The 70,797-nt window shown below is 39.7% G+C and overlaps 4 protein-coding genes and 3 long non-coding RNA genes across 9 annotated transcripts in view; 2 read left to right on the top strand and 5 right to left on the bottom strand.

Annotated features, from left to right (window-relative positions):
- The window catches only part of thrap3b (thyroid hormone receptor associated protein 3b), a 21,606-nt gene extending 3,899 nt beyond the window's left edge, over positions 1-17,707 (top strand). For both annotated transcript variants that reach the window (XM_004548896.3, XM_004548895.3), the window contains exons 2-11: positions 5,476-5,630; positions 8,495-9,328; positions 11,405-12,010; positions 13,193-13,359; positions 13,504-13,615; positions 13,723-13,798; positions 14,390-14,571; positions 14,685-14,916; positions 15,336-15,485; positions 16,450-17,707. In XM_004548896.3, the coding sequence (XP_004548953.3) occupies positions 5,509-5,630; positions 8,495-9,328; positions 11,405-12,010; positions 13,193-13,359; positions 13,504-13,615; positions 13,723-13,798; positions 14,390-14,571; positions 14,685-14,916; positions 15,336-15,485; positions 16,450-16,677 (2,709 nt within the window). In that variant the 5' untranslated portion in view covers positions 5,476-5,508 and the 3' untranslated portion in view covers positions 16,678-17,707. The remainder of the gene's footprint in view (positions 1-5,475; positions 5,631-8,494; positions 9,329-11,404; positions 12,011-13,192; positions 13,360-13,503; positions 13,616-13,722; positions 13,799-14,389; positions 14,572-14,684; positions 14,917-15,335; positions 15,486-16,449) is intronic.
- A 4,592-nt stretch (positions 17,708-22,299) lies between these two features.
- On the bottom strand, positions 22,300-31,682 carry eva1bb (eva-1 homolog Bb (C. elegans)). Of its 2 annotated transcripts, XM_004548894.4 has the most exons (4): positions 31,290-31,682; positions 31,087-31,142; positions 26,546-26,686; positions 22,300-25,933 (listed from the first exon to the last, which is right to left on the bottom strand). In XM_004548894.4, exons 3-4 carry the CDS (start codon positions 26,610-26,612, stop codon positions 25,500-25,502), a joined length of 501 nt encoding a protein of 166 aa, XP_004548951.1. In that variant the 5' UTR covers positions 26,613-26,686; positions 31,087-31,142; positions 31,290-31,682; the 3' UTR covers positions 22,300-25,499. The 2 variants fall into 2 exon arrangements, with proteins under 2 accessions (XP_004548951.1, XP_004548950.1); XM_004548893.4 differs by lacking the exon at positions 31,087-31,142 and having other exon boundaries at positions 31,290-31,677.
- Positions 31,683-32,930: 1,248 nt separating this feature from the next.
- lsm10 (LSM10, U7 small nuclear RNA associated) lies at positions 32,931-38,038 on the bottom strand. The gene is made up of 2 exons (XM_004548892.4): positions 37,887-38,038; positions 32,931-36,547 (listed from the first exon to the last, which is right to left on the bottom strand). Exon 2 carries the CDS (start codon positions 36,539-36,541, stop codon positions 36,128-36,130), a length of 414 nt encoding a protein of 137 aa, XP_004548949.1. The 5' UTR covers positions 36,542-36,547; positions 37,887-38,038; the 3' UTR covers positions 32,931-36,127.
- Positions 38,039-38,112: 74 nt separating this feature from the next.
- oscp1a (organic solute carrier partner 1a) lies at positions 38,113-47,349 on the bottom strand. The gene is made up of 11 exons (XM_004548891.3): positions 47,045-47,349; positions 46,830-46,859; positions 45,350-45,504; positions 43,490-43,657; positions 43,323-43,403; positions 43,119-43,222; positions 42,057-42,185; positions 41,918-41,972; positions 39,738-39,883; positions 39,591-39,651; positions 38,113-39,336 (listed from the first exon to the last, which is right to left on the bottom strand). Exons 1-11 carry the CDS (start codon positions 47,154-47,156, stop codon positions 39,208-39,210), a joined length of 1,170 nt encoding a protein of 389 aa, XP_004548948.3. The 5' UTR covers positions 47,157-47,349; the 3' UTR covers positions 38,113-39,207.
- On the top strand, positions 40,275-42,160 carry LOC143414558 (uncharacterized). Its single transcript, XR_013095187.1, has 3 exons — positions 40,275-41,121; positions 41,926-42,007; positions 42,095-42,160. It is a non-coding gene; the product is annotated as an uncharacterized LOC143414558 (long non-coding RNA).
- Positions 47,350-52,269: 4,920 nt separating the features above from the next.
- Positions 52,270-53,960, bottom strand: LOC143414566 (uncharacterized). The gene is made up of 3 exons (XR_013095202.1): positions 53,459-53,960; positions 53,239-53,342; positions 52,270-53,134 (listed from the first exon to the last, which is right to left on the bottom strand). It is a non-coding gene; the product is annotated as an uncharacterized LOC143414566 (long non-coding RNA).
- Positions 53,961-63,072: 9,112 nt separating this feature from the next.
- Positions 63,073-65,344, bottom strand: LOC112431756 (uncharacterized). The gene is made up of 2 exons (XR_013095201.1): positions 63,608-65,344; positions 63,073-63,178 (listed from the first exon to the last, which is right to left on the bottom strand). It is a non-coding gene; the product is annotated as an uncharacterized LOC112431756 (long non-coding RNA).
- Positions 65,345-70,797: the final 5,453 nt, after the last annotated feature.

The following is a 70,797-nucleotide window of genomic DNA, read 5'->3' as shown; positions in this document are numbered from 1 at the left end:
GTGACCCTTGTTCTGAGCAAAATGATCAATGTGAGTGTCACCGCCACCAGTCAGATATGTTATCAAACGGTTATTACCAATGAAATTCAACTCTGTTGCAAATAAGACAAAATTAATGCTGCTGAAAATTGTTAATCTTGAAATTTATCATATAGAGTGGTAAAATAAAGCTTTTGATTTAAGTATTTTTGTCACTGACTGCTCTCTCTGCTGCTGCTGTTGATTTCTAAGTGGTGGCTGCAACTTAGATCCCTGAAACTTAAAAAGTTGTGTTTTCTATGTTTTTTTAGGAGCAGTAGCTGCAGCAGTGTTTAAAAGAAAAAGAAAAAAGACGTAGCAGCAAGTTAGAATCAAGTATAAAGGCATTTATTCATTTGCTCCTTCACCAATTTAACACCTTGTCACAGCAAGACGTCATTCAGTGGTTTTAGTGATGTATTGCTCAACACTGAAGCTCAGTACTGAAATACTTAAGAGTGAAGACACCATTTTGAAATCACCTAATTTAACATGATTTGTTATTCTGGTTCTTCCAGTTTTCACCCATGGATATTTTCCCCTCGCAGCTTCAGTTAGTTTCATTCTTCGCTCATCGTGCTTATAACCGTCAAGCAGCACTTTTTGCTTTTCAGAGTAACCCCAAACCACTTCTACATTATTTATTGCACATTATCTGATAGTTGAGTCGGGGCACGAGAAACACTTTGACATTCAGAGATGGTGTGCGGTGAAAGAGCTGAAGTTATTTGTGCTTGTTTTCACTTCCTTTTTTTGGTCTGGGCCAGTGTGGGTGACGCTTTAGTAGCATACAGTAGGTAATGTTGTGAGAGTCACCTTGCTTTAATTATCATTCAAAACATACATAAAGTCTGCAAAGGGGGCAGACTCAGGGGTGCTGCTTCTGTGAATATAAACTCTTTATAAACTCGCAGCTTTTATAAGCTTAGATTTGCATAAACAGTTTCTTAATGAGAGACTCACTGCTTACACAGGAACCCTTTCATGCAAGGAGATTGTTTTCTTTCCTTGGTATTAGTCTGATTTTTTTATTTTTTTTTCACTGAAGGAATTTTTTGGCTGACCTGAATATTTATCTTTGTTCGAACCGTGGGGACCTCCCCTGTAGGATTTCCTTCATAGGTTTATTCAGGGGACAAAGAAGTATCTGATAATAGGTAGATTCTTCTGAGCAGCCTTGAAAACAAAGCATGCACCAATATCTGATTTGGATCGGATATTACTCAGATTAGGGCTGGGCGATATGACCCAAAATTCATATCTCAATATTTTTTAACTAGATGGTGATATATGGTATATATCTCGATATTTTTTTTAAAGCCATAAAGTAGGAACAAAAAGAGGGTTCATAGTCAAAGCTGTGTCCCAGATGTCACACAGGCACTTTTATTAACATACAGCATAGAAAAAACTACTCAAAAATAAATTGTGAGCATTTATTAAATAATAATCCTCCATAAATAAAAGAAAACTGCTGTTTTTGTGTATAACAAAGAGCTCACAATTGTGCAGTTAAAATGTAAACTAAAAGACGCTGAGCATAATAACATAGGCAGATTTCACAGCTGCTCTGTTCCCAACTTCTACTGCGTGACTGACAGCCTGGAGTTTGAAATCCGCTTCGTAACCATAACCATATAGTAACATAGACTATATCGATATAAAGGATATTGTCACATCTTATATCTCGTATAAAAATATCGATATTTTTAAAAGAACTCGATATATCGCCCAGCCCTAACTCAGATCCTGACTTGGAAAAGTAGATCAGACATCACTGTCAATATGCTGATCTTTTAATTTCCGTTCTGTGTTTACTGGCCACCAGCAGCAGGACATTGGTTACTTGTAGGAGAGCTCACAGCAGCAGTTTGGAGGTACTTTCTGCCTGCTACACGGACAGCTTTTCACATTTTTCCTAAATATGCTCATCTTTCTCTCCTCCACACTGTTTTCCACCAACAAAAACACTCCATGGGGAACGTTGAGGCGAGCGAGATGAACAAGCATTTGTTCAAGTACAGTAAAATTAAAAGCTCTGAATTAAAAGTCAAAACCAGCAGTCAGTTTTCTCTCACTTGACGATGATGATGATGATGGGTCAATCTAACCACTCCCACACACACAAATAATTTTCAAAGCAAGCAGAGGTCCAGGCATGAACCTGTATTGATTATATGTATTGGGTAGATTCAAATAGGAATTATGTTAAATTTAACACGTTAAAGAGAGGAAGTGACCACCTTGATTGATGAGCGATCTCCAGTCACTTTGATTATTTGGATCATCATACATCGCTGCAAGCTGTTGATTGACTAAACTGCCACAAGCAAAAACCCAGCAACCTCGTGGTAGCCAGGGGTGAAAAACAGGGCAAATGGAAGAGATGAAAAATGAAAGTCAGAAATGACTCATTGACTCAGTAAAGGCTTTATGGGCTTATTGCCATGGTTTAAGCCCTGAGAAATTTAACATGAGAAAAACAATCTATAGAGTGAATGAAGAGAGAAAACAAAGTAGTGAATCAGAGAAATAATGCGCCAATAAACTTCTCCTCCTTACAACCCTGCAGGAAATTGCTGCTTTTAACTGAGAAGCAGGCTTTGTTTCATCTGCTGTCTGTCCCACAGACAGAAAAAAAAGACTGAGACAGGCAGCCTTCAACCTGGTCACTACTTTTTACGATGGCCTGTGTAGATAAACAATAATCTTTGTTTCACAGACAAATGGAAAAATGGAAACAAAACAAATTGCAATTTGAAGGAACCCTGAAAAGGGAAAAGGCATGGGTTCTTTTGAAGTAAAATCAGCCATTGAGCATTCTCAAGTTTGGGGGAAAAAAACAAGTGAGGACCTTTTGTGCCCTAGATTTGCACAAATGAAGAAAACTCAAGTGGTCTGCAGTGGTGGTCTAAAAACCTGCATGAAAAACCTTTGTTTAGCAGGTAGAAAGTGGCGTCTCTTCAAACCACAACATTCGGTTAACCCCCCCCCCCCCCCCCCCCCCCCCCCACAGTTGTCATTTCATTGCTGTCTCAAAGTGAGATCTTAAAGGCTTCAGACTTTAGAGATGACAGTTTGACATCATTATCACCCAGGATGCTGCCTCTTAAACATCCTCCTTAGTTCCTGTTGCTGTAAACGAGTTCTCTGCGCTTTACTGCACAAAAGCAGCTCCGCCCGCTACATGCCTGCTGCTTTCTGAGAGTTTGAAAAACACTTGAAACACCCCTGCACCCAATTTAAAGTTAGTGGAGGGTAAAAATACTTGTTACTTTATCAGAAACTGGCTTGTAGATGAGTTAATTCACAATTCACAAAGTGTGGGCTGAGAGAGGTGGATTACAAAAATCTTTTATGTTGTTGATTAAATATTTACGTCTAAAAAAATACTAATGAAAAGTCATAAAACAAAAGCAAAGCTGTTGATTTTTTTTTTTTTTAATTTACCAATAATAATCCTGCTTATTGATAGGAAAATGGAGAGGTGGCTATCAGCAAGCAAAAAGAGCCATAAACGGGGAAAAAAACTGAAAGAAATTCATCATAACATCACAATAAAACTGTGGCTTGTGATTAAAGTAAATTGGGACACGGCGTACTTAAGTTTAGGAATTGTTGCTGTAGATAAAGAAAGTCTCATCGTCTTATCCTGCAGTGTTGGGATAAAACACCATCTGCATCCCCCAAAGGCTTCTTTAATCCCTCACCTCCTCGGAGGTTTCTGTCAGCGTTGATTAATTAGTTATTTTTGGAGTTGAGGTTACTTAACAGGAGACGGCGTCTGTTTACTTCACTGCTGCTCTTTAACTGTCGCACAAAACAATGTTTAGTAGAAGTGGTAAGATTAAAAAAGAAAGAAAGAAGTAATTCAGCGATGAATAGTGTTGGACAAGCTGTCTTAAAGAAAAAATCTACTTGTTGAATTCAGAAGCATTAAAAACCCTTGTTATTATTGCAGTAACTATGGCAACAACCTTTAGGGGTGCATGATTAAACTACCAATCAGTTATTTTGAACATGATTTTTCATTAACTCAACAAAAGATTAATTTTCAAAGCGGATTTTCTTGAACTTCAGCTCTAACTCGAATAAAGAAGTACTGAAGTCACAGGTTCGCAACGCCACTCCCTCAAGAGCAACCGGTGCTCTCCTGGCCTGCAGCTGCTACACGAAAATTTTAAGAGCAGGTGGTAATCATGAATTTCCCTCTGGCTTTCGTAACCCTTCTGATAGATCAGTCGTGTTTGAGATTAAAATCACCCAGCCCTATCATCACTGTGTGTTTAACTGTCAGTTAAGACAAACCTTTAAAGGGTTGTTATACATCTAGAAATTTGATCCTTTATTAGAAAAAGGCGATGAAGGAAAAAAAAAAAAGAGCTTAAAGTTTGGAAGGTCTTAAAACATTTTAAATGTCACCTGTTATTTTTCAAAATTTGTAATTTGCAGTCTTAAATAGCAGCAATATTTATATTTGTAGCTAGTAATGATTAGCATGTTAGATTTTAAAAAGGACGAGAAACTTAAATAGTGATCAGTTGATGTTGATTTACTTTCTTTGTATAATTATTATTATATCGTTATAAAAAATAATTTTGAGTAATTTTTTAACCCATCCATATGTCCCTTTTCTGCTGCTTATGTGGATCCAGGTGACATGATATAAGAGGAGTACTTTGTTTTGCCCTTGTTGGTTTCCCATCATATTGAAGGTGAAAAGAGAATAAATTACCTTCACTCGATTTTAAAAGCATCTAACAGGTGAAACCCAGCAAGAACTCCTTTTTCTTTTGTGTATCTTAAGACACATGAAGCAAAGTTGTCACAGAAGCAAAGTTCACCACAGAGCTGATTCTGTATTTCTCACTGGATTTACTTGATAAATTCGTTTTTAAAGAAACAACAAGCCTCTCACATTTGGACCATGTTGTTTGTATCTTGTTGCCATCTCGGTGGCTCGACTGTGGATGTTGAAGCGTGTCTGATGTTTAGCCAGCTTTCGCTCCTCTTCAGCAACAGCCTGAATATCTTTTGTGCACAGAAGCTCTTCTCCTCCTGTCTCATATTGCTGCCGGCTCTTGTGTATATGTTTACACCTTAATCCAGCTGTCTGCTGCGGTCTTTAAGCTGGCCCATTGGCCTTGGTTTGTTGCCACTGAGTTGGTTGTGATTTATTTTCATGACAGTTCAAGGTCATGGGGGGCCGCAGGGTCTTGGTGATGGGTAAGAAGGTGTTGCGCACATTATTCAGTGTCTATCTGTCAGCAGGTTTTGAAGTGTTTAGCTGCGTAGTCCTGATATATGTTTGTTTCATTTGATGTTTGCCCAACATAACAACCTTTGGTACTTGTTTCATTTGCTTAGTGACGCCTGGAAAGTACATTCTGTGTTCAAGCAGCTGTGTTCTGTGTTTTTTTTTTTTTTTTTTTTGTTTTTTTTGTTTTTTTTTCCCAGGAAAGCAATACTTTTACTGGCCTGAGATCAAAGATGTCAAAGCCTCCAAATTCTCCTGCTCGGTCCCGCTCCAGATCCAGGTCTAGGTCCAGATCCAGGTCCTACTCCAGATCCCACTCTAGAAGCCGCTCAAGATCCAGAAAACGTCGTTACAGGTAAACATTTGACTGAACCTTTGGGTCACAAATATCAGTTTTTACATACTTTGACCTCATAATTAAATAAATAATTGATGGATGGATGGATATCAAAAACAAGGAAAGCATATATTAGGTTGAATATAAATAAATATTTCAGTATGGCTCAGCAGGGTGGCGTTTTTCTGATATGTGCTGCTTGTGCTGGATATTGACACTTATATGACTCCAAATTGACACATTAGGAGGTGCATATGCTTGCTGCCAGCTGAGTCAACTAGTAAGAGTATAATATATAAAGAGCATACTGTAAATGTAGGCTTGCCAAGAGGTCACACACATAAATTACGGTATATTTAAAAAAAAAAAAAGTTGAAGTGAGATGAAATTAAAACTTATAAGATAAAAATATTAAAAATAAGACCACTCTTTCCATTCCGGCTGCCAGATAAGATCAGTTTTAAGTTATCAGATCACTTGAGTCTTAAGATAGCTGGTATTCTCTTAACTTACTGGTTGTAAGTTAAGAGCTGGTTTTGTTTAGCTGGCTCTTCTCTGCTGTCGAGTAAGTCAACCAGTAAGATTGCGTGTACAGTAATTATTGTCGACAATATCGGGAATAAATAAATGTATTGTGTTAGAGCTCTGACTTAAAAGAGGAGGAAGAGGAAGAAGTGGAGTTGAGTAAGAAGAGAGCGCAATGAGGAAGAAATACATGATAAAATATACAAACGTTAAATGGTCGAATATAATTTAAAAGGGGTGATCTTTAAATTAAAAACGAACTCATAATTAACACTTTACAGCATTTTTTTAAAACTATATTTCGTGTAAAGTTCATCAGATCTCATTTATCCTTCATAATTCTCGGGTATCTGGACTATCCCATTAGAAATCCATTGTGGTGTAGAGGGTTAGATGATAGAAGGCTTAGAGGGGAGTGTCTGCCCATTTCTAAAGGAGGTCAAAGCATTCATTTCCAGTAATCTTGCCTAGTTTGACAAACTGGACCTTGTTTGTTTTGGAACATATGATGTTTGGCATATGATGCAAGTAATAGTTGCTGTCATAGATTTTGGCATTTACTATCTAAAGAAAATTCAGTCAAAAATGAGTGCAAGTGGAGTGTATTTGTGTACAAAGGTCTTTGTGGCTTTGGTGTTTACTGAGTACGAAGTAACAAGGAAATGCTCGGCTCGTGTTTCACTCACTATCTGATTCGGCTCATCTTTCAGTGAAGCACTCATGCAAAGGGCTGAGCGGTTTCAGTGAAGATCGTTTCTTCCTAAATTATCTCTCACAAATACAGATGTTTTGCAGCTGCATGTATTTGTGTAGTATGCAGCATTTGCTCAGGTTCACTCTGTGGGTCCTTCATCCTTGACTCAACGCAGCTCATTCTAGGTTTGATTTGCATGATTTGTTTTTAAGCAGTTTGCATCAGCGCACCTTCACTCTAAAAATCTACCGGCGTGCCTTTCTATTTCCAGTCTGCCTGTTTTTGGAGCCAATAAACACATTCAGAGACAGTTGTTAGATTGTTTTCTTTTTTCTTCTTGCCGTATTGAATATCAATGATTTTTCAAAGCAGGAAATAGAAGATAAGTCACCACTCTTGGCCTTGTTGTTATCTCCCTCCCTTTCTGATGCCTCCTCCCTCTGGGTCTACTCGTTTTTCCGACACATTCATTAAGGCCCTCGTGTGCGAACAAGTGTTGTTTTTTTTCCCGTCTTGTATTTGATGCAGCAGAGTCCACAACAGCTCTGTTTCAATGAAAAGGTCAAAGGGGTAAGCAGAGAAGATTTGTTTTCTTTTTCCAGGAGAGATAATCTGTGTTGCATGAGTAAAAGTTTGACTTTGATTTTATCTGGAATGTGTAGGTGAAGTTCCTTAAGTAATTTTGTTGTTAATGTAACCGTTTGCTGAAATGGAACTCTTTTAATCACGGAGATCTTTAATGTCTGTTTTAGTTTACATGTGAGCAACCTGCTGCTCCTTCCAATCAGGCCACAGTGCTCAGTAACTGAGCTCCTGTTGGAGTGTGCACCTACATTAGGGTCTGTGGACCACTATGGTCCGTTTTGTAGCCTCGGAGATCCACGAGTGAATAAAGGTTTTGTGTGACATCCGAGTCTCAAAGGTTACCAGAGCAAAAAGACCTGTTCTTGATTTGGGCTCCATCTGCTGGTCAGGCTGCTGAGGTGTTACTCCTGTATTATGAATCAGTATAAATTTAAGCATTTAACTTGGAGGGCTTCAACTTATTGCTTTCAATGTCTATTTTCTGAGTTGGTTGTTTTTGGCTTGTAAGATGATGATTGTTGCTTAATTTGTTCAGCAGCAGCCCAAACAAAATATAAAGTTTTAAAGCAGACCAGGAAATAATCACATTAAATAATAATTTGTGCAACGGTGACAGTTTTTCCTGTCTTAGAATGGGACTTTGGGAATGTCTATTTACTGTGTGTGTTGGGATGATTCAATCCTCCTTTTTTATTCCCTATTTCTCAGACCTTTAGTTTTTATTAACTGGTGAAAGACCTAAACCTCTTTGGTGGATGCCATTTTTTTTTTTTTTTTTTTTTTTTTTTTTTTACGTGCAGGAATAGATGTTTGTTTTCAAAGCTTTTTGTAGCACCCACAGACTACTAATGCACTAAGATTATAAACCTTTAGGTTTTCAGAAGTTTTCATTCAAATCTTGTATCCACATGTCAAGTAGACCCGGTTGAAATGTGTGATACTTTCCTAAGAAGACAACAGTTTGACAGTGATCTTTTTGTTTGGTGTTGTGTGAATTACCTGTACTGACTTGTTCTTAATGTTATGAACAGCTTTTCACATGTATCTCCTCTTCTCTCTCCCCCCTCCTTTTATTCAGTTCTAGGTCTCGTTCCCGTTCTCGCTCGCACTCTCCGTCCTATAGAAACTATCCTTCTCGGGACTATCAGAACAACAGAGGTGGCTTCAGAGGTTACAACAGAGGCTACCGTAGGCCGTACCACTACCGAGGTAGAGGCCGAGGCTATTACCAACGCGGCCATTACCAAAACAGAGGTGGAGGAGGTTATGGCTATAAGGGTAATTGGCAGGGTGGTGGTGGTGGTGGTGGTGGTGGTGGAGGAGGAGGTGGCGGTGGTGGCGGGGGCGGCTGGCATGATCGGCATCATGACCAGGACCACCATTCTCACAGCCCCAGGAGGGGCCGCTCACGCTCCCGTACACCCAGGAAGCGCTCGGGCAGCCGGAGCCGCTCCCGCTACTCTGATCGTTCGTCTTCTGGACGATCCCGCCATTCTAGGCGCTCCAGCTACTCCTCTCGGTCCCGCTCCTCATCCCCACGCCACCGCAGCAGCAAGGGAAAGCCCAGCAACAAGGATGCTAAAGACAAGCCAGTTGAAAGTCAGGTTGAGAAGTCTACTCCGGAACCAGATGGCAGCGTCATCGAGAAGACTTCTGGAGGCAAATGGATTGACTACGACGCAAGCCCCAAACCAACCAGCCCAGAGACTAAGAAAGAGGACGCGCCTTCTGGTCCTGAGGTCAAAGGGCCCACCAGTGGTGGCACTATGTGGAAAACCATCAGCAGTGTATCACCTCCAGCAAAGAGCCCCACAAAGTCTGGACAAACGGCCTCGTTCAGCGGATTTGGATTCTTCTCAAAGGATGATGTCAAAACTACAGATAAGACTGTGATCTCTGCTGCCTTCAAAAAGTATGTCCAGTACTTTATTTTAGATATTGAAATGTAATTATATTATTTTCTCTTTTTATTTTTCCTAACAAATCATGAACGTTATTTGTCTTTCAAACATGTTTAGCTTTTTTCAAAGATCCTTGGAAGAATACAGTTTAAAAAGGAATGAAACATAAGACTCCTGATTTTAAGTGAATTGAAAATGTAGCCGGCTGTTTTCTGAGAGGAAGTTGTATGAAATCCCACTTACTTAAGACGATGGTGTTGACGTGAGTATATAACCATGAAAATGTGAGTCATGGTCTGTACTGTTTGCATTGGGGATGGGCTTTTTTTTTTTTTCCATAAGGTTGTTTAAGTCAAATGATGACAAGCATCCTGAAATTTGAATTGGCAGGTGATCTCCAAATTTGGTTGTAGTGCTTGTGTTTGTCTGCCTTCAGTCTCTTGAGGAAAGTGAAGGGTAGTTCAAGCTTTTATTTTAAAAAAAAAAACACACTAACTGGGGAATTAAATTAGTGGTCCTGGTTCTTAAAAGCAAATGTAGAAGTGCCTTAAACCTGTTTTAAGGCACTATTTTTCTAAATGGCCAGCAAAGGGTGATGTTTAAGGTTGCAATAGACTTCTGGTTCTATAGAAATATGTGAGAAAACAGCCTCAGCCTCCGTTATTTTGTGGTGACTTTATGATCAACCCTCAGGCCATGCTGTTTAGAATATGAAGCCAATTTGTAAATTATAATAATTTTTGAGTTAGAAAGGACAATTGTTCAGGATTTGCATGTTGGCTCACGAGTAATTAGCCCCAGGTAATTAGCAAATGAGCATGCTGTCAGATCCACCCCTTCACAAACCAGTGGGAGATGCTGCTGTCTAAAACCCTTTAAGCCATTTTTCTTCAGAAAAAGCAAGGTCTGCTGATGGATATTTGAAAATGAAGTCATGAAATTCAGTAATTATAGAGCTCTGAAGGGGCTTAGTAAACAGCCTAACTGCTAAAGTTGATCTGAAATTAGGTGCTTTAGCTCCTGTCCCTTTAATCGAGGAATTACCTTTTCATATTCTGACCTCAATGACTTTAAACTTTGGCGATGTATATTTGAGCACTGACCATTGTAAAAACAAATGGAGACAAAAATAAGGCCGTACCGTACCAATATGCTTTTATATTGTAAGCTAAAGACCCTACAATAACAGACTCCACTTTGGTCATGTAAATGGAGAGTCTTTTTTTTTTTTCACACATTAAGGTTAATTATGGACTTTGACCATTTATATTTACATTATATATTCTATAGATAGATAGATACAGAAAGAAGGCATACATTTTCATTGCTATGCAGATGACACCCAGCTTTATCTTTTCATGAACTCACACAAGTTAGCTGAACTACAGGAATGTATTAAAAACATTAAGTTTCTCTATGACCTCCAATTTCCTGCTTAGAAGCAGTACAATAACCTCTGATAACTGAGGTTTTTGTATGCGACTCTAAAAATCCCTAACCAGATAGTTACTCTGGGTGGCATTAGCTTGGTCCCCAGTAACACTGTGAGGGATGTTGGAGTCGTTTATTAGACAACTAAACAAATGTGTAGGACTATTATATAATTTGGGCAGTGTATCTAAAATGAGCAATATCCTGTCTCAAAGTGATACTGACAAACTAGCTCATACATTTATTACTTCTAGTCTATTTCTGCCTATAAATACACATTCAGATTCATGATTCTGTTTTATTAAGTGTCATTAAGCGATTTTTCTTTCAGAATAAAAGGTAGTTTCAAGATTATTTGTGATACACAAGTTTGACAGAAATGAAAATGAAAACATTAAGGAAGGACAGAAGGTTGGGTAACAGGAAAATGTCTAATGTTTCAGTAAATAATCTTTTTACAACCTGGTTTTAAGCATGCCCATCCCCAGTGTGTATTGTACCTTTCACTTTCAGCTTGTTAGAACATGTTGCACTTGTGTGGTCTTGTTTTCCCTCTTGCATTATTCATCCCAGTCTGAAATTATTAATTTAAATCGTATTATTGGTTCACTTGGAGGTGCGGATGCTAAAGTTCACTTTGAATTTCTCTGTTTCAGGTTTATGGCTGAGAACAAAAACAAAAAGCAGGCAGCTGAAAAGGAGAACAGTCGTGAAAAGGAGCAGATCACTGTAGATAGAGAACAAGAGAAAAGTGGCAAAACTGGAGAGCTCTTCAACCTCTCGTCCTTTGGTGACATCAAGGAAGACAAGACTATGCCTTTCTTTGAGGCTGGAGAAGAAGAGTTCCTCAAATCACACGGGATGAAAGAGGGGGACCTTGAGGAGGATGCTGAGGTAAAACCTGCCCTCGTAGCTCGGGACATGTTCGGGAAATGGGGGGACGAGTCAAGCTATTCAACATCTTACCCGTCCATTAAGGAGAAAGTCCGTGTAGACCCCGAAGACATAGACCCCATTGATGATGTGGAGGAGGAGTTGTACCGAAGCCGCAAACATAAGAAAGAGGAGAAGTCCAAGAAGAAGGAGAAGAAAGAAAAGGAGAAGGCCAGAAGGAGTTTGTCCCCACCAACCACTTCAAGAGAGAAAGACCGGCCACTGTTCCCTGGAGCTTTTCCTCCTCGTGAACAATCGCCCGCACCGCGTCTGTTTGCATCAAAAGAAGACTTTGAGCTCAGAATCGCTTCTTTAGATGAACTTCCCAGGTATGTGCAAATAAACTACAAATAAAATGCGACAGCAAACGCGCTCTAGTGTGAACCCTCATGCGCAAAAGAAGACGTCACACACAACGCGCTCTGTTTAGACGCAGAGCAAACAATATTGTTTGACTGATGGCCCTTAATATAAAGACTTCGGACTTTACGTTTCCCAATTTTTGCTTTAAGTTATTTTGTTATTTACATAATAATGTAAATAACCTAATAATTATCCTTATTGCTGTTTTAGAGGAGCGGCGCTTCAAAGGTTAGCTGCAGATTTCTGTCAGAATCTGCAGATTATACAGTACAAATAAAATGTTCACGTTGTCTTCCCAACAGTTTCACTGACATCTACTCTGGATGGCCAGGAAGCGTTCGCGATGTCTTCTCGGGCGCTTCTCCGGAGCTGATAATTGGCGTCTGTCTTGTGTCAGTGATGTAAAAGACGGATTAATGCGACCTGACTGTTCAAACAGCAGTCGCTTTCTAAAACATCAGATATGTATCGGATTCAGTACCACTTATGAAAGTGACCCAGATCGGATTTGAAAATATCGGATTTGTGCCGTTCACACTGTCACACCATGATCGGATATGGGTTGCATAGGGTCAAAAAAAAATCAGATTTGATGCGCTTTCGCCTGCAGTGTGAACGTAGCCTAATGCTCACGGGCAGTAAAGGTGGCACCAGTAATCTTAAAGCTTAGCTGGACACTTTTCTATTTTTAAGATTTCAAACTACCAAACTAGCAAATCTCTCAATAAGGAAAGAAAGAGATGATTTTTATCGGTGTGACGTTTGCATTTTAAACTTCACAGCTTCTTTAAAAACAAAAAATAGCGTCTGTATTTAACACTGATCTCGAAATTTGGTGATTTTAAAAACACAATATTCCAATGCCATTTTTCTTTCTTTCAGACACTTGAAACATGAACAGACTTCCCTAACATTTGTTAGATGTAGTTATTTATTTACTGTTCAGGGAAGTAGTAGACTACCATCTGGTGGACACGCTGTGCATCGTAATTACATGGTTGAAGGGTGTTTCTCTCTTTTTTTTTTTACTCTTGAGTTTTCATTTGTCAGCCATTATAAATGCAGATACCAAATAGCAAACATTTCATCATATATTTGTTCAGCATGTTTGCATTAATCTTTGCTCCTTCCTTCCTGTTTGCTCTTAGCTCCTCCCTCTCTAAAGATCGCCACCTGCCCCGGGAGCTGCTGAATACCACTAAGAAGGATCCAGAATTTCGCTCCATTTTCCAGCACATTCAGTCCACACAGCTCCGTCGCAGCCCGTCTGAGCTGTTCGCTCAGCACATAGTCTCTATTGTGCACTACATCAAAGGTACAGTGTGTTTGCAGTGTCACGTCCGCGCAAAGGTTTGGGCAAACTGATGAGCTCCGACGATTCATTACTTGCATATTAGCGAGTTATCAGCGTTAGTCTTGTGTGTATTTGGAATAATACCTTTCTGTGGTTTGTCTGCAGCTCAACACTTCCACTCCTCTGACATGACTCTAAGTGAGCGCTTTGCCATGTACCAAAGAAAAGCTGCAGAGGCAGAAATGATGAAGCCAAGGAAGAGCCCAGAAATCCACAGGTAGCCTCCAGAAACGACTATCTGATCATTTTTGATTAATTCATCCAAGAATCTCTGTTCTGAAAACTTCCTACAATCACTAATGAGGCTTTTCCCTCGTCTTTTAGGAGAATCGATGTTTCCCCCAGTGCTTTTAAGAGGCACTCTCACCTGTTTGAGGATTTGGAGGAGGCAAGCTACAAGGTGACGAGCCCTTTTGAAATTTGACGTATGTGGAACAAGCAAATCTGAGACAATCCAGAGCAGCAGTGGTTCAGCTTTGTGCTTTTCTTTCAAAGGATGCGTATTTCTAAATCAAAAGAGCCCAATTGTGTTTTATAAGTGCCAAGCAAGCCCCCCAGCCTATGAGATATGGTTATTGATTGGGTATGTACGAACCCAAGCAAAGGCTTAAAGGAAGTGAATTAAGATCCCGAGTCCAAGCCTCTCAAGGGACGATTATCAGTGCCTTTACCTTGTAAGTATTTTTCCTAAAAAGAAAAAAAATCAAGCCACAAAACTGTAAAATTCAGTTTATTTAAATAAGCTACATGCATGCTGCTGGTTTCCACAGATACTTCCACAAATAGCTGTAAGATATAAACATTTTGTTATCATAGTTTTTCTACATTTGTAACAGTTGCAGATTACGGTAACATGTTTCTTGACCACCTGAGGGAACGCAGTATTTGTATAAGTTGTATACAGTGTGGTGCTCTGTGCATTCATTCAAAAATTTCCCATCAGCCCTGTGAACGGCTGCTTTAACTGTTTGCTAAAATCGAATCTCTGCAGGACCCAAGTAAAAAGTTCAAAGGCGACGTGATGGACCTTCGCCTGGATATTGAAAGACGTAAGAGGTTTGCTGGGAAGGAGCGCGACTTCAAGCGTGAAGGGGCCAGGAGCCCGGGAGGCTCCCAGGGACTGAGTAGAGAGAGGTCCTCTGAGAAATCTGGGAAGCACCACAAGAAATCCAAGTTTGTTGTTATTTATTTGACACAGATTCATAACAGCAGTATCAGTATATCCACTGATTCATAACTTAGTTTTAATGACGCACGTCCTTTATTTTTTGTCACCTGCCTTACAGGAAGGGTAAGAAGAAGCGGGATCGCTCTCCTTCCTCTTCTTCCTCCTCATCCTCCCAGTCCCCTTATCCTCCGCCATTCCGAGGCAAAGAATACATGGGGGAAGGGATGGAGCACCCTGAGGAGGGCTTCAGCCACACACGCTATCCACCGCGGGACTACGCTGGCCCTGGTGACCGAGGCCCTCGAGATTATGAGGGCCATGGCATGGAGAGAGGCCGAGGCCGTGGATTTGTAAGTTCCCTTCATCTTTGAATGTCTCCTTGGCTGTTTTTGTTATTGACATCTTCTTGCGATTTCCTATCCTAATGGCAGTAGACAGTAGACTGCGCTTGTCTGCTCTGTTCCTTCCTCCTAATGCTACGGATCATAATGTGGATGATGACAATAAATGATGATGATGACAGTCTATCATACATATTCCATGCACTACATGGTTTTTATAAAGGTAACGTAGCGCCAGTCAGTGGAAAGTCAGCTCATCACTAAACTCTAGTGTGTGTGTGTGTGTGTGTGTGTGTGTGTGTGTGTGTGTGTGTTCTTGTCTCATTGTCACAGGACCTAGTTATAATCTTCTCCTCCATCTCGTTAGATATCAAAGAGTTTGTCTCAAGACTGCGAGTTTCAGTCCTGCCTGTTGTTTTTGCTTTCAGTTCCCCAGAGTCAGAGGAAGAGGTTGGAGCAGGGGAAATTACCCCGGCAACAACAGCAATGGAAACCCTGCCAACATAAATCCTCCAGTGCGGCCGCCTGACGAGGAGTGGGACCCTGAATACACCCCCAAGAGCAGGAAGTACTACCTGGTGAGTCTCTGCAGCTGCTAATTGATTTACTGGTGTATTTGAAATGGAGGACATGCAAAGCCGAAAAAGTAGTCCAGTGAACAACAGCTGTTCAGTCAGTGCAAGGCATAATCCAAAATATATACTCACTGCTTTATTAGGTACACCTTTCCAGTATTGAGCTGCACATTCTTTGGCCTTGAGAGCTGCTCTGCTGGATTGTGATTTGGTGACTGGGATCATTTGAGTACTTCTGCCGCTGCAGCCCATCTATGTCACGTGCATTCAGCGATGCTCGTTTGCACGTCTTGTGATTGCTTGAGTTATTGTTTTCTTCCTGTCAACTTAACTCACCAAGACCATTCTACTCTGGCATCAACATGACATTTTCATCCAGAGAACTGCAGCTCGCTGGATGTTTTCTGTTTTTCAGACCGTTCTCTGTAAAGAAAATAGTCTGTAGAGACAGTTGTGTGTAGCTTCTGAAATACTTGAACCACCAATAACCATTTAAATTAAAGTCACCTAAATCACTTTTATTCCTTATTCTGATGCTCAGTTTGACCTTCAACAGGTTGTTTTGACTATGTCTAAATGCCTAAGTGCATCGAGTTGCTGCAATGTGATTGGCTGACTAGATAAGTCTTAAAAAGAAGTTGAGGTTTGCCTAACAGAGTGAGTGCTATTCCTACAAAGTTGATTCTGTTGATCTGGATGTCTAATGTTTTTTATTTGTATTTCTTTTTAAGTTTCTGTTTTCAGTTCAGTTTGAGTGAGTTTGCTCAATCCTGTTCAGCTTTTATTGTTTTCAGCGGTTCAGTTGGTTTATAAATATGATGTAGGAGTAATTTGCCAGAAATTCACTGGAGTTTGTCTGAAAATGTTTTAGCTCCTTCAGAAAAGATTTCAGGTGCTTTGGACTTCTTTGATGTTTAAGCGTGTGTGAATGTTGTGGGATAAATAAATCACATCTTTACACTTTCAGCACGATGATCGCGATGGAGAGAAAACCTGGGTTGATAACCGGGGCAGAGGCCGCGGCTCCTTCCCCACTCGCCGAGGCCGCTTCGTGTACCGGAAGGGAGGCAGCAGCCCGAAGTGGACCCACGACATGTATCAGGGAGGAGAGGAGGGGGAGCTGGCAGACGACAGCCTGGAAGTCGACCATAAAGAAGCCAAGGGCGCCGGGGATGCGCCGAGCCTGAAGCAGTAAAGCTCTCGCTCCATCACCTACATGTAGAAGTCCTATCAGAGCGGTTAGAGTGGTGATGAAGGGGTTAAATTTCTGTTTTTTCCATCTTGCTTCATCTCATGTTTTAACGGTTAACATGTTCAGTGAGTTCTCTGTGTAGAAGCGAAAAGAGGAGCGCAACTGTTACTGTGATTGTTTTTTTTGTTTTGTTTAGGTGTTAAATGGTGAGTTTTGATTTGTGTTTATCGCATCGGCAAAGATTCGAAAAGGTAAAAAATGTTTCCGCGGACACGGCAAAAAAGAAAAGAGATTGTGCCTTAGGAAATAATACGGTCACGTGTCCGTCTGATATGTTTGAAGGTGAAAGCGTGTAGGAGAAATCTGATTAATCTGTTTTGGGGGTTTTTGTTTTGTTTTAAATGCATGAGACATTTGATTCATACGTTGCTCAACGGGACCAATCGGAGGCAGCTGCCCGGCTCGCTGATTCGCAGACGTGGCGGTCTCCCCGGGCGTTCGTCACTTCTGCTTTCTGAGCTTTTACACGCAGCTCATCAGCAGCTGCTGCATATTCTCGTTGGTTTGTGGATGTTTCCATAGTAAGACGGATGTGTTTTAGACAGAAAACGCGTGAACATTTTTCCGGCGCCGTCATATCTGTTTAGATAAGAGGCCATGTTTGTCTAGATTTTTAATTAAAATAAAATCAGTAGTGTTACATGACATAATCCATGTATAGAATTAGATCTGAAGCTTTGTAATCCTGCAGTTTTACTTGTGTAAAAAAAAAAACTAACTGAAGAGAAATGTGAAGATTTGTGGTGGAAAAAAAACAAACATGATGTGATGATTTTAAATGGAATCGACCTGAACTAGCAGAACTAGTTTGGCCACATCTCGCCGCGCCCTTCTCGTCCACGTTCGACTGTACATACTGCATGAATCAAACAGGACTGATTTTGTTCGGTCTGATGCTGAAATCTTTTTTACTGTTCAAGAGCTTTGAACTACCCGTCTTTTAATTTTCAATAAATTTTTCTTTGATTCGGGGCATTTTTGTGAGTGTTTTTTCTTTAGAAAAAGAAATAAATGCAGTTTCAGGGGTATATGTTATTACATGTGGGTTACAGATCACATTGAATATACAAAAACACAAAATCTTCACATAAAGTGTATTATCCTAGAGTTATTTATCGACATCTAAAAACATGTTAAGATTTTTGCATATTTTCATGCCTCTGTGCTAATAAATTCTTGTAATTGCTGTGCATTTAATTTAAAAACTATAAGTATTATTCACACGCAGCTAACTCTAAAAGCAGTACAGTAATCAATCTAAAAGAGACATCAATAATTAAAAACTGCAAAAAGTCTCAAATGACATTATAAAGCTTCTCATTTTTCATGAACACTTTTAACCCGTCCCACCCCCGTCGTTATCGATGGTAACTAACAGCGCTTAAGACTTTAAATCTCATCTGATATATATATTTTTTGCGTAAATAATAATAATAATAATAATAATACATTTTATTTAAATAGCGCCTTTCAAAGCACCCAAGGACACTGTACAACAGATAAAAACTGGAAATATACACAATGGTAAAAATAGAAGATAAAAGTTAAAACATACAGAAATTTAAGAATAGGCAATTTTAAACAGATGAGTTTTGAGGGTGGACTTAAAAAGAGAGAATGAACTAATATTTCTGAGGTCCGGGGGTAGGGAATTCCAAAGTCGAGGGGCAGAGCAGCTAAAGGCCCTCCCTCCCATTGTGATCAGACGAGCAGAGGGAACAGAGAGAGAAAGAGAAGATGAAGATCTGAGGCAGCGGGATGGGAGCTTCATCTGTAATAAGTCAGAGAGGTACGGTGGAGAGAGAGAATGAATAGCCTTGAATGTATACAGAATTATTTTAAAATGGATGCGAAATTTGACCGGGAGCCAGTGAAGTTGCTTCAGGATTGGGGAGATGTGGTGGGTAGAAGAAGTCCTAGTAATAATACGGGCAGCAGAGTTCTGGACACGTTGGAGCTTGTTGATAGATTTTTGTGTGAGGCCAAATAATAATGAGTTGCAGTAGTCAATTCTAGAGATAACAAGATTATGGATGAGAATGGCAGTGGCGTGAGGTGTGAGGAAGGGGCGGAGGCGATTAATGTTACGGAGTTGGAAATATGCTGCACGTGTAATATTATTGATATGTGAGTTAAAGGATAATGTGCTATCGAGAATGACACCCAAGCTTTTCACAGAGGGAGAGATAGGGACCAGCGAGTTATTGATGGTGAGAGAGAAGTTGTTAATTCTGGATAGCAGTCGTTTAGTGCCAACCAGAAGAAGTTCCGATTTATTGCTGTTGAGTTTAAGAAAGTTGGAGGAGAACCAAGAATTAAGTTCAGCTAGACAGAGGATGAGGGAGGGTGGAGGAAGAGTAGAGTCAGGTTTGGTAGAGAGATAGAGCTGGGTGTCATCGGCGTAGCAGTGGAACTGAATATTATATTTACGAAAAATATGTCCGAGTGGAAGAAGGTAGATGATGAAAAGAAGGGGCCCGAGGACAGATCCCTGGGGCACCCCAGTGGATAAAGGAGAAAGCTGAGAAGTGAAGGATTTTAATTGAATGAACTGAGTGCGGTCAGATAGGTATGATTTAAACCAGGCTAGTGGAGTGTGAGAGAGACCAATAGAAGCTAATCTGCTAAGGAGAATGGGATGAGAGATGGTGTCAAAAGCTGCACTCAGATCAAGAAGGATAAGGATGGAAAGGAGACCAGAATCAGCTGCTATAAGAAGGTCGTTTGTTATTTTTATAAGAGCAGTTTCAGTGCTATGTAGAGGACGAAAGCCAGACTGGAACTGTTCATAAAGGTTATTATCAGTTAGGTGAAGATGGACTTGTGAAGCAACTATTTTTTCAAGGATTTTTGAGAGAAATGGTAGATTGGAGATAGGACGAAAATTATTAAAGTTGTTGGGATCTAGACCAGTTTTTTTCAGAATTGGGGTAATAGCAGCAACTTTGAAGGAAGCAGGAACAGTTCCAGTGGTGAGTGAAGAGTGAATAATAGCAGATATGAGGGGAAGGAGAGGGAGTAAGCAGGCTTTGACGAGGACAGTGGGGATAGGATCGAGCTGGCAGGTAGAAGGCTTTGATTTATGGATGAGATCAGCAATATCAACTAAGGATGGAAGTTGAAAAACAGAGAGGAAGTGAGAAGGGGGAGAAGTTAGGACAGAGAAGCTACATTGAGCATTAGGGTCCAGGTCTAAGTGTATTTTATGAATTTTATCAATAAAGAATAGCATTAGAGCATCACAGAAGTTAGATGAATAGAGATGAGCAGGGAGAGAATCAGGTGGCCTGTTAAAAGAGTTGAATAGTGAGAAAAGGGTCTTGGTAGAGTTCTTACTTGAGCAGACAATAGCAGAGTAATAAGCAGATTTGGTTTGACTAATACATTCCTGGTAAAACAGAACGTGGTTATTAAACATATCCTTATGAATAGTAAGGCCAGTTTTCTTATAGAGACGTTCAAGCTGTCGGCCTTTAGCTTTCAGTAGCCGGAGTTCAGGGGTGTACCAGGGTGCAGAGCGAGAAAAAAGTACAGTTCTGGTTTTTTGTGGAGCCAGGGAATTTAAAATACTACTAAGGCTATGATTATAAAAAAGTACCAGGTCCTCTTGAATAGCTAAGTTGTTAGAAGACAAGCAGCTAGAAAAAGCAGAGGAAAGGATATCAAGATTTATATTCTTGATATTCCGGAAAGAGATAATACGGGGATTGTTAATTACAGAGAGGGTCATGTGAACATTAAAGGAGAGAAGTAGATGATCCGAAATTAGCAGTTCGTCAGCTGTACAGATGGAGGGGGTAAGTCCAGAACAGCAGACTAGGTCCAAAGTGTGGCCCTTAATGTGGGTAGGGAAGTTTATGTATTGTTTAAGGCTGAAACTATCAAGGCAGGATAGAAGGTCCTTGGTAAGAGGATGGTCGCAGTTATCCACGTGAACGTTAAAGTCACCCAGCAATATTATATTAGGGGAGACAGTAGCTAGATTGGTCAGCAGATCGGCAAAGTCACTGATGAAAACAGAATTAAATTTTGGGGGGCGGTAGATGACAGCTATTACAGTTGGGGTAGGTCCTGAAAGTTGACAAACAACAGATTCAAAAGAGCTGTAAGTAGGGGCGGACAGCGGCGACACTTTCCAGTTCTCGCGATAGATTATCGCGAGGCCACCACCACGGCCGGACTCGCGAGGTTGGCAGGTGTAAACAAACCCCGGGGGGGTGGAGTCGTTGAGTTGCGAAAAGTCATTGGGCTGTTGCCATGTCTCAGTCAAGCAGAAAAAGTCAAACTTACGGTCTGTTAGGAGATCCTGGATGAGATGTCCTTTGTTCGTAAGCGAACGGATATTAAGCAGGCCGAAGTTGACAGAAATACTGTCGGACTGGATGAGAGTGTTAGCCGACCTAGGCAGACCAGTCAGAACATTGTGGTCAATAGACCTGCAGGGGTTCCGTTGAGAGCGACCAGAGGTGGACCAGAAGGACTGAATTGGTTTGGAATTATCCTGATGGAAATACCGACGGGAGCCTCGATGTACGTACTTTCGACGAGGGAGGAAGGCAATGTCCGTGTGGAAATGAAGAGCAGCCAGCGGCGGAGCAGCTAAAGAGAAGCGGAGCCGGAGGAGCTCATCAGCTGTATATTGATGAAGTCCAGTGCCGAGTCGGTAGATCGATGACATAAGGATCCAGACCCACGCTGAGAGTACATAGATCCTGAAAGGCCACATCATGGACAGGAACAGCCGGGTAGGGACACCGGTGGGCCTTAGAAACAGGAGTAGGACAGAAGTCCAGAGTCCAGTAGCGTTAACGTTTAGCGATAGTGGTGAGTGGCGGCCGGTGAGTAGCGGCAGCCAGTCGCGCCAGCGTTCACTCAACCGGAAATTTAAGCCTTGCCTAATATGCCTAAATATGTTTATTATAATTTTAAAATTAGGATGCAAGATTTCTGAGCTCATTGAGTGCTGTTTATTTTTGCCTGGAAATTAGCACCACAGTATAATTTGCAGAGTAAATTGTTTTCAGCAACTAAACGAGAAGAATGAGGAGATGGAGCCATCTAGTGGTGACAGTGGGTCAGCTCCTGAAGAGTGAGGGTGAAAATACGGAACGCACCAAAGAGCAAATGTATTTTTTTGTGGTGACCCTTGTGACAAGGGAGCTCTCAGTGACAGATCTAGGACAGGACCAGAAGGAAAAGACCTGACAGTAGAAATCTTGTCTTAAAAATGTTTTTCAGTAAATGGAGACGAGGGCACAAAATACATCGATTTATAAGAGAGTTATGTGTACTAAAAAGAAAGTGACGTTTGTGGCTATGATTTGATACAAGTTTTGACAAAAAACAATAGTGTTGTGTTGCAGCTTTAACAGGTACTTTAGTAGGCTGTTTTTATAATATCTAATTAAACGGTTCCACCTTCTCTCTGCGCATCAGCCTCAGAGCAAGAAAATGTCTTTAAACTGCCATTAACACAAACATCCACAAAAAATTGCTTACTGTGTATTAGGATAAAAACCTGAAATGGATGGGAAATGCTCATAAAATCAGTAAAATACAATACAATTACAATACAATACAATTTTATTTATATAGCACATTTAAAAACCCGAAGGCACACCAAAGTGCTTCACAGTAATATGGAGAGTCAACATAGGTCAATAACAGGGTACAAATCGGGCACAAGCACAGACAGGATAGAGGCACTAACAGACCAGGAGAGTTAGATAAATACAAAATATGCTAAGAAGACAAAAACAGCAGTAAAATTAATAAAAAATAATACATTTAATAAAATCTAATAAAAGATTTAAAAGTTTAAAATTTAAAAGATTTAAAAGGGTATTAACTGGTCGGGAAAGCAAAGTCAAATAGATATGCTTTTAAGGAGTGGATAGAATCCAAGGCTCGAATAAGGTTGGGTGCAGCTGAAGCAAAGGCACGATCGCCTCTGGTCTTCAGTCTAAACTTAGGTTGGGCCAGGAGTAATTGACCTGATGATCTTAATGCATGACAAGAAATGTACAATTGAGGAGGTCAGTGAGGTAGCTGGGCGCAATGTTATTCAGGATTTTAAAAGTGAGTAGCAAGATTTTAAACTCAATGCGATATTTGATTGGTAACCAGTGCAGATCAACAAGAGGGTCAAATTTTCTAGTGCCAGTAAGAAGGCGAGCCGCAGCATTCTGAACGAGTTGCAGCCTTCGAAAAGAGGAAGGCTTGGAGACCACAGTAGAGAGAATTACAATAATCTAACCTGGAGGTCACAAAAGCATGGATAAGTTTTTCCAGGTCCCTGTGTGCTATATAATGCTTAGCTTTAGAAATCTGGCGCAGTTGAAAAAAACCAGATTTAACTACAGATGATACTTGCTTATCGAGCTTAAAGGAGCTATCCAAATAGACACCCAGGTTACGCATAGAATCGGAGAGAGAGTTAGCAAGGGGCCCCAGCAGAGCAACAAGCTGGTCTCGAGGAATATGGCTGTCGAACACCATAACTTTAGTTTTTTTCTCATTTAAAACGAGAGAATTTTCTGCCGGCCAATCTTTAACCTCTCTCAGGCAATCGTACAGGGAGTTCAGTGGTGCTGCCAAATCATCAGTCAGTTGACAATAGATTTGAATGTCATCAACGTAAAAGGATGAAGAAAAGACCTAAATGAGTGCCAGTTGCCAGCTTGTGGAAAGCAGTTTTCCCCCCCATCCTAAAACAATCTCCAGTTCAGGCAGTGCCACTTAAAACATGACAGCTGACAGACACGGGACACAAACTCCCCTGCTGTAGCATAATCGACCTTTTCATGGCGCACGAGAGAAATTCAGCCAGCAAAAAACGAACGGATCTCCTGGGAGTTTACTGGGATCCACTCTGAGACCATCTGCATTGGTAAAACCTACAGTATTTTTGAGCTAAATGGTTTTATTCATACCTCCAAACAGACACGTCTTTACCAGAGAGAAGGTGCTGTTGCTCAAACTGGGAGGCAGGGAAAATGGGCTCGAAAGGTTCCGAATGTCTAAAGACGAGTTCTTTAGAGGTGTGTGAGAAGCTACGTTTTTAGAAGTGACTTTTGGCTGATTTTACTTATAGTTCATTCTCATTAGAATTAACCCAAAAGGATTATCTTCTGATTCATCTTATATATATGTGCATCTTATCCTAAAACACCAGCTATCAGTTCCCTTTAATGCAGTCCCAGGCAGATCAGCCCCCATTTCAACCTTGACCCATCTGATCTCAACAACTCGCATGATGGTGACCCGTAACGACCCATATGATTACTAGTGGGTCAAAAACCCTTGGGACTGTCTCTAAGTCTCCAATAGTCTCAATCAGTTGCTTTACAAGTGAAGAAGCGTCTTAGACTAAACATAAAACATCTTCACAAACCAAGAAGTCCAGATACCTTTAGCTTAAGGATGTAGTCTAACATGACCTGGGATTACTAAGAGCCTGCATAGACTCATCCTATAGTCATGTAAGAATTCAGAAGGTACCACTAAATATATCTATATCTATATATATGTAGTTAATGGGTTCTCAAGACCAACCTGCAGTACCATCATTGCCCACTACAGGGGCCACAGCCTAGCATGAAGCAACCCCAGAGCTGAAAAGCCTGGTAGCCTCTGTGGATTTTCTCCTTTATAATAATCATGAATAGACTGGATTTAATTGTATTTTTCTTACAATCATCTGTCTAGATAACTGAGTTTAAATCAATAAACTCTTCGATGTGTGTGTGCTGTTGGAGTGTTTTGGAGCATTTTAACAGCTTACTGTATGTGACTAATAGTGTGGATGCTGTGGGGTACTGACGATCCCAAAACTGATTGAAGCTTCATAATGTGTGGGAAAATCAGAGGCCTTCTTTTATACTGACTATGTTTTTTTAATCTCCCTTATTTCACATCATTGTGATATGGAAGCTTGTTTCTACCACATAAAGAAATGTTTTTTGCCATCATCATTTTGGGTTTTTATATCAGCTTTGACTTATTAACTTGAAATGTGCAGATAGAGCAAGATCAGCATATTCTTAACAATTTTTCTTCATTTATTCTTTCTTTCTTTTTAAAAATTGTTTATTCTTCATTTTGGAAAACAGTGACTATAAGACCATTTGTTTATTAAAAAGTGGTTTAGCTTTAATTATTCACATTCCAAAGATGAATACACATGAAGCCAACCTTCCCCCCAAAACAAACACTTGTGCATAAAATCTGTGATAGTCCACATTTATGGAGGCCCAAAGTGTCCGATTTTCCATAATAATAAATTAAAATAATGAAATAAAAAAATTTATATGAGGAGATACGCAACATGCAACCCCAAACCTCTAAAATAATTTGGTGTGCGTTTGTTTGTTTTTGTAATTTTTCATAATGCCACTACATCTTGACTGAGAAACACTTCAAGCATGAAAAAAAAGCTGATTAAAAATAACTTTTATGAATTTTTAAATGGTTAGCTTGCATACATATTTTCTCTCTTATTATTCATATTTATTTTTGTAATACTGCAATTTATTTAGGGACTTTAAAAATACTAGTATTTTGTTTTGAGTAGAGTGGATTTTCTTCTAAATTTCATTTTACATGATAAAAGTTAAGTTATTGCAAACTCTTTAATCGGTAAATAATATATATATATTTTTAATGTTGCGATTAGTTTGCGTCCATTTTTGTGCCTCCATACAAGGCACGTTTCTCTCCATTGGTTGTCCCTTACAGGTTTTTTAAAAGCTCAGTCCAAGTCTCTCTTAGTGGTAATGAACTCGTCCAATCGTCCCGGTCCCCGTAACCAGGATGTCCGGCTGCCCGTTCCTCCAGATCTCCCTGACGATTCGCTCCCTCTCCTCCAGCCGTCGAGCCTTCTCCAGCTCCTCGGCCGAGGTGAAAACGTTCAGGCTCCTCAGAGTGCCGTTAGACTGGCTGCTGCGGTCACTCAGAGGACCCACTGTCACTTTAGGGATCTCCGTATCCACCGCCCTCTCCTCTCCTACACTCTCCTCCTCTTCTTCCTCATCCTCCTCCTCTTCACTGGACTCCTTGAGCTGTCTCCTCGATGGAGACGGAGGTGGTTTTCTGTGGCGGCGAGCCCTGCAAGTGATGCCGGCCACCAGGAGGCACAGCGCCATGAAAAGCCCGAAGCAGACGCCCATCATGAAGTAGAGGGCAAAGCTCTCTGGATTGGCTGCACAAGAAGAGGGAAGAAAAACTAATTTACTGAAATAAAAGCATTAAAAAGTGGATTTATTAAGCTTTTCTTTATTTTCTGTCATCTCTATACTGTTAGAGTGGTGGATGCTCATATCAAAGACAGCGAAAGTTTCAAATACTCAGATCAGTGTATGTTAAAGTAAACCCTGTGAGCCAAAAACTCAGGTTTCAGACTCTAAACGCTTGATTTTCACCAGATTTTCTACTCTTGGCTCTTTGTGATGTCACTAAGAAGGGATATCCCTAATATGGCCGCCTCAGGCAGAGCGTTATTAAAGCAAACTATTATGGCTCTAGGTGTGAGCACAAAGGCCCCACCCACTGTTGTTAAACCCTTCTGTTTGCACGAGGCAGCCAATCAGAATGAAGTTTAAAGTATAAAGTTAAATAAAGATTTCTTTGAACTGTAACATGCAGAGTTACTCGTGTAGGAGCTTAGAAAGAAATATTCATGTACAACCTACGTAAAGTCATACAGTGTGGTGTAGCAAGCTGCCTGCGGTTTTATAGATTCATCTAATAACCCCTTGAGGTTGTCCCCAACTCCATGGTGGAAGCCACACTTAAAGCCCTGCTACGATTTTACCTTTGATGTGAGCGTAGGTCGCCATGCTGTTACTCAGCAGCTCCATATCTCTCTTAATTGGCTCCATCTTGGTTCACTGTGGGTTCAGACACGCACCATCTCCTTTTACACGTTTACCTCCTGGATAACCCGAGGCAGATCCTGTCAGAAAAACAAGAAAAACAAATGCTTTCAAAGTCATCTCAAAAGAAAAAAAAGTGTTTTAAGCCTAAAAAATGCATTGCTCCAAAGCACCACCCGTCATTCTTCTGATCTAAATGGGTGTCAGAGGTCAGGAGACATTGTCTTCCTCTGACGACACTCAAGCCAGGCAGAGAGGACGGCAGCGAGAGGTCTGCTGAGACCGATGGGGATGTTTATATTTATGAGAGGGGCGCCTTTCCGGCTACGCAGTTTTTATTTTTTTCCCACAGAAGAAGTGGCATGTCAGGTTTCACATGTTCACTCCAAGAAACTCACACTCGTGATGGGAGACCGGCAGGAAGTGAAAAGGTCGGGTTCACAGAAATGTAGCAGTGAATTTCTAATTTCTGCCTCTTCCCCAAAACAATGGAGCTGAGAGGAGTTGTGTTTGTTTTGCACACAAGGTTTCACAGCAAGTTATTTCATTATTTAATTGGTATTTATATAAAGTAGGAGCATTTCTCTATTGTTAGCTTGTGATAATCTTTTGGCAGGTGTTAGATTTTAGTAAGTCATTAAACTGGATGTAATATTCTTTTGTTTATTATCTGTCATATGCACTCACTGGCCACTTCTTTAAGTACACTTGTTCAATGCTCTATAACATAAATATCTATTATATATCTAAATGGTCAAGATGACCTGCTTAAGTTCAAACTGAGCATCAAAATGTGGAATAATGGTGATGTGAGTGACTTGGAATGTGTCATCATTGTTGGTGCCAGACTGGTCTGAGTTTCTCAGAAAGTGAAAAAGAGAAAGTATGCAGTGAGCAGCAGCTCTGTGGGCCAAGATGTCTTGTTGATGTCTGAGGTCAAAGGAGGCCAGATTGTTTTGAGCTGATAGGAAGGCCACAGTAACTCAAATAACCATTTGTTACACCAACGTATGCAGAAGAGCATCTCTGAATGTTAAAGCAGTTGGGCTACAACAGCAGAAGACACAGATCCACCTTGGCTTGTATCATGGTGCAATGGTGGGGTGGATGTTTCCTTGACGCCTTCCCTTAGTGACCACAATGCACTCATCTTCTCATCGCTGCTTCCAGCAAGACAATGCACCATGTCACAAAACTCATGTTCCCTGTACTTGAATGACCTCCACAGTCAGCAGACTGTGATCCAACACAGCACCTCTGAGATGTGGTGGAACAGGAGATTCTCATCGTGGATGTGCAACCAACAAATCTACAGCAGCTGCGTGATGCTGTCATGTCAGTATGGACCAAAATCTCTGAGAATGTTTCCAGCACCTTATTGAATCTGTGCCACAAAGAATTAATTAAAGCGTACCGTGAGAACACAGAGTACAAACGTGGAAAACACGCCGTTGTCCCTCTTTGCAATGCATTGAGGAAGTAAAGAAGCTGCTCACAGCTGCAAAAACTTAAAACTAATTGTTTTAATGGGGGTTAAACAGCCTCAGGGATGCCTACAAAAACATTAAGAAAAATGGCACCTAAATCTCCGGGAGAGACATTCTGTTTTTTGTTAGAGATGTTTAACAAGTATTTCACTGTTAGCAAATTTAATTATCATTCAAGAGAGTAATCACAGTTAAAAAAAAAAAAAAAAAAAAATATATATATATATATATATATTATCCTGAGGACAGCCACGGATGTCAGCACAAAACGACCTGACATTTCCCATACAAAAAAAAGCTTCTCAGAGCGACTGCATCCTTCTGTTATTTGGGTGAATCGACCCTTTAAGAGAGCGAGGGGCTGCATTAGACCGCGGTAGATGGATTTGCTCCGGACCCGTCTCGCAGACGGTCCCACGGTTACAGTAAGGATTGACGTAAACATGATGACTGATACTTCCCACCCCCTCACATTCCCTGTCACTACAAAAACAATTTCCATGGGAGCCGAATGTTTTTCTTTCTCCTGCTCTCTCTCTGGGGAGGACCAAACCGTGCCCCGTTCCAGGGTCGCTCTCCCACCCTGATCTTTATCCCAGCGACTTTTGGCAGCCCCAGTGTGCTCTCAAAGGCTTTCTTTAATTTGCTTTTGGGCAAATTAAAGTTGTAGTTGCTTTGTGGCTGGCTCGGGGTCCATTTAATCATGGGAACTGGTGGTTCCCAACCAACACTGCCTTCTGTTTGGGATTTAATCAAAGAAGAAGCGTGACTACTTCTGCACCCTCAATTTGCTGCCCCCAGACCTTAACAACATAAGTGAGCAATTTAGTTTTCAGCTTAGCTCGATTCAAACGATTAAAGACTGACTTTACACCCTGTACTTTTACACAGTTTATCAAGACTGCAGCATTTATCACAGTGCACATATCACCTCATTCTTTCTAAGTCTTTTTGGTTTCCATCCTATAAGAAATAAGCTGGATGAGAAGATCAACACTCACGTGTCTGTGGGCAAAAATATCAAGCAAATCTTAGTTTAGGTTAACTTGAAGGCTGATTCGCGGGGTTAGTATAACTCCATCTGCACAGAGATTTAACATTGAGGTTACATTTTATTTATTTTTTAACTTAAATTTTAAATAAAAACGAGGAAACAGTTATAAAGTGTTATGCAACAGCAGGGAGCAATTTGTCCAGGGATTGGGGGAGGATTTCCTTCAGTGTCTGCTTAGTTATTTTTATTTTTCCGGTGGGGATAAAAGTTCTTTCCATAATCTGATTTTTATCATTGCATCTTGAAACAGTCCACAGCACAAACAACAATCCCAAACTGACTTTCACTATCAGCGCTGGGAAAGTGAGATGACACTGCAGGAGGCCGGATGATCCAGATCCACGCTGTTCCAACTTTTCATGACGCTGCCAAGCAACGCTTAGAACAACAACTAGAATGAACGTAAATTTTTTTAAAATGATCCTTTATTTTTTATCTATTTAAATTATTATTATTATATTATTTTTTATTTTGTTTACCTATTCTTTTAAACTACCATTAATGGAATAAAAACAGAGAAAATCAAAGACTCACAAAATTAAAAAAATTAATTAAAAAACATCCCCAGGCCTTCCTGCTCAGTTCATGTTTCTACTTTCAGGTCATACAGAATAAAATAGTTAATTTTGTAAATTTGGGGATTTGTAGGTTCTCAGTTGTCCAGGTTGTGTGAGTCTTGAGCACAGGGAGGAGCATCCCCATGGGGGTGGTCCTGAGGGTTGTTGATCATGTGAGCAAATTTGTGACAAAAGGCGTGGGTCATTACGATCAGACGTTTCAGCTCTTGAGACTAAATGTCTTCACAAACTTAAAAAAGTCCATCTGGTCATTCTAAGAGTCAGAGAGGAGGATTATCCAGGGTATGTACAACAGGCTGTCGATTACAGCTTGCATTCTATAAGCCAGCGAGCTTGAGGTTTCATAGTCAAATTCACAATATGTGGTCGTTTCACCAGTCACTATGTTAACGACTGCAAAAACTTATAGGCTTTTTGTTAGGTCTATCTTTTGGAAGTAACCATGAGAAGACTAAAGGAAAGCTGCCAAAACTCACTTAATTATATATTGAATATGACCTGAAGTGAGTGATTGAGGCCATAAACTTAGTGTTTACAAAGGGCTGTTCTCTGATAGAACTAGAAGTCTTTTTCCAACCACACATTTCCCCCCTGGTGGTCATGAAAAAGAATGCAGTTTTAAGGCACTTTAGTGTTAGCATCACCTTTTAAACCTTCATAGTTTCAACTGTCTGTCTGCTAATCAACACACGTCACATTTGTTCACTTGGCTAGGGTTTTGCAATTTATGTATGAGGTTATTTTTAGGGCAGAGACCTTTTATCTCAACTTCACTTTAATTACAATTTTTTCTTTTTTTCAGTGCAGCATTCAGACTTTGTACGTTTTTTGGAAAAAAGTGCCCTCCATGAACTTTCTCATTTGTTTTAAGAAGGCGACGTTTTTAATACTTAATTATAAGGAGAAATGACACAAAGAGGCGCCTCTTTTTCTGTTTTCTCGATTACAGAATGAAATCGTGTATAAATATTTTTTTCTTCATGGCTCCAGGACTGGCAGTTTGTGGTGAGCTCGAAGCACCACACAAATACCAGAGGGAGGGACACATTTTGTGCAGCCGCAGTCTCGGGCAGACAGATTTAACACCTAACATTTCCAGAAGAGTCCAACAACCTCCACGCAAGCATACCCCGGCAGCTGTTTATGTGAAACCCTGTAAATGCACTCCCGCTCGGCGCTTCCTGCTTAGATAATCCTGTTTAAGTCCAATGAGGAAACTTGAAACTGCTGAAAAAAATCACTTTTTAACAGTAGTCAAAAAAATGAGAAATGAGGTGGAGCTGCTGTCAAAAACATTTAAAGAGAGTGAGATTAAGACTGATGGAAAATACATGTGACAGACTGGGTGACAACATACTCACTGTGCTATAATTTTGGGCATGTTGCAGCTCCTCAGCTTGTAAAAACCTTTAATTGTCTGTGGTGTTGTAAAAAAAAACAGGAGGCCATGCTAATAAACTACTGAGTTGCATGACAGTAGAGCTTTATATTTGTTAAGGGGTGTAATAAAATGTAAAAAAATCTTTTTTCCCAGCAAAGATAAAGTTAAATAAAAGTCACTCACCTCAGTCATGCACAGGTTGACAGATTTAAAACTTCCGTATGCAAAACAAAGAATTCAGATCCACGTTTGGAGCCGGTCACTTAGATAAGACTCCCATCTTCTCTCGGGCAGAAAAGCAGCAGCGAGAGGTCGTGGGTCACTCGGCATACGTGACAGCTGAGCAGACGCTGCTGGACTGAAGAGCGAGCAGCTCTCCACTGTGATTCACTCCCTCTCATCCCTCAGAGGGAGGAGGACCAGCCAGTAGTGGTCCACACTTGTGTTTTGGAGGAGGTCTTTCCTTTTCCTGAGAGAAGTGAAAGCCATGCATGCTTCACTGCCATCGAACTCCAAAATAAAAATTCCACACTGCTCAAGTCTTTTATTTTAGCTATTCTATCCTCTCCAGGTATGACCCACACACTCCTGACCAGAGGGAGGTGATCTCTCTCCTGCTGGATGCCCAACACTGAGGTCTGTTCACAGTTAAGCCAGGAGGGTGGAACAGGAAATAGCTAGGTGGCAGCTGTGGGCATGGGGCCACGCTGCTGTGGGGGCTCCTGGATTAATTGAGCTCTTTGTGTTTTAATCTGAGCCTGGAGGGGAGTAAAAAGAGCTCAGAGTGAGGTTTGTGGAGCAGGAGAGGAGACCGATGAATAGATTGATACTTCATGGGGAAATCTGACTTGGACTTTACAAAGCTGGAGCTTTCCACACGACACCAGGAGATACAAATTTTAAAACCTATCAAACAACCGAAACAGGAGGTGCTCATAGTTGATTTGAGCTACACTGCAGTGTCACACAGCCGACACATTGTTAATATAACTGATCAAAAGAGCAAAATAGTTCTTAAACCAGTCCAGTTTGCACCTTTGAACTCAGTCCAGCAGTCCAGAACACCCAATCAACATTACATGCCAGGTTATTGTGCTTTAAGGAAACTATATGGTCACTAAGATTTTTGTAGGGCTGCACTTGAGTAATTGAATAACCATGGGACTGTGGTCGTCAATGTGTGTGTCAAAAATAATCTCCTCTGTCTTTTATTACATTTAAAAACTCATTTCACTTTCGCTGCTTGATTTGAGCAAAACCATACAGGCTTGGAGACCCTTGGAAACCACTGGTTGCTAGGGACAAATAAGGATTCCACAACTGGTTGGCAATTGATTGCCTACAGTTGTTAGGTCAAATGGAAATTCTCCTTGCGTCAGGTTGCTAGCAGTTTCATGGAAGACACCAATTCATCTGTAACCACTCACCAGCTACTTGCAGAGCAGCAGTGAAACTTGAAAAGGTGCGATGCAAACCAGAAATGGAGAACGTTAACCTTCAAAATAAAAGTAAAGCACTATTTTGCTCTGAAGGTCAAGTTTGTGTTGCACTTTTCCAAGTTTCATTACAACTCTGTGAATGTTTGCAGACAAGTTGGCATCTTCCATACAAACTACAGGCAACCACAGCAATCTACAAGCAACAAAACGCAATCACAGGCAGGTCTTTGGTTCAGCACCCTGTTGGCAACCATTTTCAAATCAACTAATACTCAACCACTGGTCTGGGGAATACACACATTTCTTCTTAGCGACTGGAGACTGCAAGGGGGTTGCCAACTGGTCTATAGGCCTGTGTGACTGAGAGCTTTGTCAAAAGGCAAGGCAAGGCAAGTTTATTTGTATAGCACAATTCAACAACAAGGTGATTCAAAGTGCTTTACAGAGACATTAGAAACAAGAACAAATAAAAAGCATGATTTAAAATTGAATAAAACAAGCAAATAAACTAACTAACTAATTAACAAACAAACAACAGTATATAAAATCAAAACAGATAAAATCAGAACAGTAGATAAAATCAGTAGTTAAATGTAAGTTTTGAAATTTAAGCTTAAAGTGTGGATTTGGTGCTTTATTCAAATGCAGCTGAGAACAGGTGAGTCTTCAACCTGGATTTAAATAAACTGAGTGTTTCAGCTGATCTGAGGCTTTCTGGGAGTTTGTTCCAGATATAAGGAGCATAAAAGCTGAATGCAGCTTCTCCGTGTCTGGTTCTGACTCTGGGAACTGATAAAAGACCGGATCCAGATGACCTGAGGGATCTGGATGGTTCATACTGGGTCAGGAGGTCATTGATGTATTTTGGTCCTAAACCATTCAGAGCTTTATAGGCCAGCATCAGAACTTTAAAGTCTATCCTCTGACGGACAGGCAGCCAGTGTAAGGACCTCAGAGCTGGACTGATGTGGTCCACTTTTTTGGTCTTAGTGAGGACTCGAGCAGCAGAGTTCTGAATGAGCTGTAGTTGTCTGACTGATTTTTTAGGTAGACCTGTAAAGATGCTGTTACAGTAATCAAGCCTACTAAAAATGAATGCATGGACTAATATAGGTAAGTCTATATTTTTCCATTCAATTCAACTGAAGAAACTAAATTCATTTAAGTGAACTGAAGTGAACCTGACTCTGTGGCCTGCTGGGAGTGAATTTAAACCTCAGCCGAAGCCAAAATATGAATAATTCCACAGAACTGGATATGAGCGCATTCATCATTTTAACAGTATGTGCGACAGAAAATAACAAAAACCAACACAGCCCCCCTTTAATTTCTAAAAGTACGAGCATATAATTCTACAGACTGACTACAGCGATGAAAGCAGGGCTTGTCTTTCTTATTTATACTGGTGCTTTTTCCTGTAACACTAACCCAGACTCTTAAGTATTGCAAAAGACCTGTTTATGCGGTTGTAAAGTACTATTCTGAGTCTAGTGAGCGTTGATGTGGCACTCGCTGGTGTTTTTAGCACAGCAATAAGCGGTTATTATGTGGTTGCTGTCATTCAAACACTCAGGGTTGGTCAAGAGAAAAATATGTCCCTAAAATCACTCTGAGGCTAAAGCCCAAAACAATGATCCAACTGCTGAGGGACATTCCTGCGTGCATATTCCTCCTAATTTAATGCACTCAGTAACGGCTGGTGAACCTCCGCCCTTTTTGTCCACAGTGCGGGGTTTATCTGCTCCAGCTGCCTGTGTTATGTCAGGCCTGTCCTCTTCCTGATGCTGTGTAGGAATAACATAGCACTTTGCAAATTCCCCAGATTCCCGATCGCAACTGCGCACGGGTAGAACACCAAGCAAAACACTACCTTCCTTTCACCCGCCACGCTTGTCTCCACTGGCTAAAAAACAAGAGTGGATGTCACTGTTGTGACTGAGAGCGACTTGCTCGCTGATGCAGAGATGTTTGTGGAGCTGTGGAAACAGGTCGGCTTGTTTTTCCCCACCAGTGACTAATGTTTTCCTGCATACAGGCAGTGATTTACTTAGGGCTGTTTTTTTTTAACACACAGAAAGATGGGCTTTGTGATGCTCACCATTTACCAGTAAATACACTGGCCCTCACACCACAACCGCATTCAGTGTCAGCTGCAATATGAGCCATTCAATTCTCATAAAACTGAGCTGGAGCAGAGAGATTAACTTTGGGAATAATTTGGTAAGAAAAGACAAGTCCCTCAAAGTATTTTTACAACTAAATTAAAATGATAACGTACTGAAAGACAGACAAAAGAGATCTTTAATAATGCGATAGCACAAAAGTTAGGATAGTTAATTAAGTTGCTGGCTGGAGGGAGTTATTAGAGAGCGACACATCAAAAGGCCCAGAATGACAGTGAGGAGCTTAATAAGTTGAGTCATTTTGTTGTGGGGAGCAAACCACAACTGTGGGAGAAGTTAACTAATGCTTAAATCCCGCTAAAGGGAAACCTACTTAAAAAAAAGAAACATGGGCCAAAATAAACAAGCTGCAACCTCTGGCGGTGGAAAAATTGAGCCTGTAGTTGCTCCAAAAGCGAGTCAAATCTCATAAGACCCCCAAGTTTAAATTTCGTCCTTTATAACAACAGTGTGGAGGTGACTTTTGTTTTTAGCTGATCCGTCTGGTGAGTAAAAAGCATGGCTGCTTACATTGACAGGTGTACCTCACTGGTGTTATAATAGCAAAAAATGTAGGTGTCCAGATTCTGCAAATGAGGTGTAGAAAATACTATAAAAATTAGGAGAAATGTATGATAAATGTATTTTTGCTATTTAGTACAAATATGAGGTGCAGCACCTCAAAAGGCACAAAAAGTGACTGCTTTAGGGTATTCTCTATGTTTAAGAGATAAGACTCTTCACTGTTTCTAAGTCAGCAAAATATGAGAGAAGCTGTGGCGTCGTTTAAGTTAAACCCTTTGTGCAAAAGAGGATCTATCATTTAGTTGTTATAATTATATTGAAAAAGATTTCACTTTATTCTCAGATGGATTTTTTTTTTAGCATTTTCATCATATCTCATTTAAAAATCCCCCTAAATAGTTTGTCTTTTTTTTTTTTTTTATCTCAACCAAAGAGCTTCTTTGAGTTGATACAAGGAAGATGCATCAATTAATCCAAGAAATAATCCGCAATGTATTAAAAAGAATTGTTACAGTGTTTACATAGGGAAACAAATCAATCTGTGGAGTTTTATTTTTAAACATTTAAACAATTTACTGATATCAGCCTCCAAATACTCCAGCCTTTCGAGTTTGTGATCCTTACAAGAAATCAAACCCAGATTGTGGCCTTTCATCCCAGGTTCCAAGCTGTTCAGTTTTTATAGCACTAAAGACAGTTTCCAGTATTTTACAATGAAAAGGAGAACTGTAACTATATCTTACTGTACCTGAGATCTCTCTCCCTGTTCTTGACCCTGGAGTCACTTTGTGGGCCCTCAGGATGTAAACTACTGGTCTAGACTGGTGTTTGTCCTCTAATCTCTGAACCTTACACAAGCAGCGTCTTTTCCAAATGTAAAAAAAAAAAAAAAAAGTCATTTTGTTTTCTTGGCAAACTCTTTCCTGCCTCCGCCTTCACTGCCGAAGTTCCGGACGCGGTGAATCTTGGCCAGCTGGCTCTCTATGGTCTTCATTATGTCCATATGGTCGGGGATGTGGACATAGCGGATGTTCCTGCCAGTGATGAATAGGTCCTGCAGCTGTGTGAGCTGACCCAGCCGGTCCCGGTACAACACGTCCTCTAGCCGTACGTTCATGAAGGCATCTACGTTGACCACGCGTCCACGTGCCGTGCTCTCGTTCCTCAGGTCCACCGTGGTCACCTCTCCCTGAAGGCCCTGCAGGAGGATCACCATGCTGTTCTCTGTGATCGTTCGCTCCCGAATAGAGTTCACCACCTCAACCGGCCCCACGCCGGATGGCTGAGACTCAGCTCCCTTGGGCTCCATAGTAACCTGCAGAAAAGCAGAAGATTGATAACTCTGGATTAGAGTCTGTCATGCAGTGTTGGTACCTGAGACGTGTTTCTGTGGTTTACTGATTCTGACCTTGAAGCAATAAAGCAAAAATTAGCAAAACCTTGCACACTTTGTGGACAGAACATTAGAATCAGAAAATGAGAAAACACAGGAACATGTCAAATAGAAAATGTCCTGCACAGCTTAAATGCGATTGATCTCATCTGTCACAAACCAATCCTGCATTTAATAAACGTCAGACGACTAAGAGGCTGTGGTCAAATCGTTAAAAAAGATTTCCCTCCCTCCATCTTTTCTTAATCACTTTTCTGATTGAAAATAAGGTAAAGGAAGAAGAATTTCTGAGGACTTGGGAAAAGAGCACCATGCCCAGACAATGTGACTGCATCAACGTTAGATCCTCTTAGGCTGTTAATGGGGCTCTACTGAAACTGCAATGTAGGGACCAAAAAGGCTGTCTTAGATACTTTCTTACTGCGTTTTTTTAATGGAGCTCACAAAAAACACACATAAAAAGAATGAAGTGAATTAAATGTTTCCAGTCTTATTTTCTTTATCTGCTGGAGAGATGATCCAATGTAACTCTGGAAACTGTTACAAGTTCTGAGGAAAAAACAAAATAATTTTATTCCACTGTCACTTATTAAAAATCAGGGGATCAATACCAGCTGACTTGACGTAAAGTCAATTAATGGTAATCCTAATTGCCAAAACAACTACTTCTTCTCCTCCTTTTTTCAGCAGCTCACTGAAGGTTGCTAATCCGCCTTCATCTCATCCTAACCCTAACGTCCTCTGTCACCACCAACCATCTGCATGTCCTCCTTCACTACATGAATCCTTTGAGGTCTTCATATTCAGCATCCTTTCTGCACATATCCAAACCACGCCAGCCTCCTCCTGCCTCACTGTCACATCAGCTTCTCATTCAGACACACGTAGTCTGTTTTGCATCTCGTGACTATCATATCCCGTAACCGCATTTTCTTTATTGGTCCAAAAAACACTTTCATATTTGGCTTTCAAAGTAACCCCCGTATATGCACATTACAGCCGAATATAAATGGTAATACAGAAGATATAGTGTCATATACTGCAGTGTCATCTTAGCTTTAACTAAACCTACAGAAAACATAAAAACACGTTTAAAATGACACTCAAATTTGTATCTGAAAGCACAAAGTTAGTCTTCTCTGTTAGCTTTTCTTTTTTTAGCGTTTCCTTAGCTTTAGCAGCGACTAAATAAAGCTCCAAAATGCGTAAAACATTACTGTAAATCAAAGCTTCTCCCTCCGCTGATGTCTGTAACATTTACCTGAATTATTTAAACACAGGTTTCATGTAGAAACGAAACACCGGCCTGCTGAAACCTCTCAAAACATCTCAACACGTTCGTTTTCCCGCAGAAACCCGACAGAGGAGCAGCGACGTGATGACGTTTCACCGTCGTCTTTGCGTCAACCGTTTAAAAAAAAATAAAAACTTTATTCACAACCAGCTTTAATACAATACAATCCAGGACATAAATGAGGAACCCGAGAACAGGACGTCATCACAGCAACATTATTTTTCACATATATGCTGGATTTCAAAGCTGCAAAGTATATATTAAGATTAACAAATTTGCTCTCTGGAGTGTAAAATTTTATTAATTAAGCGAAAATTCTACTGACAGATTTAGAACATCATAAAACACCCAATATGAAACCACACAAAAGAAATACATTAAAAATGTTAATCTTATATGTGTTTAAATTGGTGTTTTTGTTTGTTTTGTTTTTGGATAAATTCAAGTTATACATAAAATCTTCTAAACTACTTAAAGGAAATAAACCAGAAAAATCATACGATATTCTAAACTGTTTTTCCCACCATTGCCATTGTATTGTATGCATGTATGACTCTTTTATTTAATAGTACACCTTGTTGAAAGGATGATGCTAAATGATCTTATGCCTACATGAACGTTTATACTCACTGCTCTGTTCCCTTTTGTACCTTATTGGATTCATACAGTACTAGTTGTCATATTTAAAATATAAGTATTAAAATTAATTAATTAATTGATTAAAAGCCGGATAAACAAAGAGCAAAGGCTCCGAATCAAAGAAACCTTCATGAGATTGTTCTTTTCTTACAAAGCGAAGACAACAGCACCCCCTACAGGTTGCTGCTGCAGAAACGAAATCGTCTCAATGAACATTTATTTTCATTATCCAAATATTAATTTATAGCTTATTTAAATTAGTACGTGTCCAATTAGATGTCGTATTTAAAAATATGATCAATCCTTTTCATTTAATTTCTTCCCTGCCTCACAGCAACATTTGCAACTCATTTTGTTTTACAGCATGTAAACACGAGCCAGCCTAATCATGTAAATATAAATAAATACTTTTATTTAACATTAAATTGTTAAAAAGAAAATGAAACCTCAAACACAGCAGGTGTTACCGTTTAACATCCAAGTCAGTTCAGCTGCAATTTAAACATAGAAAATAGTTTCTGTCTATTGTAACTGTGTTATAATGTTGAGTTCTTGCATCTGTTTCACTGAATACTGCATATTTCAGATTAAAGTTCACAGTGGAGATTAACCATCCGATCATCAAACAACCACAGACTGGATAAATGAGTCAGAGGTCGTCCATCATGGCCAGGAGCTCTTCTCCCTTGTTGTTGCTGGGTTTTTCGGGTTTCTCTTCTTCTTCTTCTTCTTCAAACTGTCCGGCAATGCGAGCCAACTCCGATGCCGCCTGCTCATCCTGAACCAAAAACTTGGATTAAGTTCATCACAGATGTTTTAAGAGAGACATGGCAGTCATAACAACAGTCCAGAGTGTAGCCAGACACTCACACTAACACACTTTTTTGCCAGATTTTCTGTTTATATTGTTAGGTTTGTTCACGTGCTCAGCAGTTGCCTTTTTTTTTTTTTTAAGTCAAACTAAACTGTTTTCTTGACTGTGGTTTAGTTTTAGTTCACTGAAATACCCCAGAAGAGTCTGCATGATCATACCTGCATTGCTTGAATATTTATCACTCCATACAAGGACTCCTCAGCACTAGCTGATGCTCCTCTGTGAAACAAGATAAAAAGGCCTTGATGAGGAAATTTATGTTAATGTAACAACAGGGAATTAAAATAGAAAAGAAGAACACCCACGCTTCCGCCTCCTCTTTGTCTGTGTTGAACAGGTTGATTCGAAAACCTGATTCGTCTTTGGGCTTGTTCTCTGCCTTCATGCTGCCCATCAGACGAGCCAGCAGGTTCAGCTCCTCCTTCGCCAGCGGGTTGGGAGAGCCGTCTGCCTGCAGCACGATGGAGGTGCAGAGGCAGGTTATAACAGAGCTGTGAAAATAGTATTTGCCCCTTTTCTGATCTTTTTCTATTTGTTATACTTATATGTTTCAGGTCATCAAACAAATTTTAATAATAGAGAACTAAATACAAGATGCAGTTTTTAAATTATATAATTTATTAATGGAAAAACGTTCTCCAGTGCTACCTGGCCCTCTGAAAACTCCCCCTAAACCCAATAACTGGTTGCATCGCTGCTGGCAGCAAGAACTACAATCAAGCGTTTTATTGAAAATGAGTCTTTCACATCCCTGTGGAGGAATTTTGGCCCAATCTTCCTTACAGAGATGTTTTTAATTCAGCCAAACTGGAGGGTTTTTAAGAAAGAACAGCCTGTTTAAGGTTCAGGGCAAGAAATGATAGCTGGAGATTCTCCTTCAGGTTTCTTTTAGTAGAAATCAGAATTCATGGTTCCACCAGTTTTTGCAAATCGTCCAGCAAACCTGCGTCAGACCATCACGCTGCCACCACCATGTCTGACTGTTGGCATGATGTTCCTTTTAATAAAATGCTGTTAGTTTTACACCAGATGTAACGGCATGCAAAGCTTAAAAAAATTCCAGCTTCTTTCTCATTATCAAGATGTTTTTGGCAAATGTGAGATGAGCCTGCGTATTCTTTTTGGTCAGTGGTGTTTTTCTCTCATGGATGCCACTTTGGTCCACTCTGAAACAAGTGAGCCCTGCAGTTCTTTAGATGTTGTTCTGGAGTCTTTTGCAACTAATGCGCTCCTGGGAAGCTTCACAACTGTTCCAAGTTTTCTCTATTTGTGGATAATGGTTCAGGAAAGGGAGGGGTGCAGTGGCAGCACAAGAGTTACTACAAGTTTTCAAACATTATTAATGTTAATATTGACTAATTAAACATTACACTGTCTAACCAGCCGTTTAATGTTGATATGGTGATAATATAAGCAGACACAAACATTCACAGTTACTGAGAAACACTATTATTATTATTTTTGACACTTCATTAATCTGATTACCATCTTCTCTTTGTACAGCAGTAGCACTGGGGTGTGGTTTTCTGGCTCAGCTGTAGAAGCCAGGAAACCACAGTAGTGTGGTTTGGGCACACCTGTCTTACACACCCAATTAAGCTCTTCTCTTATAGAAGGTATGAGGCTGTAGAGAGACACACAATGATGAGCCTACACCAGTGAGATGTTTTGAACAGCGGGGCAAGTGAGGTGAGTTTAAGTGTATATGCAAAAAGTGTGTCAATAAAGAGCTGCGTGTGCAAACCACAGGGAACGGGCCACTGCCATAACAGCATTAACGGCTTTTACTATGCATCAATGTCCAGGCAAGCAGGAATTTCTGGGGCTAATATACGAAGCCAACACAGAAGTACAAAACAAACTAAAGTTCCTTGAGTGGCCACTTGAGGCAAGCTGCAAAAATGAGTGAATCCCCGCAGACCTCCATTACAAAATATCCAAATTTACAGCATTTAAATGCATGTTCACAGCCTGGTATAAAAAGTGATTTGGAGGCACATGGACAGTTTCCCACTCTATAACAAATGTATGTTGGGTTCCTTTGGCGTAAGAAATATCTAAAAATATGTTAATATATCAAGCATATGTCTGTTTTTTTGGGTTTATTGCTGCAGCTAGATAACCTTAGCTAACTCGGTGCCCTACCATCTGATTCAAAAATTGTCACTTCTGGCTCCAAACAAACTAGGAAGCATCAGGTTAGTGGAGTGAGTGTGAAAGTGGTGCAACATTTTGAGCCCCTTGGTGCCACCTGAGCATCCTTTAAACACCACTATCAAAGGTAAATATCACCTTGTAGGAAAAAAGCTCCATATGATATGATTTGCTATTATTGCTTAAACATAATTTCATGGTTTCACAACAGCAAGAGCTCAGGTGTAGTTCAGGACAATATTAAGTTATATATATATATATATATATATATATATATATCACCAACCATAACTGTAAAATGAAATCTGTGACCTCCCTGACATGTTATTACCTTTACAGAGGGAGCCCTGGACGTGTGTGTCTCCTCTGGATGATCCACAGTGTACCTTTAAGTCATGAAACGCAGCAGTGTCACCCACAGGTTCAGTGTGTGTGTTCACCATGTAGTGTCCAGCAGCATATTTACATACATGTTCATGCCGAGTCTGATCACTCTGTTTCCATGCAGCTCGAAAGACCCCTCTCTGATGGAGCTGGTGTAACTCCCTCCAGAGGGGAACTCCCTTCGTCTCACTTCTCTGCCGCGACAGTCAAATATCCTTTGAAAACAGGAAACAGATGGCGACACTCTGGATTGTGGACACATTTTTTTTAAAGAAAATTGAAAGTTGGGATTGGTCAGCCTTTTGGCGGTGACTTCAGAGTTGCATCAGACCACCAGGCCACAGAGTGGCCACATCTAGTGCCGTTAATGAAGTGGCAGATGTTAAACCAGGTTCAGTGTATAAACATTGACAGTAGAAATTAATTCTGCTTATAATGTCTAAACTTGAATTAGAAGCAAATATGTGATAAAGACACTGAGAATCTGACAAACAATGGCAGACTCATTAATGACAGACATTAATAAAGTACTCGCATGTGTATTAGTTTGCATGAATGATGCTTACAGCACATGCTTTTAATCAGCACTTATGTAAAAATATCACATTGTAGAAGTAAAGGGATACGTGGTACAGAGGCAGGAGGTGCTTTTCTGATTCAACAAAGACAAACAAAGGTTAAATTTTGGTCTTTTCTGTGCTTGTTTTTCATTGTAAACAAAATAATCCAAAGAAATTAGTGAAAGACTGATGAAATGACTGCTTTGAATTCTTTTGATATGGTCACTTTGGCACACTTAAGACACATATGGGCCAAAGCACAGATCTGATACCGTTGTGGATGTTGTGGATATATTTGAAACAGGCAGTATGTGCAAAAATCCCCCAGAAATCTTACAACTGAAGAATGCATGTATACAAAATGTATTTCTGCTTAAAGGGGGCACATCTGAGCGCTTACTATCAGGGGAAGGATAAATGCGCTGGCGCTGCTGCATAGCTGACCTTTATTACTTTGCATAAAATGCTCTATTACATTGACAGTGACAGATATGACTGAGGACATATTTTTGATTTACATTTATGGATTCCTTGAAATTCATTTCAAAACTATATGTAAACCATCTGCACACACTGTAACCTACATACCTAATAAGCCCAGGAACATCAGTCCCATGAGGCACTGGGCCTGACGTCGTCAGGGCGAACCGTCCGTTGGGATTTTGGATCTGATCTTTTAGGAAAAGTGATACCTTAAAAAAAGAGAGAGCATTAATTGAAAGCAGAAAAATGAAATGTTTAATTTGATATTAATATGTTTGAGGAGGATGGGATTTCAAGCAGGGGACTCACACGAACGTGCATGTCTTGGAAAAATGTGAGGAGAGTCTGTCTGAGAAGCTGGAGTTCACCCTCTGATAAAGACGAGTATGCCTACATCAAAGAGAGACAATGGCTGCAGAGGATGCTTGCACCTTATAAATACAAGGTTTATATAACTTCAGTTATCTGAGTCATACCTCAATGATTTTCCTGTGTGTCTCATCGACTTGGTTCACGGCCATGGGAGTGTCTTTCACGAATTCCCTGATGGTGTCCATGTGATTGTATGAGATGAGCAGCAGGTCTTTTGGCCGCAGACAAAGGAAGACTTGATATTTGAAAGCCATGACCATTAGCTCATAAAGCTACAAGAACAAAAACACAAATCTACACCTTAAAAAATTAACAGAGCTGTAAAATGTTTACATTTTTTGTCATGTTATGTATTAATAAGATACCAGAACAATCTGACAATCAATTATCAATCAATATCTGAGAGAAAGCAATTTGTGTAGGACTTTCCGTGAGGTTAATGCACTTCAAACTGCTTCACATGACTAATATGACAGAGAAAGATGCAATTAAAACAATAACATTAAAAGCTAATAATAATAACAAAGAAATTATAAGACAAATCAAGAAAGTAACAAGTAAAAAATCATCTGACCCTCAATAAAAATTAAGAACTATCAGAAACAAATAATACAATTATAAAATATATGTTGAGTTACAGTCCTGTGAGAAACTAACTACAACCCACAATTCATTTGCTCGTTGAACTACCTTTAGAAGTAATAAGTAGTAACTGCTTGACTTCATCAGTCTCTCACATCGTTGTGGAGAAGTTTCAGCCCACTCTACTTTACAGTGTTGCTTCAGCTCAGTAAGGATTGTGGGAATTTGCTTGTGCACAGCAGTTCAGTCACCTGAGATTTAGACTTTGACTGGACCACTGCAACATTTTGATTCTTTTCTTTTGCAGATTTGCTGCTGTTCTTGGAATCATCGTTCTGTTTTATGACCAAATTTCAGCCAAGCTTTAGGTAATGGACAGATAGCTTCACATTTTACTCTAGAATACTTTGGTATACACAGAAGGTTGTGTTTGACTCGATGACTGCAAGCTGTCCAGGTCAAGCCCAAACGATTACCCGTCCACCACCGTGCTTAACAGTTGATGTCAGGTGTTTTGCTGGTATGCTGCGTTTGGCTTTCCCCAAATGTGGTGCTGTGGATTTTACCGAAACATCTCCACTTTGGCCTCATTCGTACACAGGACACTTTCCATCTTGTGGTTTATTCAGATACAGCTTTGCAAACCTGTGCTCTGCTGCCATGAATGATTTATAGAGAAGACGCTTTGTTTTGGCAACTCTTCTAAACAAACCACTTGTTCAGTCTTTTTCTAGTTGTGCTGTCATGAACTTTAAAATTTAACATGCCAATTGTTGGCTGTAAAGTCTGAGATGTAGCTCCTGGGTTTTCTGCACAGTCTGACTTCTGAGTGAATTTTCTAGGACATCTCATCCTGAGAAGATTGTGGCATTGTGTTAACACACACCTGAATGGTCCTGACCTGCAAAATGTTGTTTTCCAAATGCATTTAGTTAGACTTGACAAGTAGACATACTTGCTCACATTAAGTTTATGAAATGCATTTGATTAGCAGCACCTGGCTGCTACATACAGTATTCCCTATGGAAGCAGGAAGGTTTTACAGGACTGCTTTCTTTTTCACATGACTATAAGTCCCTAATGACTCGGGATGTGTATAAAATCATTGCTCCATTAAGTAAAGTAAATTTTATGGGTGCAGGTTTGACAGTCCTGCATTATAGGGAGAGGTAATGAGTAAACTGTGGAAGCTTATTTCCGAACTTCAAGGACTGAGTCATAGGTTTGAGATCAATGAATCGACTCTGTTTTTCCTGGTATTTTTTTCCAGTAAAGGGAAAAACTTTCATTGTGAACAAGGGGAAGATTTTTACTTTAAAAAGTTTTTCAGTTCACTTGCTGTTTATAATCTAGTGCTCCTGTTCCTGGTATTTGGTATTTACCCTGTCCATGCTGGCCGGGTTCAGTCTCATGATGGAGGCGTGCGCTAACCGAGTTAGCACCGTTTTCATTGTCCTGTGAGAATACAGCTGCTGAGGTTTGAGAAGTTCATCCATGAAGGCTTTACTGAACATGGTCCCAACGATGTCATTCATGACTGTGAAATGGAGAAGCAGCCAAACAGAAAGGTGGAGAATTTTGCTTTTGAATTGAAGCTACTTCTTTCTTAGTGCGGTCGATAAACACAGAGGTCATGAAAAAGGAAAAAAATGGTAATTTTTTTTTTTTTTTTTAAATGGTTGTTTACCATTGTTTTATGCATTTTTTTAAATTTATACAACTCCAAATATATATGGGAGACAGTCTAAATAAACTCACTGGCCACTTTGTTAAGTACACCTATTCAAATGAAGCTTAAGTATAAGTTAAGGAAAATCTGTATTAATTCATCTGCCTGAATTCCTTGGTGTTTGGGCTGATTGTCTATTCTTTACATCACTTCCTCTTACCCAACCTGTCAAACTGGTGACATCATTGCTCTAGTCCAATCATTTTCTTGTCCACCTTCTGTGAGCAAATAGCCTCATATGTGTTTTAACTCTGAGTGCTCTTTTTTCAGACTCTCATTCATGAATGGCAAATGGGCAGTATTTTGTATAGCACTTTACTTAGTCCCTAAGGACCCCAAAGCGCTTTACACTACATTCAGTCATCCACCCATTCACACACCCATTCACACACTAGTGATGGCAAGCTACATTGTAGCCACAGCTGGCCTGGGGCGCACTGACGGAGGCGAGGCTGCCGAACACTGGTGCCACTGGGCCCTCTGACCACTACCAGTAGGCAACGGGTGAAGTGTCTTGCCCAAGGACACAATGACCGAGACTGACTTAGCTGGGGCTCGAACCGGCAACCTTCCGATGACAAGACGAACTGCCAACTCTTGAGTCACGATCGCCCCTTATGCGCATAGATTGATCCTTGTGTCTAAGGTTCAGGTATACCAATCTCTTTTTATGGCTGCTTCCAGCTTTGTGCCATGTCTCAAAGCTAAAATCATGCCATACTTCACTTACTCAAATAGCCTCCACAGTCACCAGATCTCAATCAGATAGGGCACCTTTGGGATGTGGTGCAATGGCAGAGTCATATCGTGGATGCACAGCTGACAACTCTGCAGCTACTGTGTGATGCTATCATGTCAATATGGATGAGAATCTCCGAGGAATGTTTCCAGCACTTTGCTGAACCTGTGCCACAAAGAATTAACACAGTTCTGAAGACCAGAGTGCAAAAGTGTACCAAATAAAGTGGCTGGTGCACTGTATATACAAATTTGTGGTAGGTGTCTAGCTACTTGTCTGGCTCTGTGTGACAATTTCACATGTGTTTTCAAGAAAATTATATATTTTCTGACTTGTTAAGAGAGCTCAGAGATGCTGGAGGAGCTGACTAAAGAACATTACGCTCAAGTAATACCTCTTTTCCTGTCATTTTCTGACCACACTCCTGCAGCCATGTTGGGTTTCCAACAAAAGAAGAAAGAAAAAGAAGGAAAGCAGATTTGTAATTTGGGTAGTTATGCATCTGACATAAGAAAAGCACTTTTTTTAAAGTTTATAAATTGGCATCAGACTGCTACAGCTTGACACAAACTGGGAAGACACATCTACAAAGATGTCAGCTGCCTCTACCTTTCTCTGAATTGTCCTCTGAGGTGTTGTGAGCTCGCAGGCGTTGGTCCAGTATGTAAAGCATCTCTCCACCCAGATTAATGAAAACCAGGGGGAGAGTTCTCATAGACATCTTGCAAAGTCAAAAGAAAAGGAGGATTAGCTCCTTAGCACAAAGCTGTCGCAGAGGTAGGCGTCAGAAGGAGAAAAATCCTTTGCAGCTGAAAAAAACTCTGCTCATTTCCACCCAGTTAACTGATTGTTCCTCTTGTGGATTGCCACTGTTAAGTGAAATGTTCATGCTAGGTCTTATCTGATCATTCTTCTGCTCACTAAGATGTAACAGGTGGCCAACAAGAGGATAAGGAGTGTACAGACAGAAGCTTATTGGACAGGATAAGGATGACGTTACAGCACATTACAACCAAACACAGAAGGTAAATGGGTATGCCATGTGCAAGATTAAACAGACTAACTAACTAACCCTTTATAAGCAGGTTACATTTAAAGGGCTATTCAGTGAACCAAAGTCCAAAAGTGCTAAAAGAACATATGTGTACGTGTAATTGTTAAATTTTATTCTACACTCTCCTGTGGAGACTTTCCACCACATCTTTTAACCTTCCAGCTTGGATTTGCTCCCATTCAACCAAGAGAATGAGTGCGGTTGGCAACTAATGTTGAGAGATGAGGCCTCTCTTCATTGCAAAGCTCTCAAAACCTCATGTAGACAAGTCTCCCCCAGCACCAAACATGGAAACAAAACATGTTTGTAAACAGTAATGATAAAGCTTTACCAGTCTTTAATTGTATCTTTTTACCTCATCATTTAGGTGTGTAGCATAGTCAGCTTAGCATGATAACTAGCCTTAGCTAGCTTAGCGTATTTGATCTGGGACATCTTGTACATTCCTTGTACAAAAATCTAGTTCCCCCCGTTATTTCTTTATATTTTACTTCAAGTGAGCCACAGTTTCTTGTAATTTTTTAAAGAAGTCTTGAGAAATAGTTCTCCTGACTTTCTGAAGCTTTTCTTTTGGACATTGGCTGTTTTTTCACTCATTTTTATACCCACGGTGCACTTATGTGTATCTGCACTGACCACAAGCTGAAGTGGAAGATCAACACATAGGTTGTGTACAAAAAGGAGATGAGCAGGCTCTATTTCCACAGTATTCTGAGTTTTATTCACATTCTGAGGCAGATGATTCATCCACAAAAGCATCGTGCTCTATACTCCTCCTGCTGCTCATCACTAATACATCCAAAAGAGTAACACAAGAATTTCTCTCCTTCCCTCTCCTACACTACTCTAAATAAAAGATAAGAGAGCAGAAACATGCAAATCAAAGTTTATCTTCATGTTCACTTTACCAGCAGCTCACTTAAGTGCACACCATTGTCTATTGTTACAGTCATGTCTGCAGCTAACAGCTTTTTAAGTTTTTGTGAATTATTTCCCTGCTGAAACAATAATTTAAACACATTTTGGAAAGAAATTTGGAACTCAACTGACAAGCCTAAAACCTTATTATGGAGTTCTATCATTTCCTCTGGTTTTTCTCTATGTAAGTAAAACATAAAATTATAAATTGTGCTGTGTTTTTAATAGTTCAAACTAGTGTTACTTTTAAGACTAATTTGTTGTGATTGCAAAAACATATATAAATAGCAAATATTGCTAATATGCCTTAGTTTGGGGGGGGGGTTCTGAATGAAAAAGAATTAACAGAGTAAAAATGTCTTCCTCTCATCAGAATAACCTGCTCAAGTTCACAGTCAGCTTTCAATGAAAACCCAGTCCTGAGTCAAAGCTCTTATAACCGGGAGTGGATGAAGTCTATACCTGAAGAGACCCCACTATCTGCTATCGCTATCCCTGGAACACATGAAAGCTTAACATTGTACAAAGGACTATTTGCAAGTTATTTGCAAAGTCAAGTTTGGAATTTGAAAGACCAACTTAATGTAGGAGTACGATATTTTGACTTGCATTCTAGAAATTGGATTCCTAAAAAAACCATTTATGTTGGGAATAGTCACTGGTTGATTGGGAAAGAAATTCCCTTAGGTGAAGTTCTTAGAGATATTCTTGATTTTTTAGAAAACCACAGGAATGAGACTGTGATTCTAAAAGTGACATTCCATAAGTTAGTTTTTCATAATAACAAGGATGCTGAAGACTTGATGAAGACAATAATTGACAAGTTCCGAAGTAAAATATGGACAAATACACTAGCACCAAAAATGAAGGATGCAAGGGGTAAGATTGTTTTTCTCAAGACTGATGTGTTTCGAGCTGGAACAGAAAGCCATGACTCACATTTCTTTGAACATAATAGGCTCACAAATGTGGAAAAAAAAATAAAGAATATCAAGTCAAACCTCTGTGAACGTCACATTATGGTGACTGGCACGTCAGCATCAACTACTGAGAAACCAATAAAACTGGCTCAAAAAGTTAACGAACAGCTTTACAACTTTCTGAAGCAACACAATACCAGTTCAGAAAATCATGGTTGCTTAGGTGTCATAAGTATGGACTTCCCCAGTGCTGAAATTATTAAAATAATCACTGAGCTCAAACCATGTAAATGTGGACACGGAGATGGAACAGGACAGTCTGGAAAGAAGGGACCAGCACCTGTACCAACAACTAAACTGACAACGTCACCTGTAACCACAACTTCACCTGAACCAACAACTAGAATAATAATCATACCCAGACCTTCACCTGAACCAACACCAGGACCTACAATTTCACCTGAACCCACAGCTTCACCTGAACCATCAACTTCACCTGAAGCAACAGCTTCACCTGAACCAACAGCTTCACCTGAACCCACAACTTCACCTGAACCAACAGCTTCACCTGAACCAACAGCTTCACCCGAACCAACAACTTCACCTGAACCAACAACTTCACCCGAACCAAGAGCTTCACCTGAACCAAGAGCGTCACATGAACCAACAACTTCACCTGAACCCACAACTTCACCCGAACCAAGAGCTTCACTTGAACCAACAGCTTCACTTGAACCAAGAGCTTCACCTGAACCAACAGCTTCACCTGAGCCAACACCTTCACCTGAACCATCAACTTCACCTGAACCATCAACTTCACCTGAGCCAACACCTTCACCTGAACCATCAACTTCACCTGAACCAACAGCTTCACCTGAACTAACAACTTCACCTGAACCAACAGCTTCACCTGAGCCAACACCTTCACCTGAACCATCAACTTCACCTGAACCATCAACTTCACCTGAACCAACAGCTTCACCTGAGCCAACACCTTCACCTGAACCATCAACTTCACCTGAACCAACAGCTTCACCTGAACTAACAACTTCACCTGAACCAACAGCTTCACCGGAACCATCAACTTCACCTGAACCATCAACTTCACCTGAACCCACAACTTCACCCGAACCAACAGTTTCACCTGAACTAACAACTTCACCTGAACCTACAGCTTCACCCGAACCAACAGCTTCACCTGAACTAACAGCTTCACCTGAACCTACAGCTTCACCCGAACCATCAACTTCATCTGAACCTACAGCTTCACCCGAACTAACAGCTTCACCCGAACCAACAGCTTCACCCGAACCAACAACTTCACCTGAACCAACAACTTCACCCGAACCAACAGCTTCACCTGAACCAACAACTTCACCCGAACCAACAACTTCACTTGAACCAACAACTTCACCCGAACCAACAACTTCACCTGAACCAACAACTTCACCCGAACCAACAACTTCACCTGAACTAACAGCTTCACCCGAACCAACAGCTTCACCCGAACCAACAACTTCACCTGAACCAACAACTTCACCCGAACCAACAACTTCACCTGAACTAACAGCTTCACCCGAACCAACAGCTTCACCCGAACCAACAACTTCACCTGAACCAACAACTTCACCCGAACCAACAACTTCACCTGAACTAACAGCTTCACCCGAACCAACAGCTTCACCCGAACCAACAACTTCACCTGAACCAACAACTTCACCCGAACCAACAACTTCACCTGAACCAACAACTTCACCCGAACCAAGAGCTTCACCTGAACCAAGAGCGTCACATGAACCAACAACTTCACCTGAACCCACAACTTCACCCGAACCAACAGCTTCACTTGAACCAACAGCTTCACTTGAACCAAGAGCTTCACCTGAACCAACAGCTTCACCTGAACCAACAGCTTCACCTGAACCCACAACTTCACCCGAACCAAGAGCTTCACTTGAACCAACAGCTTCAGCTGAATCAAAAAAAATGGGACCAACACATTATTCTGTGCTTCCTGAACCAGTAATTGATTCACATCCTGTTGTTCCCCCTGTCACACAGCGTAAGAAAGAGCACAAATTAGATACACACTGGAGAAGGCGCAAGTGCTTCAGAGGATAAGTGGAGTAATAAATGTAACAATAAAAGTAATACTTAAGTAATAATTATTTGTAACTAGAAAGTGCATTTTCTGAAGAAACTGCAGTGTGAATGCTTGAATCTGAATGTATGCACTGAAATGAATTAATTGCTGAATTTAAGTTATAAATTTTGAATGAGATGAAAAATACAGAAATTTTCACCTGAAAACAAAAGTGCTGAACTGCTAAAAGCTGATATCCACACAGAAGAAGTTGGAAAATAGCTGAAAATGTTTTAAATGTAAATTAGAAAAACCTAAGTAATGAGAAAAGAAAATTTAGAGTCAGAAAACATCTGAATGAATATTAAAAGTTCATATTCTTCTAATTGAAATGAACTTAAAAGATGAACAAACATTCTGCAGAAAATACAAACTTTAATATACAGCATGATGTTTTTCAGACATATACACATGTGTATATCATGTTTAATAGTATTACATACATCAATTTGTTTTGTATGTCATAGAAAATAACATAAAAATCTTAAGTCATATTTTACAGCTTCTTTCTGAAAAGGACTGGTAGAATAAAGAAAAATAACAAAATTAAATAACTAAATAAAAAATAATGAGCAACATATGAAATACATGAAAATTCAACTTTTAAAACCACAATCCTGAACCTTTAAATTGTGTTGGTTTCTTAGAACATGGCTGAACAGCTTTTTCTATCGGTCTACTTAATCTTCTGATCTGTCTACACATCTTTTTATTACTCATTCTTTTTTATGTTTTAATGTAAACAGAGTCCACACAGTGGTAAAAGAGAACTGTATAGAGATTTGTAAGTAAACTCAAATGAAAGCCTAAGGTGGTGACACAGTTTAACACATGCAAATAATCAAATAAACACATTAGTCCTTTTTGTGAACATGGATAAATAAGTATCAATACAGCATTGTTCAGCCATGCCACTAAATGCTTTTTTACACATTGTTTTAACCTGGGCTCAGACACAAAGTCCCAAATTTAGTTAGTCCCTGACTTTGAGTTGTGGTTATGACTAATTATTATACACAAGGCTTTATCTATCTAAACTCTAAGGACACAAATATGAAAAAACCTATACTTACCAGCTGATACCCCACACTACACACTAGGTGTGCCATGTGACCTGAAACTTTGGTACAAAATCATCATAATCATTCTGTTAACACTGTTTTTTAACACTGTTTGTGTTGCTGTTCAGCAGTTTAAAATGTTTTAGATTGGATTACATGGAATGAATTTGAATTTTCTTGGGGGTTTTTGTATGTGTTTCGTTCTCAGCAGATTTTTTCTTCCATACTGTTGAATTCCAGTTACCACATTTCTGGTCATATGACATCCCAAGTGCCCACTTAAAAAAATCCCCACAGTTAATTCAACATTAAAACAAAATAAAAAAAATGTTAAATAAATAAAGGTTTGCTCTGTGATGAAATATTAAATAAGCATACATTGTACAGAGCACTAACAATGAAAACAATCCTTTAGCCTGTTGATCAGAGAGAGGCAGTCATTATGTCCATTTAAAACCTGTAATCACAGAGCACAATGTTTCTGTGAAACTATGAAGTCCCATATGATCCTCATCACGTCCAGTGACTTCAGAGTGGATCCTCCCTGTCATCCGGCCAGTGTTTGATGTGTGGCAAGCAGCACAGAAGCAGGATAGCTGAGGACTTTAAAAGAAGAGCAGAAAACGGGAACATATGTAGTTGTAAATGTAAATATCAGTGATACTTGTCTTGTCAAAGGGAATAAAATAATGAAAATGTTAACTTACACACTCATTTAGAGAGGATCTTGACACTGCACAGAGGAGGCACAGTCAGTCTGACAATGATGGTGATCTCCAGGGATGTTTTCCTGCAGCAACATTCCTGCCAACTGGCCGTATGATCCAGAGTAGTTGGTTTGTAATGAACAGAAAGGTGTATATGTTAGGTAGTGTGCACTCAGAGCTGGTCCTAAGAAACAAACACATCCTGTAATAAACTGAATACCTGTAGTAGTGCTGCTGCAAATATGAAGCCCTTCTATCATGAGTGGTTTCAAAGAAGGTGTTTTGGAGGCTCGGTCACAGAAACTGTGCAGTCTGTTCAGTCCTGAGTGTCTCAGCTCTGATGGGGATGGATCACAGAGGGAAACACCTGAGTACAGACATTACAATACACTCTAACACTCCTAAGGTCAAGTGAAAACACAATTTAAACACTTCACAAAGAATGAATACATGTTTTCATGGAAATAATGTCATTAACCCTTTTTGTTGTGAGTAAATCTCACCGACTGCTTGTGGGACAAGCTAGAAGGAGGACTTATCACAGAATGTCTCCTGTGCTCCAGATGTGAAGTCTCACGCTCTGATCGTACGGCGATGAAGATGGTGATGATGAAGCCTCTCTGATCTGTGGCATTACAGTTTCTAGCTGCTATGTGCTTCACACTGTTGGATCTTACATGTGAAGCTTGGAGAAGACACAGGAGGACTGTGTCTCTCTTAAAAAAGAAAAAAGGAAACCTAACACCCCCCCCCCCCCTCAGCTCCCACCGTAAACCCCCCCCCCCCCCCCCCCCCCCCCCACTCAACTCCCCAACCTCACACCATCCAATGTCTATACAAATGTAGGGTATCAGCTGGTAACAGAAAGCAAGTGTTACATATGTACTACTTATGTAACACTGCTGAAACATTTCTGGCCAGAAATGTGCAGTTATCAACCCAGACCCACCCTGATGATTGCACTGGCCGAAACATGATAAAAGCTCATAAAAATGTATGTTTCATCGAAAGATTTGTCCAAAAATATAATCGTATACTTTTGAAAAAGTTTAAAGTTTATAACAAACCAAAATAATAACATTTTTGTAAATAGTATTTCAAAATAGAGGCACACATAAAGTGGCTTAACTGTCATTATTGCTGTAATTAGGTTTGTTTGTTTGTTTGTTTGTTTGTTTGTTTGTTTAAAAAGCAACCTTTAGTCATTGTTGTTCTCTCAGAAACAATGAAGAAGCTGTTGAACATTTATGTGTTGTGTAGGCAATCCTCTGGTCCACCCTCCCTCCCTCCCAGCCACAGTGAGACTGGGGCAGCCTGGCAGGATGTTGAAGCCTGGCTGCAGAGAGGATATGCCTACACTATTCATTTTAAACTGCTATATTTGATTTTTCTGACATTTATAGGTTACTGTTAGTGAATTTTAGATTTTCTGTGATAAATAAAATTGTCATCTTTTACTGATATCATTACTTAATTCATGTAATTGTATTTTATGTAAACAATTCAACCATTATACTGCAATGCAGAGCGTCAACTTTTAAATATCGCTCTACTTTCTTAAGTCATTCAAAAATATAGAAATTACTTACTGTATTCAAAGATCTAGATCATGAATCATCACAGGACAATACACAGTATACTGGGTCATGGTAACTATGGTAGGTCTTCATGACTCCAGAATGGAGACATCGATCTGACTGAGAAATGAAAATTAGGTCAAGCAGTGTGTTCTTCTCTGTGGTAGGGGCAGTGATGACCTGTGCGTATCCCCTAGACTCAAACAGCTCCAGGATTGGTTTGTTTGCACTGGATAAAACATTCTCATTAAAATCACCACAAACTATGATGGGATGACAGTCCATGATCTCCAATGAGTCTAATAGGCTTACCAGGTTTTTCAGGAATGGCCTCAGAGTGTAGTCTGGAGGTCTGTATACAACTGCAATCAGAGCACTGACTGGTGCTTCAACCTTTAAAGCCAGAAATTCAAGGTCAGTTACATTATGGATGTACTGTTTTTCATGCACTTGAATGTCACTTTTCACATAAACAGCAACTCCACCACCACTTCTGTTTGCCATCTGGGGAAAGTTTGTGTAGGACAGGTGTCTGTTGCGTTTGAACAAATTGTAATTTTCCAAGTGGAGACTCTCTGCGACAAAAGAGCCCCGCAGGTGTGTTTCTGTTAGGCACAAAACATCTGCTAGACACAATTCATGGTGACTTTTGATGTCATTAATGTGAGCTGGCAGTCCCTCTGTATTATGATGAACAATGGTGAAAACCTCTGACCTGCTCAGTGTTTGCCTCACGTGTAGAAGAGGCATCATGTCATCAAGGTTGGCTTGTCTCATGTTCTCAAGCGCTGCAGTGATTTCTGGGTTGGTGAATATTTTTTTCTCCTCCATATCAAGAAGATACAGTCCACTGAGAGACGTCACTCTACTGACAGCTACGTAGGCCATGCCGGGCTCAAAAATGCTCTTAAGAGAGACAACAGCTGATGTAGTTGTCATACCCTGTACCTTATGTATTGTACATGCAAAGGCCAGCTTCACTGGGAACTGTCTTCGTACCACTCCTTTCTGCTTCAGATTCTCCTCTGCTCTCTCAATGTACACCATGTCGTCTGCTGGTGTGCGGTTATTCTTTCCAGATGTCTCATTATCCATTTTAAGTCCAAGCTTGATGATGTGTTGGTCGTTTTCAGAGTGAACTACTCTAAGTAGTATTCCAAAAGCTCCATTAACCAAACCATTTTGTATGTCAATGTTTCTGGTGAGCATGACACGAGCTCCTTCTGCAACTTTCAGTGTGTCTGGTAACTCGTTTTTACCTCCTTTCAATGGTCTGTCTTGAAGTGCCATTCTGCCAGTTCTAGGATCTTTTCTATAATCATCTGCATGGATGTCAATGATATGAGTGTGGAGCAGAGCCAGTGTTGCAGAGTTGTGTGCATCCACTTCTTTATTAGTTGCAAAAATGTGCAACGCATCAGTTGGACAAAGGGCTGGTTCAGTTATGGCCTGTGACAACAAATTTCTATCTGCTTCGCAAAGCTCATCCAACTTTCCTTTCACACGAATTCTGTTCAGCATCTCTGCAAAGACAACATCATCTTTCTGACGCATAATCTCAGTCAGAGTGATCATCTGAAAATGCTCCCGCCACAGGTCGATCTCAGACGGGTCGTGCACACAGAGAGGTTTAGACTGTCGCACTGGGGGTAGCTGATAGAAGTCTCCGACAGCAATGACTGACATGCCTCCAAAGGGTCTCCGAGTCCCTTTGATCTGTTTGAGTCTTGCATCTACATATGCAAAGAGATGTCTTGACACCATAGACACTTCGTCAATGACGATTATTTCAGCATTCAAAAGTTCTGATCTGACTTCATCCAGCTGATTGCCAAGTCCCTGAATGGGAGGTTTTAAGCTTCTAGGCAGCTTGAGAAGAGAATGCAGTGTTGTTCCAGAAATGTTAAAAGCTGCAGTCCCAGTGAAAGCAGTTAACAGGACAGTGGGTTTTGATATGTCAACGTCGTCTGCATATCTGGGCACTTTGCTCAGTATCTTAGATGCTTCTGAGTAGATGCATTTGATAAGATGTGATTTTCCTGTTCCAGCACCACCATTAATATAAAAGAAAAACTGCTCTGGATTTAGAGCACAGACTCTTTTAATGCACCAGTCTCTAACTGCATAAAATATGCAGGCTTGCTTCTTGTTCAGATTCTGAAACATCTGACGTAACAATGTGGGATCAATAGCAGGGGGTTCCCTGATGGCTCTGACTTCTGTTGAAGCATCAGCCTGACGGCTGTAGTCGGGCACATCTTCCTGTTCATTTTCATTGTCTCGCTCTCTTTCTTGTTCGACAAGTGGCAACCTTACGAGATCTGATTCAGGTGCCAGATTACACCATTCGTCAGTCACACCTCTGTTCTGCTCATATTCCTCAACAGCGCTCTCGATCTCCTCACTGTTTTTCTCATATTTTTCTCTGTTTCTTTTGACAATGTGTTGCACGTACTCAAGATGGTCAGTACCTGGTAGCTGTACACAGCCAGCACCATAGAAAGCCTGATAGGTTGGCAACGATGGTGTTTTCAGTTCGTGGTCTGAACGATGAGGAAGGTACAGTTTAAGCAGTCTTCCGTAATATTGCTCTGGATGTTTTTCTTGTGAGCAGCGGTGAAATCTGATGATAGCAGGCTTATTGTTTTTGCGCCTTTGCACAAACCCCATCTCATTGAGAAGGGGCAAAACATCTTTACCTTTTTTCTGTTGGCCATAGACAATCCTGCAAGTAGCAGCAAAGTCTGCCATGCACATCTCCTCATACTCTGGTGTTTCAGGTCTGGCTTTGTATTTGTCATTCAAAGATGTCATCCAAACATTGGAAGACTCAGGTGTTGTGTTGTCCAGAACTGACAGGGGACGACTCATTTTCACAGGATTATCATCAGTTGGAATGAATATTACAGCACGTGAGCATTGCTTCATGTGAAGACCACATGCACGAGCAACACACTCCTGTGCACTGATCTCTCGCTTCTTTGAATATGCCTGCATGACGGCTCTCATTTCATCGCACTCATTTACACTGTCCTTATGGGAGTTCTCAATGACAGTTTTCAGGTACTCAGATAGCCCGCCCTCTTTTTTTGATATATATTTCATTAAATAATTTGCAGCACCAAAAGCATCTAAAACAAAGCTTATGTCGATATTACTGTTCCAGGCTTCAAGCAGATGTGGATTATAGCCGTTTATCCAAGAGTCTTTTGGATCACGCTTTAGTATGATCGTACTCCTCATGTTCATTTTATTCAGGTATCTCTCATATTCTGCATGTGTCAACTTGCATCTTTCCAAGAGCTGCTCTAAACTCATGGAAGCAGTTTCAGGTTCATTCAGCAGCTGGTTCAGTGGTCTGAGCTTGTTCTTTGCCGTTTCTACTTCCAGTGCATCATCCTCACTGGGTCTTGTGATCATTGTCTCATTGCAGGGTGGTTTGGGAAAACCAAAACGGCACCCGGAGCTTAAACTCCTAAAGCACGTCTTTGTGTGGTTCTTACTGTGTTTTTGCACTTCTGTTACTTTTTTGTACAGTTCAGGTTGTTTATGTGGATCAGGCAGCTGAGCTGTGATGTATTTGTTTATAAAATCAAGAACAGTTTGCTCATCATCCTCCTCAAACACAGGAGCACCTTCTACCCACAGGAGGCAGTGTATGTGTGGGCTTCCTCTGTGCTGAAACTCAACTCTGTAAAAGTAGTCAATGACTTTGCCAAGTGGCTCTGCGGGAGATAAGAGTAAATCTCTGAATAATGCTTCAACTCTCTTGTCAAACATGCGCATTGTTGTGACAGGATTGCTTCTCAGGATGTCACACTTTGCTGACCAGTCGAGTCCTTCAAAATTCACTTGTTCACCTTGCTGCCTTGTTATTGCCTCGATCACTTCAGGCCAGCGCATTTCAGCAGCTGAAAATGTGCAAAAGAACGTGGGAGTTCCCAACTGTCTGATCATGGCAAAAAGATCTCTTGTTGTTTTCTCCCAATAGGCTGGGGTTCCTCTCAGAGGCTGCATGAATCTCACTGCATCTTTATTTCGCACCAGTTTCTCCACCTCATGTTTATCTTGTAACATGCCTGAGGTTATTTTTCTACCATCTCTGGTCAGAGGCTTTGCCTTCCTTAACTGTACTGTCATGCTGGATGTAGCCAAGTGTATTTCAGTCACAAACTGTGCAAAGAATAAATAGTTTGTGTCTTTGGCAAAACGATCATCAATGCAGAAAAGTCTTGATTTGAAATACCCACTGGGGGATACTTTGATCAGCCTTCTTTCATCAAGTGTGTTTTGGCCTGTAGGAAACTGCACAGGGAAGGCCATGGCCTCCAGTTTAGGTGTTTTGAAAAAACTTATTGGATTGTTTCTCTCTGCAGGAGCAACAGAGTAGATTCCTTCACTGAAACATAATATCTCCTCAGCCACATCAGGGGGCTGCAAACAGGACTCGAGTGCAAAACCACCATTAGTCAGTCCATCTTCTTGCTCTGAATCATCTCTCATCTGTTCATGTGATTGTTCACCATCACAGGGTAACATGTCAATATCCTGTTCATTTTTATTTTGTGCTTCACTCAGTGCATTTTTCTCACAGCTGTCAATTTCCATTAAATCAGCCTCATCATAATCGTCCTCATTCATGTTTTCATCATCATCATCATCTTCATCAGGAAGTGTTGGGTCACACAGCTCAGGATCATCTCTGATGCTCACATCCTTATACTGTGGATGAATCTGCTTGAGTTTATGCAGTGCTTGCACAAGTTTAGACCAGCTTACAGTCTGAAACAGCTGATGACCTTTGTAAGACAAGCGTCTCTTCAGTTTTACTCTCATGATCTGAGAATTAATTCTTAATCGAGGCAACGCTTCAACAGTTTCCTGTACCTCTGATGGGACACAGACCACATTTCCTCTAATTGCTCTTTGTCTGCCTTTGGGAAGAGGAATGATCTTGGCAAATGGTATGCACTTGGCTATGAGATGTCTCTCCAGTATGTTGAGATCAGACAGTTCAGGTGGAGTATCAGCAAGATCCAGTTTATTGGCAACAGCAAGCGCTGGCATGGATCCATTTTTAAGATGATTGTGGCAGGTGTGACAAATCCACTCTCTCTTTCTCTCATCGGGAACATTGCACTGCTCATTTCTGCAGTTTTCATCACAAACATGAACAAATCTTCCAGTCAAACATGTTGCAACTACATGTGGGTTTTTGACATACTTTGACCTTGTGCAGGGTCGCACTTGGTTTGGAAATGAAGCCTTGAAGCATACAGTACATGGGTATGATGGTCCAGCTTTGATTTGTGATTTGAACACAGATATGGCCTCGTTGATCACACTGTTGTCACTCTCTTGGGTTTGTCTGTTCACCCATCTGTATTTCCTTTTTATTTTCATTGCACATCTCATGTTGTGCATAATCCTGAATGCAAGATTACTTTGATACCTGTCTCGCATTAGTTGTTTCATTAGTTGTCTGTGTCTTACTCTGAATGCGTTATCACGTGCATAACGCTGAGTCACTCGAGATCTCTGTCTCTCTCTGAATTCAGGGTTTTCTTGATACCTTTTAGTTATATAGTTTTTTTGTTTTTGTCTAAATTCAGCATTGTCACAGTAGCGTCTTTTAATATATTGTTGTTGTTTCTTTCTAACTGTAGCATTCTCAGAAAAACGTTTTTTAACATATTGTTTTTGTTTCTTTCTGAATTCATCATTTTCACAGTAACGTCTTCTAATATATTGCTGTTGTTTCTGTCTGAATTCATCATTTTCACAGTAACGTCTTCTAATATATTGCTGTTGTTTCTGTCTGAATTCATCATTTTCACAGTAACGTCTTCTAATATATTGCTGTTGTTTCTGTCTGAATTCATCATTTTCACAGTAACGTCTTCTAATATATTGCTGTTGTTTCTGTCTGAATTCATCATTTTCACAGTAACGTCTTTTCATATACTGTTGTTGTTTTTGTCTAACTTCAGGATTGTTTTTATATGTCTCGCTTGTGCAAGATTTTTTCTTTTCTTTGTAATCTTTATTTGAAGCATACTTTTGTCGTTCTTTCCTTTTTTGGTTTTCTTTTCTCTGATTTCTGGGTTTCTCTGATGCCATTAATCTTCTTTTCCTTTTTTGCCTTTGTTGTTTATTAACTTTTTTCACTTTTTGTAAAACTATATCAGAAAGGTCACAGGCAGCAACATTTGTTATGGCAGCATTTGATTGACATGAAAAAGCATCACTTGATGGAAGGAAACTTAATTCACTGCATAGTTCTTCAGTTGGTATATTAGGAGGTTCATTCTGATCTTCATATGATGTGAACTGAGTCATGTGGACTTCTTTTTGTTTCACCAGTGGCGTACAAATGGACATTTGACAAAAGATATTTTCAGTCGGATCAGTGGTTGTGTTTCTCCTTGGAGTAGAGGGGTTTGCTTCATCAACAGTTGTATCAGAGTGAGTAGGTGCCACAGCAGTGGCAGCTGTTGGTCTGCAGACTGTGTCTGTGATAGTATCACTCAGGTTGACTGTGCTCATACTGTAGAACTGCACAGGCTTCAGTTCATAGTTACAAGAGGGTGATATCTCCATCATTTCATAAGAATCTTGGAGCCTCTTAATCATGTCACTGAGGAGTGTGAATTTCAGCATCACAGCTGTACCACGATTACGTGACTGTAGTAGTAGAGGAAGACCAATGGGTGTTCTGGGGTGTGGGTCAAAGAAACCATATATGCCTGATGTGGATCTGAACACTGCGATACACAATCCACTCATAATCAGTAAGGCATACTGCACATCTGACAACAGGCAGCTCAGTCCTGCTTCTAAGCTCAGAAAGGTATCTACTGCCTCCTCTGGAGGTTCTTCAAATGTCCCATACCGGGAAGGCTGTGTCATGTTGACATGATACATAGACCTGCGAGCATCAACTTTGTCTGGCAGCTCATCGGTTGCCAAATGAATATTTTTAGGAAATCTTTTCTTGGCCTCTTTGTACATCACATCACCTTTATCCAAGACCAGATTAAGGTCAGCTGTAGTCATGTTTTCATTCTCATGAAGGAAAGCAAGAAATGTGAGTGAGTTACATGTGCACTGCTTGTTTCTGGAGTCTCCATATTTAGGATGAGCCTGGCTGCGAGATGCACAGACATGTATAACAGAGGGCTGGTTTTCAAGGTTCAGTCTTTCTGCATGAGATGGTCCTGCCACATCACTGTGACGGCCTCTTTTCACAATATCAGCATAACCCACCTGTGGGGCACTTGAAACCTCATGTTGGTCTCTGTGGTTTACCAGATGTTCATTAAATTCATGCTGCAATCCAGTCTTCACAGCATCTGCATAGGATATCTGTTGTACATGTGCAGGAACATGTTGACCTGCCTGTTTGACACCATCAGCATTGGTCTTTGCAGACACAAAGTCTTCTGCAGAGCTCTGAGGAAAATCACACTCAGCTTGTTCACATGTTGGTACTTTTTGAAACTCATGGAACTTCTTCCAGCGTTGTTTTGCAGCTTGTGACTTTTTCTGCTTCCTTGGCATTTTTACACAAGTGTTTCTCTTAGTCTTTAGAAAATATGTTTATAAAATAAGAGTGGCACAGAGCAGGAGATGTTTTCTTTGTCTTTATATTTCAGTTTTTATTTCTCAGAAACAGATGTCTTTGTTTGTTTGACAGTTTGTCAGTCAAGAGAATAATATGCACTCTCTTTATTGGCTTGGCACAACTTAGCAGCAAGCGCAAAGTGAAAAACAGCTAGAGAGAAAATTTAGAAGAGAGAACAGACAGAGCAGGAGAAACACGGCTGGGAAATCACAATCAAACCGTGAATTAGAGTTTTCTTTATTTGTTCAGTTTGTTCTCAGGTAGAGGCAATATGCACTCTTTATTGCTTTAATGGCTTGGCATTTTTCAGCAGCAAGCCAAGAGTGAAAAACAGGTAGAGAGAAAATTTAGCAGAGAGAACAGACAGAGCAGGAGAGACACGGCTTTAAATCAAACCGCAGAGTTTTCTTTGTTTGTTCAGTTTGTTCTCAGGTTGAGGCAAAATATGCACTCTTTATTGTTTTATTGGCTTGTGCATTTTTCAGCAGCAAGCCAAAGAGTGAAAAACAGGTAGAGAGAAAATTTAGCAGAGAGAACAGACAGAGCAGGAGAGACACGGCTTTAAATCAAACCGCAATAAGATTCTTGGTTTGGCAAAATTTCTCACAAACCACAGGGTGAAATACAGATGGAAAGAAGGCAGAGACAACAGGTGGAGTAGGACAGAAGATAGAGGGGTTGGGGGGTTGGGATGTGAGATAGAAGACTGGAGATCTGGTCCTTGTTCTTCTTCTGCACACTGTGAACAAAAAACAAGAAAAAAAAATAATTTTAATAAAATTATATCACATGGTAATTGTATGAACTAATTGTGACTACTGAAAAAGGACAAAACAAATATTCAAGCTAAACTGTTGTCGGCTGCCATGTGCAAAAAGTTGCACAATTTGGCACTTTTTAAAAGAATAAATATTTAATTAAATTCAGCAATAATATTTTTAAATACAAATATGATTGAGTGAATTGTTAACTAATCACATGTAATGTGCAAAAATGTACAAAAAAAATATTTTAGCCCAATTGTTAAGCTGAACTTATGTGTATTTATTATAAAAATGTGTTTAAAAGGTCTAGCACAAAGTTTGAACCCATCACTTTAAAGCTTATATTAGTCAGACTCTTTTTTTTTTATTTTGGTGTACTTCTCTAACAGTATGTGCACACCTACCAGGCAAAGCACAGATGTGAGTCAAGTTCCTGAAAGTGTAAGACGAGAAATAACATGTTAGTTGTCTGTACAGTGTTATCAGACTAACAAAAAAACAAAGCCCACACGACATGATACACTGAACTTATAGTCAGCAGGGTAATTATAGAGTAATATAGCACACCAGCTGATACAGCAGCCATTTTATAATTCAAACTAATTAACTGAAGTATTTATTTAAGTACTTATATAAGGCTACTGTTAGACTGTTACTAGCCTTAGCATCGCTGCTAACGCTAGCATTCCTGCTAGCGTTAGCACTTCAGTTAGTGTTAGCACTGCTGGTAGAACTAGCACTCTTACTGTTAAAACTGAGGCACAATGGCAATAATAAAGCTCATTTGTTACTTTTGTCTCACTGACCGCCAATAAATATCACAGGAATATCACAGGAATATTCTTTTTGTCAGTTAAAAACTGCTAAGGCTAGTGTTGGCACTATAGCTAGCGTTAGCATTGATGCTAGCATTAGCATCGAAGCTAGCATTAGCACTGCTACTAACAGCAAAAGTCATGAAGTACTCTTACTGTTAAAACTGAGGCACAATGGCAATAATAAATCTCATTTGTTACTTTTGTCTCACTGACCGCCAATAAATATCACAGGAATATCACAGGAATATTCTTTTTGTCAGTTAACAACTGCTAAGGCTAGTGTTAGCACTATAGCTAGCATTAGCATTGAAGCTAGCGTTAGCATTGAAGCTAGCGTTAGCATTCCTGCTACTAACAGCAAAAGTCATGAAGTACTCTTACTGTTAAAACTGAGGCACAATGGCAATAATAAATCTCATTTGTTACTTTTGTCTCACTGACCGCCAATAAATATCACAGGAATATCACAGGAATATTCTTTTTGTCAGTTAACAACTGCTAAGGCTAGTGTTAGCACTATAGCTAGCATTAGCATTGAAGCTAGCGTTAGCATTGAAGCTAGCGTTAGCACTGCTGCTAACAGCAAAAGTCATAAACCTATATAAATGGTAGCAAAGGTTATTCTTTTTTTGCTTTCTTTATTCTTTGAACTCTGTTGAACTTTAAAAAGACTTGATATGTGAGTTTAAATGTCAAACATGTATTTTTACCATCATAAAATTAAAACAGTGCTGTACTGAATGTATTGTACTTACCACAGCAGAGAGCAAAGCGGAATGACAACCGTTGGTGTAGTGATTAGTTAAAGACCGATGAGGCGTTCAGGTGGTGCTTGGAAATTTGAGCATCAGTTTGAACATCAATAATGAGCATATATATTTCTCTGTCATAGAGAGACAGAGAAAAAAATACACAAGACTCACCAGCATACAAATTGGTACTTTTTCTCTTTATGTCACTCATTCGCTTATACTCAGGAAAGAGGGCAACTGGCATTAAATGAGCAAATAAAAAGTCATCATCTTGAACTGTTTTATGGATTTTATTTTAAGACTACTTTGAGCGTATTTGTGGGGAGATAAACTATACAGACTAAAAACAGAGACATTAAATGAGATTAGATTATTTAAAATGTGGGAAAATACACTACAGACAGGTAGATGCTGTGAGCTTTAATTATCCAGTCAGAAAAGATTATTTTAAAGTCATCAACTGACTCAAACTGCCCAGATCTGAAAAACCTGTGTGGAGAAGACAAGTCCACCAATACACAATCAACTTGAATTTAACAGGGCAATAATTCAGGGCTCTATTCAGTTAGCCTATACTAACTACTGACATACTGTTAATCTCTGGCAAAAGCCTGTCAAACCTGTCTTATTGTACCTATTGAAAAAGTTAATCTTACTACAACTGCTTAGATATAACACACATTTTTGATTTAATCTTGGCAGAGAGAGAGAGAGCTCGTTAAGCAGGCAGGTGTGAGCCTGGTTGCTATAGTGACTGCACCCAATGGCTCCATACACACGACACAGACATGCACCTCACTTTTGCTGCTTAAAATGAACAGAAAAGTCAGGCCCAAACAAATCGTTCCCATATGAAAAGTACAAGTCGTATTGACGAAATTCTTTCACCGTGAGCGACAGCAGCTTCTAGTCTACTGAATTCTCAGTTTTCATGCCTGTGGAGTTTATTATATGGACGTGGTGACAGTGGAAAGACACCATGCGGTTCTGATTTTCAAACGAACCTTCTGAGCCCTTTTAACATTAGAGTCTATGGAAGAGTTGGAGGGAGGAGGCTGTGCATTGGTGACATTTACGAAAGAACCATAACACCTAGTACAATAGTAAACACATTGGATGAAAGAGGACAGCGATGGCTACGTTTTGAGGGTAAAATCATACCTGTAGAGCAAACGCTGCGGACACAGCAGCAGTTTTAAAAAAGATTTTAAGATTAATTTTTTTGCTCCTCTCACTCTAGCAGTTGAGCTGTCTCACTCTAGCCCCAACATTCCGTCCCATACACACCCATTATAAACTCTGAAACGGGTGAAAAAACATCATGAAACTTAAACTGGAACTGAAGAAAAAGTATAATAGATATTGAAAAGATAAATACAAGTTGAATAGTTGAATGTCTTGTCTTCGTTTTAAAGTTTGAATGGTGGCTCTATGTCAATGTATGTGGAAGTAGATACAGTTTAAAGAGGAGGAAGTTGAATGAGAATTTGAAGGGTCTCCCCATTGAAATACATTATAAATTTTTGTTGAAAAAAGTTGAATAAAATTAAAAATATAAATGTTAAAAATGAGAAAAAATAGAAGCAATGTTGTCCAAAAGAATAGGAATCTAACGGTGTTTGAATGGTTTTTCTAAGTTGAACGGTTTTGAAGGAGTAGGCTTTCAAAAAACGTACGGAATAGATAATAATAATAATAAAATATAACTAGAAAAATTTGCATTTCCTGCGAAAATGCAGTGTGGATGCTTAAAGCTGAAGCTGTATGCAAAAAGTAGCTGAAAAAGCTGAAAAGTTGCAGAAATTGTAAAAACTTTGCAGAAGCAAAAGAAGTTTGCTAAAATGGAATAACTTAGCAGAACTGCAATATCTTAGAGGAAACATAATACTTGGCAGAAATACAATAGCATAGCAGAATTTAGCAGAAATATTGTAACTTACCAGAAACATGATAACTTCTCAAAAATACAAGAATTTAGGAGAAATAGTATAAGATAACAGAAAGAATATATTTAGCCAAAAATACTTAAACATTACAGAAACACTATGATTTAGAAAAATAGTACAACAGAGCAGAAATATTGTGATTTACCAGAGACACTGTGATGAACTATGAATATTGTAATTTTAAATTGAGACTATGTTTTAGCACAAATATTATAATTTGGCAGAAATACTATAATTTAGCAGAAATACTATATTAAGCACAAATCCTATAAAAAGCAGAAATGGTATGATTAAGCACAAATACTACATTTAGTAGAAATACTTTGTTTTAGCACAAATCCCATAAAAAGCAGAAATACTGTACTATGATTTAGTAGAAAAACTATAATTAATCAGAAATACTAAATTTAGCAGAAATACTATATTAAGCACAAATCCTATAAAAGCAGAAATAGTATATTAAGCACAAATCTTATAAAATAGCAGAAATAGTATGATTTAGCACAATAGTAATAAGTTAAACAGAAAAATTGGAAAAGCAAAATGGACAGCTGAAAAAATGCTGAACATGCTGAGGGTCCCTCAAATATACTTGTTAAATAACAAAAATCAGCAAAAAAATTTATTACAGCCACACAATCACAAATATGTACACATGAGGAAACACACATGCACAGAGAGACCCACACACAAGATCCAATTCAGTCAACCAGTCTAAATATATTGAATTTAAATCTTAGAATGAGATCATCCCATTAAAAGCCTTTCTCTCTCTCTCTCTCTCTCTCTCTCTCTCTCTCTCTCTCTCTCCCTCCCTCCCTCCCTCCCTCTCTCTCTCTCTCTCTCTCCCTCCCTCCCTCTCTCTCTCTCTCTCTGTCACACACACACACACACACACACACACACACACACACACACACAGGGAGAGAGAAGTAAGTTTCTAGGTCAGCCTGGGAGCTGGTGAATTTGAATCCACCAATCAGAGAGGCTGTGCACTTTTCCCCACCAAAACAGGTGCATCTGTTTACACACGCAGCAGCACAGAGAGACACAGGATTTTTGCAGTCTATTTCTCATAGTGACGACTCCCCTCAAACAAATGACCGTAATTTCCTAACCGTAGGGGCTAGAACGGTCATTCTTACACCGTTTTGTTCAGAAGAGATGGGGGAATCTTCAAGTGTTGACAATTTATCATTAAAATATGAATTATTAAAGATATTTGACTTGTAATGCACCATAACTGAGTAGAGCGAAGCAAAAACTGCCTTGACTTGCCCTCAAACAACGCTTTCTAACTCGAAATCTATTTGGAGTATCGATATCATTCTTTCACCGTAAGAGACAGCAGGCTTTGGTGAACAATCATGGAAATTTTCAGGTCTCTGTGGAAATCCAACAAAAAGTTATGACGAGAGAAAAAAGTGGTTCATTTCCACAGTTTGAAATCTGAAGAAATCTGAGCGAAGGACGAATTTCCTACCCTCAAACAAGTCCAACTCATTTCAGAACGGTAATAGGTGAGAAAGAAATTCTTGAATTGTGAGCGTCAGGGGTGTCTGAAGATATTCGGGGACAAGCCTCATGTCTTAACTTTGCTTCGTTAAGGAGATATGACGATTCGAATATGCCTCTCATTACAGAAATCCAGCGGTGATTTTGAACAAGCTCTCCATTCACTTTATATGGAGAGTTTTCTGACCTTGTGTTAGTCTGAGGAGATTTGCAAAAATTCTATAAATCCCACAACAATGATGGTGACATTTTCTGAAAGCCAGCAAAAATACCTACGTTTTGATGTATAATTTGTGGAAGTTGAGTGAAAATTGAGCAAGTAGCAGGAAGTTGTTCGGACATGAAGTGAAAATTGCAAAACCTTCAGTGGCACACTGGAAGCCAAGAGCATAGCAACCATAACAACACATGTATTTTGTGAAAAATCACAATTTTGCAACTCAAAACTTTAAGAGGCATAAAAGTAAAACAGTAAAAGATTTGAAAAAGCTGAATCATACCTGAATAGCCAAATAATTTGTGAACATTTTAAAATTTGAATGGTTGTTCTAGGTGAAAATATGAGGAAGTAGTTAAGTTTCAAAAACAGGCAAAATTTAGCAGAATTGCAGAAGTTTCCCATTCATTTCAATGGGACAAATTAAAGGAAAAAAGCTTAATATTTTAAAAAGTATAATAGTTAAAAATAGCAAAAATCGTAGCAGGAATTAGCAAAAATAGCTGAATAGTTTAAAGTTTGAACGGTGAAAATAGCACAAAAATTGTGGAAGTAGTTAAACGGCGAAAAGTGTACGGAAGCAACTAGAATAAAGTATAAAGAATAAAGAGAAACAGGAACTCAATAGTGTGGATGCTTAAAGCATCCACACAATAATAAAGATTACAACAACAATACTGTGAATGCTTTTCAAGCATTCACACTAATAAGTTACAGAAAAGGAATACAATTGTCTGTAAACAAATGTCTTAGAAATGGGAAAATGAAAATTCCGCATATTATAGTGTCAGTGATGAATTAAACTATCCTTGTTTACTTTACGGTACAGTAGACAGAATTTAAGAGAAAATTTAAACATTTTGTAAATAATCAGACATGTGGTCATATAATTACCACTGTACTTTAGATTTAAGGGTAGTTAAGTTGCTTTCACAGTTCAGGTGCATAATTTTTTCACAGTTACTTATGTTATCAACAGGACTCAGGATGTTCACAAGTGATCTTTAACATGGTAAAATATAAATTTGCTGTCATACTTGACCTTTCCTAGCAAGGCTAACAAGTGAGGTAATAGCTTTTAAAAGTTAGAAATATTATTAAATATTAACCCATAAAATATAGAAAAAATATACCATCCATATTTAATTACAGAATATTAAAGCCCAATTACAGCAAATGGAAACTTTACCACAAATCCATGTGAAATTTAACAAGAAGCTTTTGAGAGGCAAATAGACCAATTATTATTGGAGAATTTCACGTTTATTACCATCTATTTTTTTCTTCTTAGTAAGTAGTTAGTTTAATGATCAACATTTGATAATAAAACTCTTAAAATTTTCAAAATCTACTAGTTAAATAATCCTAAATATTATTATTACTCTGTTTTATGTCATTTTAACTAATATGGTGAGTATTAAATTCACCATTTAATGGATCTTAATATGAGGAATATAAGCTTTTATGTGTCTATATTTAATGCCAAACAGCATTAGAATAGTCTAAATAAATAATATCAATATAAGAAAATGTCTCAAATGTTAAACAGTCAGCAGGAGTGATGAAGCTTCAAAACATTTGCTTAAAAGAATGGAGCTAAACTCATTATATTATATTATTCCAGCTCAGGACAGATGGTCAGCCTGACGCAGGGCTGGGATAATATAATATAATATAATATAATATAATATAATATAATATAATATAATATAATATAATATAATATAATATAATATAATATAATATAATATAATATAGGCAGCACGGTGGTTAGCACTGTTGCCGCACAGCAAGAAGGTCCTGAGTTCAATTCCACCATCAGGCCGGGGTCTTTCTGTGTGGAGTTTGCATGTTCTCCCCGTGTTTGTGTGGGTTCCTTCTGAGTACTCTGGATTCCTCCCACCGTCCAAAGACATGCAGTTTGTGGGGATAGGTTAACTGATTAATCCTGGTCCGGCTAAAGAACTAGAGTATGTCAGCTAAAGAGTCCTTATTCTTACATGTAGTGTATGTAAAATATGTAAAGGATAGAAAATTGAGCTGACTCATCACCTCCCTAACTATCTTTAAAGTCATATTTTACTAAAACTGCTACAACATGGCCTTCACATGTCTTTCTCTCTCAATTTTTCTCAGTGTCTCTCTTTCTCTCTCCTACACTACTAAAAGTAAAAGATTAGAGAGCAGAAACATGCAAATCACCGTTTATCTTTATGTTCACTGTTACAGCAGCTCACTTTACCGGAGACCATTGTCTATTGTTACAGCTATATCCGCATTAAATGTACAAGCGTTTTGAAGTTTTGGGAATTCTTTTACAAATTAGCCGGTGGGAAAAAAATGTAA

Source organism: Maylandia zebra, linkage group LG22 (assembly GCF_041146795.1).
Source record: "Maylandia zebra isolate NMK-2024a linkage group LG22, Mzebra_GT3a, whole genome shotgun sequence".
In the NCBI taxonomy this organism is placed as follows: Eukaryota; Metazoa; Chordata; class Actinopteri; order Cichliformes; family Cichlidae; genus Maylandia; species Maylandia zebra.
Note: the sequence above shows the minus strand (reverse complement) of the source record. Positions and strands in the feature narration are given on the sequence as shown.

Bases quoted from the DNA above. Each gene is read 5' to 3' on its own strand.
- oscp1a (XM_004548891.3), bottom strand. From the start codon at position 47,156: ATGTCTATGAGAACTCTCCCCCTGGTTTTCATTAATCTGGGTGGAGAG. The intron at 43,658-45,349 runs GTAAATACCAAA...TTGTTCTTGTAG, and splicing joins ACCCGGCCAGCATGGACAGG to CTTTATGAGCTAATGGTCAT. The intron at 39,652-39,737 runs GTGGGTGTTCTT...CTTGTTTCACAG, and splicing joins GACAAAGAGGAGGCGGAAGC to AGGAGCATCAGCTAGTGCTG.
- eva1bb (XM_004548894.4), bottom strand. From the start codon at position 26,612: ATGGAGCCAATTAAGAGAGATATGGAGCTGCTGAGTAACAGCATGGCG. The intron at 25,934-26,545 runs GTAAAATCGTAG...CTTCTTGTGCAG, and splicing joins GACCTACGCTCACATCAAAG to CCAATCCAGAGAGCTTTGCC.
- lsm10 (XM_004548892.4), bottom strand. From the start codon at position 36,541: ATGGAGCCCAAGGGAGCTGAGTCTCAGCCATCCGGCGTGGGGCCGGTT.